The following is a 72,089-nucleotide window of genomic DNA, read 5'->3' as shown; positions in this document are numbered from 1 at the left end:
ATTATATATGTGTTAAATTCTCAAAACTAACAAGTTTGTTCATTTCCAGAATTCAAGCAGTTAGTTTCTCTAAAGAGTATACTGGCATATTATCATTATCACACGAGATCAAAAGGACGAATACCCGAAAGTATGTCTATCCCAGATGTTGACACAGGTATTGAGCTAGAGGAGATGGATGTCGGGAAAATGAAAGAAGAGATGTTTAAACTCAAACAGCAAATGGCTGAAATGTACCAGGCTTGGTCTACAGGGCAGTTACCCCTATCTTACCCAACTAACCCTGCTCCATCAATGACCCAAACTCAGGATAATATTACCACTGAATTATCCCCAAATTTCCCCATTTACCAACACTACCGAGGAACCACCTCTCAAACACCGCAGTCTCCACCTCCAAAACCAGTTTCATACTTTCCTCCACCTGTGACTCCTGTTTTCGTAGCACCTCCCCCGGCTACATTCCACAAATCTCCTAGTGAGCCTACATTCCAGGCCCAGGACAACCAATATTACCCCCCGGAGCCCACCCTCAAAGCCTCCGAAATCCATTCAACTGCTCCTCGTTTTGATATCCCAACCGAAATTGACAAGCCAGCCAAAAATGCTGAACAAGAAGAAATGTTCAGGAAGGTCAAAAGTCTAGAACAATCATTCCGAGACATGCAGGGATTAGGTGGGCAAGTCAGTGTAGCTTACAAGGATTTGTGCTTGTTCCCAAATGTACAATTACCAGTTGGTTTCAAGATGCCTAAATTTGACCTATACAATGGGCACGGCGACCCAGTAGCCCACTTAAGGGGTTTCTGTAGCAAGATGCGAGGAGCTGGGGGAAAGGATGAATTATTGATGGCTTACTTCAGTCAAAGTCTAAGCGGATCAGCTTTGGAGTGGTATACACGCCAGGACCATGGGAGATGGTACACCTGGGATGACCTGGCACAGGCATTCGCATACCATTTCCAATACAATCTGGAAATCATCCCAGATAGATTATCTTTGACAAAATTTGAGAAGAAACATAATGAAAGTTTCAGAGAGTATGGTTTTCGGTGGAGAGAACAGGCAGCAAGAGTGGATCCTCCTATGAAGGAGAGTGAAATGGTAGACTACTTCCTCCAAGCCTTGGAACCAACTTACTATGCCCATTTGGTTTCAGCGGTAGGGAAATCATTCAACGAGGTAGTGAAGATGGGAGGTATGGTGGAAGAAGGCCTCAAGACAAATAAAATTATGAGCTATTCAGCAATTAAGGCAGCTACTCAAGCTATTCAAGGCAGGGTAGGAGAAATCGGAAGAAAGAAGAGAGAGGAAGCAGCGGTAGTTGGTTCAGGAATTTGGTCGGGACCCAGAGGTTCACCGCCTTACTATAATCAACAACGACCTCGCCAATCAACTTACCACCACAATTCATCCCAATACTACTATCACCTTACAGAGCCCCATTCTTCCATTAACCAAGCCCAAACATATACTCAGCCTCCGGTTCGCTCGCAATGGCGCGCACCGGCTCCCCAGAACACACATACACCACTGCAAAACACCTATTCACCACCAAGAGCCTACAAGAACCCTCCAGGGGTAGGTTTCCGGGGAAATCAGGCTTTCAGAAATGAAAAAATACAAAGAACATTCACTGAGTTAGGGGAAACCTATACTGCCGTGTTCCACAAATTAAGGCAGTTAGGCTTGTTGAGTCCTGTTGAGCCCAGATTGCCAAATCCCTTTCCCAAAAATATGGACCACTCGGTAAGCTGTGAGTATTGTTCGGGGGCTCTCGGTCATGATACCGAGAAATGTTGGAAGTTGAAACATGCAGTACAAAATCTTATTGACACCAACAAGATTGAGGTTCAAACACCAGAGGCACCCAACATTAATCAGAACCCGTTGTCGGCACAACTTGAAACCCACATGATTGAGCTAATGCACGAAGGAGGGAAGCTAAAGAAACCCTCACAAACAGTGATGATGATCCGTGTCGGTTCAAAATAAATGTTAACCAGTGGGAAAACGGTGGTATAGTTGGAAAAGGTGGATAACAAGCCAGTTATGGTGTTGGGAAAAGGGTCCAATGAGGCAGATGTACAGTTTGTGGGGTTGAAAGCAAAAATCAACAATTGAATGGCTACTCCTCTTCCTATACGAAGGGAGTCTTGGTAGTGGGCTCTGATTTTCTTTTTTGTTGTCTGGATTATTCCAGGGTTGTAATCCAAATCTTTCTTGTGCTCGCCAAAGTGTGAAACCTTGCTATCCCGTATTTTAATAAAGTGAAAGTTTTTTTTTCCCTCATTCCTTATTTGTTTTAATTTTTCTTCTTATTTTTGTCTTCTGAACAGTTCTCTTTCTACTGATTCTAATGACATGGCATGCACGACGGATCTTCAACCTAGTCTAAAAAAAGAAATCAATCAATCTGATTTCGAACTTATAGTACAAGATTGTGATGATAAGTCGGAATACGATGAGGACTAAGCCTTCAGAAAAATTAACAGAGAGTTGAGCCAAGTTTAAAAAAAAAAAAAAGAGCCCAACTCAAATGACACGGAAGCCGTCAATCTAGGGGATGCGGATGACATCAGGGAAGCTAAGATAAGCATCCACATGGAACCAAACATCAAGGAAGAACTAATCAAAGCACTTACTGAATTCAAAACATTTTGCATGGTCATACGACGACATGCCGGGCTTAAGCACCAATCTAGTGGTTCAAAAATTGCCCACTGACCCAGCATTACCCCCCGTCCAGCAAAATTCAGGAAGATCAAAACCAACGTGAGTGGGAAGATTAAGGAAGAAGTGACCAAACAGCTGAATACTAAGGTTATTCGGGCCGCTCGATATCTTGATTGGTGGGCTAATGTGGTGCCAAAAAAAAAAAAAAAAACGGAAAATCCGAGGTATGTGTTGATCATCGCAATCTAAACAGAGCAAGCCCGATGCTTTATGATCCACAGATATCGAAGGGAAATGCGTCGACATGGCTATCAATTCTGACGCAGTTAAGAGATATTATGATTTCTGGTAATTGTAATTGTTGTTTGTTTGTACTTAGCATTTATCAGAGAATGAAATGACGGAGGCAATTCTTTCTTCTATCCAAACACTTTGACCTTTGCTTCCCCTTTTGAGCCTTATTTACTCTTTCATACCCCTCTTTTGGAATCTGTAATGAAAACGAAAAAAGTAATGATAATAAGAACAAAAGAAAAGTCAAGAAAAAAAAACAAAGGAATGGGAACTACGTTTGACCTGATTCCTCAAAGAAGGATACGTAGGTGCCTCACGGCTCGGTCATAGTGTAACATAGTGTGCATAAGGTAACATATTGTGACAAAATAAAAATCCCCAAGCAAGAAAAACTGGGGCAGAAGTTGGCGCTTGTAATTTTGGCAAGAAAGTTTGATTCCAAGAGTTGTACTATTTTACCCCTAAAAATTATTTTTGAACTTTTGATACCCCCTTCTCCTTTCAGCCATTCATAAAAATCCCTATTGATGTCCAAAAAAGACCTCCCGATCAGTATCTGAGAAGTGCTAAGTCAATGCAAATGGAAGTCGGGAATAACACTCTGATCCCCAGCAAAGAAGAAGATCATAAGCTGGAACTGAATTGATAGCCGAAAGAATCCCCAACAGAGAGAGTCATATCGGCAACACTCCAATTCCCAGCTGAAAAATAAAATAAAATGAGAGAGTCTTATCGGTGAAAACCTTCACAGGCACCATAAGGCGACAGGAGTTGAGAGAAATGAGAGAGTCTTATTAGTGAAAACCCCTCGAAGGGCACTATGAGGCGACAAAACAAGATTGGCGGGAAGGATCCGCAAAGAGTTGAGTGCCTGTTTATCCCCAGCAACATGAGGCCGTCTGGAAGGTTGATTGATACAAATAGACTGGGTTGATTAATCCGGAATGCGCGACATGATCGTTGGAATCGGTTATATCATTCAGATAAGTTCTTTTCTTTCCTTTTCCCTAGCATTTGTTCAGAAAGACTTCTTCTTTTTTCTATTTTTTGAAATCATCACTTTTTTATTTCTTGGTTTAAAAGACTTACCTTCCCAGCAGTTTGTTTTTGAAAAGGATTTTCAGAGCTTACTACCAGTTGCCAAAATGATGCAAAGCAAAATGCGAATAGGACACGCCAAATATAAGGCGATAAAGAGAAAAGAAGTTGGTCGCAAGACCAAATGATGAAAGGGACCTAGATCCCAATAGGACCAAATTTCCAGGGGAAGTTGGAGAAAAACAGGAAAACAACAGTTGAGAAAATTGTGGACCTAATTCCAAGAGGGCCCCCGACAGATCATCGAGATGTAGGAGCATCCCCAACAGATTTTCGACCAAGTTCCAAGAGGGTCGGACAACATAGAGTGGGGAAGGGAGAAAGGGAAAAAACCATCCCAGTAGGAGTATCATAACCAACCACCGGGTTTTTAAACTAACAAATTTTGTTTGGTTTGAAACAGGTAAATGGAATGGCAGTGAAGACCATAAGGGAAAATGCAAACTGGGGCAGAAAATTTTCTTTTCAGTTAGAAAATTTTCTGGAAATCAGGTACCCATTTGGGGAAGAATAAAGATAGCACCAATGAAGTGGTCTTTGAACCAGGGTTTCCCCCAACATAATAAGCTTCCAATGGAGGAAGTTGATCCCCAGCAGACAAAACAAAGAGATGACATTTGTGCTCAGAAAAGCAAAGAGCCATTATCCTCCCCAGCAGCTTCCAGAAGAATGAAGCATCAATTTGAAGGGATAAAATTCCCCAGCAGCGTTATCCTCAACAACGTTATCCCAAAAAGATAACACTTTTATCCCCAGCAGTGTTAAGAAAAAAAAAAGAAAAAAGAAAAAAAATTGAATTTAAAGGAAGGAAAGAAAGGAGACTCCCCCAGTGGTATTATCCCCAGCAATCAGGCATCCACCTGGAGAACAAGGATGAGTAGTTGAAGTATTAGTAATCAGGCATCCACCTGGAGAACAAGGAAGAGCAATGAAATATCAGAAATCAGGCGTCCACCTGGAGAACAAGGAAGAGCAATGAAAGAAACAACAATCAGGCATCCACCTGGAGAACAAGGATGAAGAAAAGAAATAGCAATCATCTGGAGAACAAGGATGAAGAACTGAATTAGCAGTCAGGCGTCCACGTGGAGAACAAGGAAGAACAGTTGAAATATCAGAAGTCAGGCGTCCACCTGGAGAACAAGGAAAAGCATCAAAACTGGGGCAGAAGATTTTCTGCCATGGTCGAAAATTTTCTCAGAAGAACAAGGAAATCAATTCAAGTTTTAAGAGATAGCAAGACAACAAGATTTGGAGAAAAACAGTCGGAGGTAAGACAATTCCAAGATGTTGAAAATGGGATCATCCGCCCTCGAATAGGATATTTGGGTTCATCCACCCTCGAATAGGATATTCTGGGTTCATCCGCCCTCGAATAGGATATTCTGGGTTCATCCGCCCTCGAATAGGATATTTTGGGTTCATCCGCCCTCGAATAGGATATATTGGGTTCATCCGCCCTCGAATAGGATATTTGGGTTCATCCGCCCTCGAATAGGATATTTTGGGTTCATCCGCCCTCGAATAGGATATTTGGGTTCATCCGCCCTCGAATAGGATATTTTGGGTTCATCCGCCCTCGAATAGGATATATGGGTTCATCCGCCCTCGAATAGGATATTTTGGGTTCATCCGCCCTCGAATAGGATATTTTGGGTTCATCCGCCCTCGAATAGGATATTTGGGTTCATCCGCCCTCGAATAGGATATTTGGGTTCATCCGCCCTCGAACAGGATATTTTGGGTTCATCCGCCCTCGAACAGGATATTTGGGTTCATCCGCCCTCGAATAGGATATTTGGGTTCATCCGCCCTCGAATAGGATATTTGGGTTCATCCGCCCTCGAACAGGATATTTTGGGTTCATCCGCCCTCGAATAGGATATTTGGGTTCATCCGCCCTCGAATAGGATATTTGGGTTCATCCGCCCTCGAATAGGATATTTGGGTTCATCCGCCCTCGAATAGGATATTTGGGTTCATCCGCCCTCGAATAGGATATTTTGGGTTCATCCGCCCTCGAATAGGATATTTCGGGTTCATCCGCCCTCGAATAGGATTTTATTTTTTAAAGTTGTTGAAATCAGGAGCCCCCCTGAAGAACAGAATGGCGATGTATTGGTTGAAGAGAGGAATGACATTCATTTTTAAAGTTGTTGTTGAAGTTGGGAGCCCGCCCATAGAACAGAGGCATACATTTCAGTCTTTAATTTTCAAGCATTGAACTTGGGAGCCCGCCCAGATAACAGAGACATACATTTCAAGTCTTTAATTTTCAAGTATTAAAATTGGGAGCCCGCCCAGATAACAGAGGCATACATTTCAAAATCAAGTCAGAGGACAATAAAACAGAGGGTTACAATAGGAATCCCCAGCAGGAAACAATAAAATTCCCCGGCACCGGGAAACAGAAGGTTGCAACAAGAGGTCACAGTACAAACTCAAGTACATGTGTCAAAAGAAGTAAAGCACCGAAAGAAATGCAAGCAGACAAGGAAGCAAGGCAACAAAAACAAATTGTACTCTAGCCTAGCTTCTTGTTTTTTTAAGCACGGTGTAACAAGGAGATCGGTAAGCAGTAGTAATAGCATGCAACAACAGTAACATTGCAGTCCAACGGTAGTCCCAGCTACCAAAATTTCTCGAACTACATTGACCTGATTCCTGTTTAGCCTAGGATATGTAGGAAACCTTTGAAGCAAAGGTTCGGTCAAATCTTTTTCAAAAAAATGCTTCAACGGAGTACTCGGATGGGCAAAAATCGCTCGCTTTATCTTTGCACGAAAACCCTTCGTGTCTCCGGGCAAAGAGGGGCAGCTGTAAGCACGTGATTTTTGCCCTATATGAGAATTACTCCCAAAAAATTCAAAAATAAAATGATTTTTCTTTGGTGTACAATTTTGTGATATTTTGAAGAATTATTTGTATTTGTCTGTGCGTGTTTATTCGCTAAATTAATAAAAAATACAAAAATATGTCGCATTTTGCATGTAGGATTTAATTCTACAATTGTTAGTAATTAAAATTGTTTTACAAAAATTAAAAATTACAAAAATAGGCATCGTTTGCATTTTTAGCATTTAATGTCCAAATATACAATTTTATGCTTAATTAATACTTAATTGTGCGTTAATTGTTATTGGGAGTTAATTTGCGCCTTTATAACTTAATTTAGTTCTTAATAATAGTTTAAGTATTTTTATAATTTAGTTTTAGAAAAATAAAAGAAGAAAAGAGAGCGAAAATATAAAGAAAGTCGGAATTGAGCCTCTTCTTCAATTTCAAGCTATAGGCCCAAAAAATGGCCCAATCTTCCCTACGACCCAGTCCATTTCGAACTGGGTCGACCCAGTCCATTAACCCAACACCCCTTCTTCATTTTTGTCCAACACAAAACAAAACCAAAAAAAAAAAAAAAAAAAGTGAATTATCACTATTAATAGTTTTATTTTTTGTTTTTTTTATATATATAAAAAAATCCGAAAATATTTTATTTTATTTATTATTTTTATTTTAAAAAATATATATATATAGTAATTTCGGAAATGATTTTAAAAAAATAAAAAAATAAAAAAATAAAAAAAAAAGTAAAAGAATGTAGAAAATTTAAAAAAAGTAAAAAATAAAAAAATAAAAAAAAAGTAAAAGAATGTAGAAATTTTTTTTTAAAAAAAAGTAAAAAGTTTTAAAAAATTTAAAAGTAAAAGAAGGTTGGAATTAAAAAATAAATATAAAGATATCTGAAAATTTAATAAATTTAAAGTAATTGAAAGTAGCATTTTTAAAAGAAAAAGAAAAGATAGTGGTTTATTTTTTAAAGAAAAGTTAAATAAAGTGAGATTCTCTTTTAAAAAAAATAAAAAGTGGGATTTTAAATAAGATAAAGTAATTAAAGTTGGAATTTTAAAAATAAAAGTAAATAAAGGTGGGATTTCTTTTTCTAAAAAAATAAAAGCAATTTGTAAGTGGGATTTCTTTTAATTAAAAAAATAATAAAATAATAAAAAACAAATCTGAAAATTTCGAAAATTTTGCTATAAATAGAAGAGAAAATTTAGGAAGAAGGGTGGGAAAAAAAGAGGAAAAACTAGATAGAGAGAAGAAAAAAAGAGGGGGCGGAGTGAGAAGTATACACCCGATATACATTCTGGATACACTGAATATACAGGGGCAGAATTCATTTTGGAGAGTTTTGAAGTTGAAAAAGAATAGTTACTGTTTCATTGCCTCGCTTAAGATCTGAAATAGTCAGAACCTTCCTGCCTTTTACTTCTTCTCTATACTTGGAGTCGTTTATAGTCTCCTGGGTTTTCTACTATTCCTACTATTACTGGTCTATTCCTGTGTTGCTGGACTGTCGTTGTTGTGCTACATTGTTACTACTGTTGCTGCTTCTCAGCTTCATCTTCTCTTGTTTTCCAATACCAGGTACACGAATGTAATACTAGTTATTGCAAGCTAAAAATATGGAAGCATGAATACATATGAAGAATCGAATTTTGAAGTTTTAATTTCGCTTTTTCTCTGTTCCTTTTATTGATTGTATTTAGGCTATTTTATGTATTATTGAATAATAATTGGAATAAGAGAAAATAACATAAGTTAGTCTTTAATGAATCGGCTTGGCAAAACGGGTTAATTCACTAGCTATGAAGGTTCTAAGATTATCAACAATAGGTTAATTGTGAACAAGTACTTAAATTTAGCTAAGGCATGAATTTGAACTAAATTTCGTGAATTAGGTATTAAGGCTTGATTTGAGTTCAAACAAAATTAGAAGAACGTTTAAGTCTAATAAACTTTCTATTAAGCTTTAGTATTATGGTTAAATCCAGTTTCAAATGGTTGTGAATAATTAATTTCAGTAGTTTTTTTTATATATATAACAATGCGAGCTTCAATCTAACTATATTTGATTCTTTTGAATATTAGTTGTCAAATTTTTATTTTATTTATAATTTCGAATTTTTTTAGTAAAATTCTTGTTCATCAATATTTGTATTAATATAGCAATTAGTATGCCATGCTTTCTTAAATAAAAAAAAGCTCGTAATTAATTAGGATTTTCTTTATTTATTTTAGAGACTAATTTTAATAGAAAAGATGTAGTCGCTTTAGGATTTGTCCATTTAAAATAAATGAGATGAGCCTCGCCTAGTAAAATATATAGATTGCGGGGCCCTCACAAATGTATGTGTTAATTACTTAGAACTCGGGATCGGCCGCTTAGCGAACTTCACGGCCTTTTCTCAAAATAACCCTGCGCTAGTCGCTTTAGGCGCGTATTTAATAATGTTATCTCCTTAAACTCGGGTGCACATTTATGTGACCCAAATCCAAATCTCAACGAAATCGAAATGTGTCTCTAATCACGGGTACATTGATTGTGACATGGTCTGAGATGTATTTCCATGACATTGCAAATTCTTTTTAATAATGAATGAGACGAGCCTCGACAAACAAAAAATGCACAAGCTGCGGGGCCCTCTAAATGTATATATTAAAATACTTAGAATTCGAGGACAGGCCGTTTAGCGAATTTTACGGCCTTCCCCAAAATAACAAGACGCTAGTTGCTTTAGGCGTGCCTTTAATAATTTATTTTCCTTAACTCGGGTGCACATTTATGTGACCCAAATCCAAATCTCAACCGAGTCGAGATATGCCAAACAACTACGGGTGCATTGATGTAACGTGGTTCGAGATATGTTTCCACGACGTTGCAATTCTCGTAAAATAATAACAATAAGTAAGAAAGCGGTAAAAAGATAAAATTTTGCATATAAGTTCATATTTGTATAAAATCAGATAATCAAGCCGAATATAACTGTTGAGCGACCGTGCTAGAACCGCGGAACTCGGGAATGCCTAACACCTTCTCCCGGGTTAACAGAATTCCTTATCCGGATTTCTGGTGCGCAGACTGTAATATGGAGTCATTCTTTTCCTCGATTCGGGATTAAAATTGGTGACTTGGGACACCCTAAATCTCCCAAGTGGCGACTCTGAAATAAATAAACGAATCCCGTTTCGATTGTCCTTTAATTGGAAAAAACTCCCTTGTACCCTCGCGGGTATGTAAAAAGGAGGTGTGACAAGAGTATCTTTCAGTTGTCGAAAGGTTATTTTCGTAAAAGAATGGACAAGTTTGTAAAGCGTCATAAAATAATCCTCCTCGGCCTCAAAATTCATGTGAGAGTTGGAAAGGGCCACGTTTGCAAAAACAACCATTTGGTTAAAATTAGCAAATGGAAGAAGGAAGTTGGCCATTTGTTTTTGAAGTTTGTAAACCTTTTGATTAAAATAGGCGGGTTGTTTGATTTTCAAGTTTGTAGGTCATCTTTAAACCTTTGAAACCCAGTTTGTTTTAATATGAAATGTGAAAAGAAAAAATGTTCATTATTGTTTATCTTTATTGGTCCGAACTACGCAAGGTCTGATTCATGCGGGGTCATGATACGTAGGAAATCTCCATAAGATTCGACCGCCAGTAATAAAGAAAAAGAAAATACAAAATAGGATAAATACAGGGGTTCCCAAAGTACTTCAAAGGGGCAAATAAGTAAGCCGGGGTGACGCATGTTGTTTGAAGCAAAGCATGTTAGAAACGGTTAACTGCCTAGGGGCATTGCATCCTCAATGTGTTGTTATCAAATCTGTTACACTCTAAACGCTAACAAGTTTGTTGTTTCCCGAATCTCAAACAGTTAGTTGTTAAAGAATTCTGGCAACACACCCTTACCAAACTAGATCCAAAGGACCGATAACAACAAGCATGACTACTTCAGAGAATAGTACCGAGGAAGAAAGGCCGATGAGCCAGTTGTTAAAGGAAGCGATGGGAAAGATAAAAAGGATGGGACTAGATATGAATGCAATGCAGCTAGCTCTAGACAAAGCACAAAAGAGCCCTGAGCCATTGGGGCACATGCCGGAATACCCTCACTCTGGCCCTTCAACAAGCCTCCCAAATCCCCGTTACCATCAAGAAAGAAGCCCTCATGATTCCCAGGCTCCACCACCCCATCAACCTCTCCCCACACCCGATATTCCCACTTTTGTGGGACCCACATCAGCCCCCTTGCATAGAACGACCAGTCAGCCATTGTTTCAGGCTCACGATACGCAATACTATCCCCCTGAGCCTGCATTCCATGCCCCCGAACCACATGCTTACAATCCACACTTGGAGGTACCGGCAGAGATCGAAAAACCGGTTAAAGCCCCTGAACAGGATGAGGTGTTGAGAAAGTTCAAAAGCCTGGAGCAGTCCTTCAGGAGCCTGCACGGTTTGGGCAACCAGGTCAGCGTGGCCTATAAGGATCTATGCCCTTTCCCGGACGTCCAACTCCCGGCCGGGTTCAAGATGCCTAAATTTGATTTATATGAAGGGCACGGTGATCCCATGGTGCATTTGCGGGGATTCTGTAGCAAAATGAGAGGGGCAGGTGGCAAAGATGAGCTGCTGATAGCTTATTTCGGCCAAAGTCTGAGTGGATCGGCACTAGAATGGTATACCAGGCAGGATTCCAGCAGATGGTATACTTGGGATGATCTGGCGCAGGCTTTCGCAGGTCATTTTCAATACAATCTCGAGATAGTCCCTGACCGTCTCACATTGCTGAGGACTGGAAAGAAGCCTGGGGAAAGTTTTCGTGAGTTTGGGTTCCGCTGGAGAGAGCAAGCGGCCAGAGTTGATCCTCCCATGAAAGAGGGAGAAATGGTGGACTACTTCTTGCAAACACTTGATCCAACTTACTTTGGTCACTTGGTGACAACGGTTGGGAAATCCTTCAATGAAGTGGTAAAGATAGGGGTCATGATAGAGGAGGGCCTAAGGTCTAACAAGATCCTAAATTACTCAGCGCTCAAGGCAACGACCCAGGCTATTCAGAGCGGCACGGGAGGTGCGCGCGAGGTCGCATCAGTCGAAGCAGGTACTAGGTCCAAATTCAGAGGTCCTTCCTCTCACTACCAGCCCAAACCCAGTCATCCAAATTATCCACGCACTCCATACAACCTTCCACAACCCTACTACCCACCATCAGAGCCACTCTTTTCAGCCTATCATGCCCAAGCCTGCCCCCGAGCTCCATATAATCCGCCTCAATATTATCCTCCAAACAAGGTCCGGTCGCAGGGTCAACCATCAGGTCACCCCGGCTGGCGAGAGCCAGCACCACGTAATGCATTCTTGCCTTCACATCGTTTCCAAGCACCCAACGACCCTAGAAAACAGGGGCATGGGGGAAAACAAAGGCAAGGAAACAATTTCACGCCAATTGGGGAGTCCTACGCAAGTTTGTTTGAAAAGCTAAAGCTTTCAGGACTGATTGAGCCGCTCCTTGGCTATACTCCAGATCCATATGCAAAAGGGTTCAATCCTGCTGTACGATGCATGTACCACTCTAATGTCCAAGGACATAGCATTGAAGATTGTCGTTCTTTGAAAAAGGAAATCGAAAGAATGATTCAGGAAGGGGCAATTGTGATCGACGACAGTGACAGGGAGCAGGCGAATCATCTTGAGAACTTGTTGATTGATGTTGATAATACTAAAGTTGGGGATGGTCTTGGCAATGTTGATATAGAGCTCAATGGCTAAAATGTCATGCTTTGCAGTTGGAAGATACTCCATTTTGGGTCAGCCGGAGATGCCGTGCTTGGATAGTTGGAAAGACACTCCATTTTGGGTCAACCGGAGAGGATCTTTAATGGTCTATTTTGTTGTCATTTCCGTTGTTCGGATTATTAGGATTGTAATTCGGATTTGTTTTGTGTCAATGACTTTCCGCTTATCTTTCCGTTTTGTCATAGCGGTTTGATTAAGTTTTGTCTAAGTTGTCTAGGATTTTATTCCGTTTTGTTTTGTTTTTAAAACCATTTGTTCAGTCCAATGCAAAAAAATTCAGTCTTTGATTATTCCCAGTCATCTTTCTGTTTAGTCATTATGTCATTTTTATTCAGCACCGATTCTAGTGACACGACATGCGCACACAGTTTGGGCCTAGTCTTTAAAGTCAATCATAAAACCCCAGAAAGGCGATCAAACCATTTAAAGAAAATAAGGACGGTTTGAGATTATTTGGAGCCCGAGTCATGTGGAACTGGGGCAAGTTAAACACAAAGAAAACCGTTAAAGAAAGATTCGCCTAAATTGGCATGAGGGTCGTTCATAATAATGAGGATGAGAGTGTCGCCCAACGGTGTTTTAGAAGTGACAAGTGAACAAACAGATGTTGAATATAATTGTCAAGTCCGGCACCATCGGAAGAGACTATAAATCTATTGTTTAATTGTGTTGTTTGCGCTTGGCATGTTTTGAAGACCGGAATGACGAAGGCATTTTGTTCTGCTACCCAAACACTTTATCCTTCGTTACCCCTTTTGAGCCTTATTTATTTTCTTTCATACCCCTCGTTCGGAGTTAGTAGAAACGAATAAAATACGCAAGCATGGCGGGTAAGAGAAAAGAAAGAAAAGAAAACAACAAAATAGGAAAAGAAGAATGAAAGAAAAAGAGAAAAAAAAACGACAAAAGAAAATGAGAAAAGAAAAAGAGAAAAGAAAAATGATAACAAAAAGCAAAAAAGGGAAAGTCAAATGAAAAAGAGGAATTGGGAACTACGTTTGACCTGATTCCTCAAAGAGAATACGTAGGCGCTTCACGGCTCGGTCATAGTTTTGAAAAATGAAAAAAAAATCAATTAAAATATCCCCAAGCAAGAAACTGGGGCAAAAGTTACGTTTGTTGTAAATAAATCTAATTCCGAAGGTTGTAATTAATAACCCAAAAATTAATGCATTTTTGAGCCTTTAATACCCTTTCTTTCTAGCCCTATCCAAAACCCACGTTACGGTCCAAAGAAAGACCTTCTGATCAGTTTTCAAAAAATGCCAAGTCAGACAAATGAAGAGTCTTACCGGCGAACATAACATTCTGTTCCACAGCAGAAAGGACTCTAATCTCCAGCGGAAAGAGTCATACCGGCGACGCTCCAAATCCCCAGCTGGGAAGTGATACAAATGAGAGAGTCTTATCGGTGAAAACCTTCACAGGCACCATAAGGCGATGAAAGCTGAGAGAAGAACCAAAAATGAGAGAGACTTGCTAGTGAAAACCCTTCGGGCACTGCAAGTCGAATAAGATTAAGAATCAGATGGGGAATCACCAATTGAGGATCTCGAAAGATGATTGACGGTAAAGGATAGGCCCCATATGCATGTCATGGCCATTAGAGTCGGTATCTGCATTTGATAGGGTTTTATTTATAGTTTCTTTTGTAAGAGAGTCATCGTTTTCCTTTGTTTTTTTATTCTGTTCCCTGTTATCTTTTTCCTTTCATAGAAAATCCCCAATAGAGTCTGTCTGGTCAGAACAAGTATGGAATGACTTCAAATATGCCATCAGCTTTTCAAGATGAGATCTGACTAGTACATCCAAATGGTATAGTCAGCAAGGAACAAGCGTGAGGCCAGTGTCAATAAAGATATCCCCAACAAAAGGGAATTGACAAAAGGATTGACGAGCGTCAAGAGGGATATCCTTGCCAAAACCAAGGTTATAAACCTCAAAGACAAGGCCCGTGAACAAAGCAAGGAGAACAGTGAGCATGATTTGGCGAAATCCATACTAGACTAAAAGGTCGGGGAAATGCCAGTTTCCAAGCTATGCCACAAAAGAAGAGGGATATCCCCAGCTGGAAGGGATTATCCCCAGCACATAATATCATCCCCAACAAGTTGTGGAACACAGAGCAAGGAGGGAGAAAGGGAAAACCATCCCAGCAGGAGTATCACAACCAACCACCATGTTTTAAACTAACAATTTTGTTTGATTTGAAACAGGTAAGGGAAATGGCATTGAGGCAGAAACGCATGCCGCAAGAGATATTATCAAACTGGGGCAGAAAATTTTCCTTCCATTTAGAAAATTTTCTGGAAGTCAGGTACCCCCAGCTGATAACATTTTACCTCCCAACAGGTAAGTAAATCAAGGGAGGTAGTCTTTGAAGGAAGAAGCTATGCAAAAACAAAACAAAAAAGGGAATTAAAAAAAAGAGGAATAAAAAAAAAGAATAATAATAAAAAAAATTTGGGGAAGGTAGAAAAGGAAAATTCATCCCAATCCCCAGCAAGTATTCGAGGTAAGACATTTTCAAGTCTTAAAGATAGTTTGGGTTCATCCGCCCTCAAATAGGATATGTTGGGTTCATCCGCCCTCAAATAGGATATGTTGGGTTCATCCGCCCTCAAATAGGATCTGTCGGGTTCATCCGCCCTCAAATAGGATATGTCGGGTTCATCCGCCCTCAAATAGGATCTGTCGGGTTCATCCGCCCTCAAATAGGATCTGTCGGGTTCATCCGCCCTCAAATAGGATATGTTGGGTTCATCCGCCCTCAAATAGGATATGTTGGGTTCATCCGCCCTCAAATAGGATATGTTGGGTTCATCCGCCCTCAAATAGGATATGTTGGTTTCAGTCTTTTTATTTCAAGTTTTGAAGACAGGCGCCCACCTGAATAACGAGAGGAATACATTTTGTCTTTTCATTTCTGTTCTAGGTCACCCACCAGTATAATGCGGGAATACATTTTTGTCTTTTCATTTATGTTCTAGGTCACCCACCAGTATAATGCGGGAATACATTTTTGTCTTTTCATTTCTGTTCTAGGTCACCCACCAGTATAATGCGGGAATACATTTCTGTCTTTTCATTTCTGTTCTAGGTCACCCACCAGTATAATGCGGGCATATCATTTTTCATATCTTTACAACCAGGCGCCCACCTGAATAACGAGAGGAATACATTTCAGTACTTGCATTTCATGTAACCAGGCGCCCACCTGTATAACGAGAGGAATACTTTCAGTCTTTAAGTTTCTTACCAGGCGCCCACCTGAATAACGAGAGGAATGCTTTTATGTTTTAGTTCGACCAGGCGCCCACCTGTATAATGAGAGGAATACATTCAGTCTTTACTTTCAAGTTGAAGTTGGGAGCCCGCCCAGATAACAGAGGCATACATCCAGTCTTTTTATTTTAAGTGTTGAAGTTGGGAGCCCGCCCAGATAACAGAGGCATAAATTTAGTCTTTACTTTTCAATGTTGAAGTTGGGAGCCCGCCCAGATAACAGAGGCATAAATTCAGTCTTTACTTTTCAAGTGTTGAAATTGGGAGCCCGCCCAGATAACAGAGGCATACATTCCACGTCTTTACCCATAGGAGATGCATTTCCTCCTAAGTTAAGTTCAGTTTCACCAGTAGGAGACGCACTTCCTAAGCAAGTTTCACCAGTAGGAGACGCACTTCCTAAGCAAGTTTTATCAGTAGGAGACGCACTTCCTAAGATAAGTTTCACCAGTAGGAGACGCACTTCCTAAGCAAGTTTTATCAGTAGGAGACGCACTTCCTAAGTTCAGTTTCACCAATAGGAGACGCACTTCCTAAGCAAGTTTTACCAGTAGGAGACGCACTTCCTAAGCAAGTTTTACCAGTAGGAGACGCACTTCCTAAGCAAGTTTTACCATAGGAGACGCACTTCCTAAGAATAGGTTCACCAATAGGAGACGCACTTCCTAAGTTAAGTTTTACCAATAGGAGACGCACTTCCTAGATCCATTGTACCAATAGGAGACGCACTTCCTAAGAATAGTTTCACCATAGGAGACGCACTTCCTAAAAGTTCAGTTTCACCATAGGAGACGCACTTCCTAAGCAAGTTTTACCATAGGAGACGCACTTCCTAAGTTCAGTTTCACCAATAGGAGACGCACTTCCTAAAAATATTTCACCAGTAGGAGACGCACTTCCTAAGCAAGTTTCACCAGTAGGAGACGCACTTCCTAAGCAAGTTTCACCAGTAGGAGACGCACTTCCTAAGTTCAGTTTCACCAATAGGAGACGCACTTCCTAAAAATATTTCACCAGTAGGAGACGCACTTCCTAAAAATATTTCACCAGTAGGAGACGCACTTCCTAAAGAAAGTTTCACCAATAGGAGACGCACTTCCTAAGCAAGTTTCATCAATAGGAGACGCACTTCCTAAGTCAGTTTCACCATAGGAGACGCACTTCCTATAAGTTCAGTTTCACCAATAGGAGACGCACTTCCTAAAAATATTTCACCAGTAGGAGACGCACTTCCTAAAGCAAGTTTCACCAATAGGAGACGCACTTCCTAAGCAAGTTTCATCAATAGGAGACGCACTTCCTAAGTCAGTTTCACCATAGGAGACGCACTTCCTAAAAGTTCAGTTTCACCATAGGAGACGCACTTCCTAAGTTCATTTCACCCATAGGAGATGCACTTCCTAAGTTTAGTTCTACCAATAGGAAACGCACTTCCTAAGTTCAGTTTTACCATTAGGAGACGCACTTCCTAAGAATAGGTTCACCAATAGGAGACGCACTTCCTAAGTCCATTGTACCAATAGGAGACGCACTTCCTAACCTAAGTTTCACAAGTAGGAGACGCACTTCCTAAAAAGTTTCACCAGTAGGAGACGCACTTCCTAAGTCAGTTTCACCATAGGAGACGCACTTCCTAAAGTTCAGTTTCACCATAGGAGACGCACTTCCTAAGTTCAGCTTTACCATTAGGAGACACACTTCCTAAGAACAAGTTTTACCAGTAGGAGACTCACTTCCTAAGAATAGTTTCACCCAGTAGGAGACGCACTTCCTAAGAACAGTTTTCCCCAATAGGAGACGCACTTCCTAAGTTTATTTCACCAACAGGAGACGCACTTCCTAAGTTCAGTTCTACCAAGAGGAGACGCACTTCCTAAGTTTAATTTCATGCACAGGAAACGCACTTCCTGAATTAAGTTTTCATTATTAGGAGACACACTTCCTAGTCTGGTTCACTCAGGTTATACTTTTGCTTTAGGGGACGCACTCCCGAGTTTGGCTTTTTAGATTATATTTTATTTAAGGAGACGCACTTCCGGAATTGAGATTTCACCCCTAGGAGATGCACTTCCTAGTTTGATTCATTTTAAGTTCGACCATAGGAGACACAATTCCTAGTCCAATTCTTTTGAAGTTTACCCGTAGGAGACGCACTTCCTAATCGAGATTTTATTCATAGGAGACGCACTTCCTAGTTCTAGTCACTGAAGTTTTCACCCTTAGGAGACGCACTTCCTAGTTTAGCTCATTCCGATTCAACCATAGAAGACACACTTTCTAGTTTGAGTCATTGAGGTTTTTATTTTAGCAGACACATTTGCTAGCAAGAGTTTTGGTTTTACTCATAGGAGATGCACATCCTAGCCTAGTCTTTAGTTTACTCTCATCATTGCATCAGTAGTGTAAGTGAGTTACGATTTTGCTAACGACTCACAAATCTTCCCAGTACAAACTGGGTTAGGAAATTTTGTTTGTTTTGTTTGTTTTGATTGTCAGGGACCCGCCTGTAGAACGGAGGTTGTTGCGTGTCAAAGATAGAAGAAGTCAGGAGTCCGCTTGTAGAACGGAGAAATATTTTTCAAAATCAAGCAGTGACCCACTGGAAAGCAGAAGGATTACAACAGAAATCCCCAGCATTCAATCCAAGTTAGAAGCTCGCCTCAAGAACGCGAATCAATAGTCTGGGATGATCAACAGAAGCTGGTCACAAAAAACAAAAAAACAAGAAGAAAAAAAAAACAAATTACGGAAGTGGAGAACAAATGTGGTATGCTCAAGAACTAGCACCTACAACTAGCAAGTATCAAGGTTCAGATCCAAAGTCTGTATGAAGCACCATTCAAGACTCAAGACCAAGTTTCAGAAGACTTAAGAGATAGGAATCCTTGTAACTAGTAGCTGATAGGCTTAGTTAGTCTTGTTCAGTTTTCATTTTTGTTGTAATGACAGGACCGCGGACCGGAACCTCAACGGAACGGAACCTCGATCGGCTCTTCACCTCGGTACACTCTACCATCTCTCTCATTCCCGAACTACACGTGACCTGATTCCTGTATAACCAAGGATATGTAGGCAGCTCAGATACCAGGGCTCGGTCACATTCCCTTCCTTTCCTTAAGTGTAGTCCGTCCAAGTAATGGTCGGGTCAAAAACACGGCTAGTCGTTCTTTGTCGGAAAACTCTTCGTGTTTCCAGTCAAAGAGGGGCAGCTGTAAGCACGTGATTTTTGACCCTCCCCGAGGATTTTCACATTTTTAGCGTGAATATGTGAAATTGGGTCCAATATAGTCATTTTAACTATTTTCACTTTATTTCGGCGCAAAAAGAAAATTTCAAAAAAATATATATATAAATTTTAGTTTATGTATCTCTCAAAAACTTGAAAAATACAAAAATTGTACTTTATTTTGGTACTTTATATAAATTCGAAAATTACAAAAATATATAGTTCTATTAATGTTTGTAGTCATTATAATTTTGGAAAATACAAAAAATATTACTTCATATTTTTGTCTTTATTAAAGAACGAAAATTACAAAAAAATAGTTCTATTAAGGCTCTATAGTCATTTTTAACTTTGAAAAATACAAAAATATTACCTCATATGTTATCCTAATATTTAAAAACGAAAATTACAAAAAATAGTTTTATTAATATTTTGTAGCTATTTTAAACCTTGAAAAATATTTAAAAAGATATAGTTTTGTTTAAATACTAGTCTTGTTTTTGGTAGTTATTTTGCTTACATAGGACTAGTTAAGCAACGTGTTCCTATTTCTCGGGTCCGGGCAAAAGAATAATATTCGGGTTTAAACTACCCGGTTTTAGGTCTAATTTTCGGACCTAGCCCATAATAAACCGTGTCCAGGACACATGGGGAACCCCACCACGCGTGGGGGACATATGCCTCGAACCCCACCATGCGTGGGGCTCATTTTCATGGGCATTGCATTACAAAAACACGGACAGAAAGCCAAGGACTTGGAGGATTTTTGGATTTGGAAAAAGGACTACTGTTCCTCTTTCTTCTTCAAAGAAGAAAGTAAGAAACCCTACGAAAACCAGTGAAACCATCCAGCTCCCCTCCCCTCGTCACCACTGTTCGCCACCTTCTTCCTCATCGTTACGACCACCAGTCCAAAACCAACAACCCGTCAGCCACCTTCCTCGTCGGAACTCCATCGTCGACCACGTCCAAACACCCAGCAAAACCCAGCAGCCATCGTCGACCACTATACACGACGACCTCCGTCGTTACTGTCCCCAACCCACTGTCCAAGCGCCAAACCCTCCTCCTCTCACCTTCACCATCATCGCAACCCAACTCCCTCCAGCTCCATCCTGTCCGACACCACCAAAACGACCAACGAACCAGTCGAAAACCCTACTCCAAACACCAACACCAAACAGGCCCGTCACCGTCCCCTCGACCTTGCTGTCGCCACCAGCTTCGTCGCACCCCCCGACCAGCAAAACCACCAGAACCAGTCCGCCATTTTCAGTCCAACGTCGTCAACCTCCAAGCAGTCGTAGCTGCGTTTCCGAGCAACGGTGGGTTGCTTCGATCCTGCTTGGCCGAGTTTTCCGTTTTCCGTTGAGGTCGTCTTTGGTTCGTCGAGGTCCAGTACGTCGAGGTTGTTGTCCGAGGTTTCGTCGCGGGTCCAACGCATCGGACGATAATATCAAGTAGGTCATCTCTGTCCATGTCCTTCATATTTGTTGTTTAGTAACATGAACATGTGTTCGTTGAGATACAATCCTAGTTCATGCGAATAGTATGCAAATGAGCGAGACATATTCACATGATGTTTGTAAGTTGCTATTCCTTGTTAATTAACTCCGTATGATATTGAAATTTGTTCGGGAATGTATTTCTTTTGTTCCGTCATGTTAAGTAGTTATTCGGCATTTTGTTTCTTCACGCTCAGATTGTTGTTATCTCAATGTTTGTCTTAATAGTTGTTTGAACATGTAGTAGCAATGTTAAAATCATAGTAGTAATTTAATCCCGCGGAAAAATACTCGTTTCATCAAATAAGTTTAATCTACGATCCATGACCTCGCGAAATAGCAAAGAAATGTAGCCATTTTAGCCTTGTTTTTTTTAAAAAAAAAATAATATAAAAAATATATATAAAAATAAATAATAAATAATAATAAATAAACAAATAAAAAAGAGACGAGCTTCGCTAAATAAAAATGTACAAATTGCGGAGCCCTCGCAAAATATATGTATTAAATACTTAGATTCCGGGACGGGCCGTTTAGTAAATTTCACGGCCCTACCCCAAAATAATAATGCGCTAGTTGCTTTAGGCGCGCCTTTAATAATGTTATCTCCCTAAACTCGGGTGCACATTTATGTGACCCAAATCCAAATCTCAACGGAGTCGAAATATGTCTCTAGTCACGGGCGCATTGATTGTGGCGTGGCCCGAGATGCATTTCCATGACGTTGTAAATTGCTTTTAATAATAAATGAGACGAGCCTCGACAAACAAAAATGTAGAAGCTGCGGGGCCCTCTAAATGCATATATATTAAAAATACTTAGAATTCGGGACATGCCGTTTAGCAAATTTTACGGCCTTCCCCAAAACAACCATACGTTAGTTGCTTTAGGCGCGTCTTAAATAATCTATTTTTCTTAATTCGGGTGCACATTTATGTGACCCAAATCCAAATCTCAACCGAGTCGAGATATATCAATAACCACGGGTGCATTGATGTAACGTGGTTCGAGATATGTTTTCACGACGTTGCAAGTCCTATAAAAATAACAGTGAATGATAAAAGCGGTTAAAAGATAAAATTGGCACATAAGTTCATACTTGTATAAAATCAGATAATCAAGCCGAATATAACAATTGAGCGACCGTGCTAGAACCACGGAACTCGGGAATGCCTAACACCTTCTCCCGGGTTAACAGAATTCCTTATCCGGATTTCTGGTACGCAGACCATAATATAGAGTCATTCTTTTCCTCGATTCGGGATTAAAATTGGTGACTTGGGACACCCTAAAATCCCAAGTGGCGACTCTGAAATAAATAAACAAATCCCGTTTCGATTGTCCTTTAATTGGAAAAAACTCCCCTGCGCCCCCGGCGCGGAAAAAGGAGGTGTGACAGGCGTATCCAAGTTGGGTTCACGTGAAACCATACTCCTTTCCTTAAACCATATATAACAATGTTATATTTCTTCAAACTTACTTAAATATATCCACAAAGTTATAATAAAATAGACTTCCTACATATTGATATCAAAGCTTCTACGATCTTGGGAGAGAATTAAATAGCTTTTGTTGCCGGAGGGTGGCGCTAGCTAAAGTGTGCCACTCGTCTGGCCAAAAATATGATAGCAAAATCATAGATAGTTGTCAACAAAATTAGATTATTTGATAAAAAGTTTCAAGATAGATTCAAGAAAAAAATAAGTTTAGAGATGTGCAAACAAATATGGCACCAGAGGAAGAAACTCTTCTCTAAAAGTTAGAGAGAATTTTTAAAAAGTTAGAAGTTGATTACGTGCTTCAACAAAATTGAGTGTTTGTGACAAAATGCATCAACTGGTGTTGAAGGCAGGTGCTTCAACAAAACTGGATGTTGATGACAAAGTGCATCAACGGTTGGTGACAAAGTGCATCAATGTGAGTTGGTTATAGGTGCTTCAACAAAATTGGGTGTTGGTGACAAAGCGCATCAACGAGAGTTGGAGACAGGTGCTTCAACAAAATTGGGTGTTGGTGAGAAAGTGCATCTACTGGAGTTGAAGAGAGGTGCTTTAACAAAATTGGGTGTTGGTGACAAAGTACATCAACGGGAGTTGAAGACAGGTGCTTCAACAAAATTGGTTGTTGGTGACAAAGTGCATCAACGGGAGTGTTGGAGACATGTGATTCAACAAAAGTCAAAGTTGGAGAGAAGTGTTCTAATGCACGAGAAAAACAATGGATGTTGAAGAGACGTGCCTCAACAATTGAAGATTGGAGAGAAGTGCTCAAAGACAAGAGAAAACATATGCAACTTTGAATTACGGGAGAACGTTGGAAAACTAATTCAAAGTTGTAGTAGGAAACCTTAATTGTTTAGGATTTGGTTTATTTAATTCATGTTTCAATAGGATTTGTAGTCAGAATTAATATAAGAATAAACTTTCCTATTTCTAATTAAAATATGTTTCGTACTATTATAAATAGAGGTAGTACTAGCTTATTTTAATGTGTGGAGATTTATGGAGGAAACAAAGAATTGTAGAGAGTTTTCAGAGAGTTATAATAATCTTTTCCTTCAATATATGTACGTGAACCCATGATCAAAGACTATTATGGTACAATTATTATGGGTGTACCTCTATGTGGTGGGTGGGTGTGAAAATTACTAAAATTTCAAAAAAAAATAATATAATTTTGAACCTATAATTTTAAAAGTGTAGTGGGTCATGGTAAGAGACTATAGTTAAACCAGTCAAATATAAATTCTAAATCCACCTCTTTATCATAGTACACTCATCCTCTTGAAATTCTAAATCCGCCTCTGATTATGAGTACTCGTACTTTAGCACTAATATTTTTTGTCAATCTTCATTCTTAAGCATCAAGTTACACAATGGTGTTTTTTATTCATCTTTATATATTTAATTAGTTTACTCTAAATGGCATTTTGAGTTATTTTTATATATTTGAGTTTGTTTTCAATGTACTAAATAGAAAAATATATATATTAGGAATGCAATGCACCAAATCTTCACCAAAGGTTTCTTTCTTTTACTAATAATATGGTATTGCTATCGGCTAAGGAAATTGAAGAGAATCTCGTACCATACTCATGTCTGGTAGGTGGTGGACCTCATTCCTTTGCCTTCCCCTTCCCCTACTTCAATAAATGTCTTTGTCTAAAGATTAATCGTAAAAACAACCTCTTAGCAAAAATATATAATAATATTACATCGATATAATAATATTGCATCAATAATATCTGAAGAAAAAAAAGGGTATGTAAGCAATTAGTAGTAAGAAGATTATTCGCTTTTATCCATTAGTGTTAAGCAACATCAGACAAAAGTGAATACTATTTTAATATGATGAACATTAAAACCCCTTTGGGCCAAAACCAGAATGATTATTAATTTAAATAACACCTCTTATGATTAAAGTGGCAGCGATTAGGATACCAAATAGTTGGATACAAGCATTATTAGGGGCATTTGTATCTATATCCGCTTTTTGTGTCACATTTTAACTTGTGTCCGCTTTGCAAAAAAAAATTGCAAGCGTACCCGCTTTTTCGCATAACTTCAGCATACGGGGCTGAAGTAGCAAAGACAATCACGCAAAACTTCAGTATTCTAGTAGCGGGGCCTGAAGTTCAGCTCTAGAGCTGAAGTTTTTGTTTTGTAACTGTCGAACTTCAGCTCTAGAACTGAAGTTTTTGTTTGTAACTGGCGAACTTCAACTCTAGAGCTGAAATTTTTGTTTGTAAGCTTCAGCTCTAGAGCTGAAGTTTTTGTTTTGTAACTGTCAAACTTGTTTGTAACTGGCTTTTTGTTTGTAAGCTTCAGCTCTAGAGCTGAAGTTTTTGTTTTGTAATTGTCGAACTTCAGCTCTAGAGCTGAAGTTTTTGTTTGTAACTGGCGAACTTCAGCTTTAGAGCTAAAGTTTTTGTTTGTAACTGGCTTTTTGTTTGTAAGCTTCAGCTCTAGAGCTGAAGTTTTTGTTTTGTAGCTGTCGAACTTCAGCTCTAGAGCTGAAGTTTTTGTTTGTACTAATATTTTACTTGGCTAATAATGCAGACAAAACGTCCTAGACACCATCATTTGCTATTACAAGTATTCTTCCAGCTGATGATAACTGTTTGAACAAAAAAAATATTAAAAGAAAGCTTGTGTAGCATTAAAACATTAAAAGATTCAGACACATTTAGAGGCTTTCGTTCAAAGAAAAGAATTTCTTCACAATATTAGGAGATTTCAGAGGCTCTGGGAAGCAAGAAAGTGAATTGTTTCAATTAAAATAACTTTATGTTTACAAATATTACCTAAAATTATACTTTGATTCAGCAATCATGTACTATATGAACAATTCCAGCTCCCTCTTCTCTCACTATGAGTAATTGAAAATGGAAAGTATGACTAGACTATCATAATTTGCTATAACTTTTTCAATACAGAGGTTCAAAAAGATATTAGGTCATTCTGGGACGCTTTGTAATAGCAAACAGTTAAATTTTTTTGCATTATTAGGCCAGTTGAAAGAATATTAATTGAGACAAAACGAAGAAGAAATAATCTGCACCAACAGCAGCAGAAGAAAGAAGAAGAAAGCGAAGGAGGAGAAAAGGGGCTGAATTTATTTAAAAGTGAGTACAAATTAAAAGTTTTTAAAAAAATAGGTATAGGTTAAATGGGAGCGACCAAATAGGACGCCCCATGCAATTTTTACACATTATTAGATGTGGGATAAATTTATCCTTAAATTAAGTTTCATTGTCGGAAGTGAATTTAGTTTTCGATCAAACCTTGGATTATACGCTTGCTTATCAAGATTTTTCTTACATCTTTTTGGTTAAAAAAGAAATTAAACTTCACCTTGAAGGCAATGGTCCGACAAAGGTTTGTGGTTGATGTAATTTTTGTTGTACGATTTGCACCATTTTGTTCTCTCCACTTTTTTTATTTTAATTTTTGGTTGTATAATCCTCTAATTATGGACTTTGAGCTCATCTCTACCTACTGCTTAATAATTTGGCGGTGTGTCCCCACATAAAAATCTTGTTGATGTGCTCTCAGAATAATGTGTGGCTATTTTTTATTTATGTTTTGTTTAACGCATTTGTTGTCTGAATTGAACTCAATGGCCGTCGGTGATCCACGCCTAATCCTTTACTAACATTTGGAATTAGATTATATATAAGGACAATATAAAGGATTATATATAATACGTTAATTATCATTTCTAATATATGTTACGGATTACTTACCATAGAAATTTATTTGTAATTTCTATAATTATCTTATTACTTATAACGTGAGAGTTGAAGGCTGTAATGGGTGTGATGTTTACACTTAGCGCAGATCTCATAAGTTATTTGATTTAACCAAAAGTCCTTTGAATAATCAAATAGTCAATACGGTCACAATTCAAATTGAAATAATGTTATAGTAATGATGAGTAATCTCTTGGTCACAACTGTTCAATTATGTCTTCCGTACTTTCTTAATTATTAACGAGTATATAAAATAAAATAAATAATGAAAAACATTTACATTGACCACGCTAAAGTGAGAGTTCTAGGATATCTAATTACACAATAGATGACATTATTAACACTTATTCTGGATTTGATGAGTTATAATATACATATAATTTATGTATTTGTTGCGGCCAAACGCGCACACAAATATATGCGGTCGTCAAGTAATAAAGTGATAAGATAGAGTGTCGAACCCACGAGGACTTGTGATTAACTATTAACTAAATTAGACTATCCTAATTATCTAAACAAGAATTAAACCTATAAGTATATGATTCTAATCTAATTAAAAGAAGAAGAAAAAACAAATAATGAATTCTAAACAAAAGAAGAGCATATTTTATGTTATCAATGTGATGAACGATCTAGGGTTATAGGCTATCTAACAATCCTATTGTATTCTTCGATTGAATTGACTAACTAATTCATCTAGCTTGGTTGACAGAGTTAATATTGTTCGTAAGAATCTGTTGAGTTCTTATTCGCTTATTCAAGCTAACCTAACGCCTATATGTCTATGGAATTAGAACTAGCAAGAACGCATTTATAATTCCTGTACATCAATCAAGCAAGGCAATTAGGTATATGTCTATCCTAATCACGAATCCATTCCCCGATGGCCAGGTTCAAGAACTTGCTTTACTCAATCCTATGTGCAATCTAGAATTCCCACTTTCGAGTTCAATTCTAGATTCGTAGATAGTATTCAATTGGTGATCAAAAAATCAAATAATTAAGCGCAAGATTGAATAAATAAACTAATACAACAAATTAAGAAATCAAAATCAATATCTCAATAACAATAGTCATGAAAGAACCACAACCCTAGAACATGAAGTTTAGCTCCACATAGACATTGTAGCCAAACAACAAATCATACAAAGAAACATAAAAATTACTAAGTTTGATGGAAGGAAAGATGAAACTCGGCCTTCACGGCGGCTCTGTTCTCTCCCTTTGTCAAATCCCCTTCAAAAAGTGTGTTCATGACCTAAAAGAAGTGTTTTTGGCTTATATATTGCGTAAAGAAGTCGTGGGCCAAAGTTTTCCTTTTCCTCTTCCGAATCAGCTTCAGGAATTGATGCTAGCTTGAACATTCTCAGCATCGGATGCTGGGGTGGATGTTTTGCATCCACCCTCTGTTCCCTCAACCTTGTTGTGCCTGGGTGCGGATGCTAAGGTGGATGCCTTCTCCCAACTTCAGTGCTAAGGGTGAACCAACTAGCCTTCTTTCCATGGTTGAATGCGACGCATCCACCCTCTTCTCCTCTAGTTGGAAAATCTTTTCTTCATATTTTTGCACTTCAAATATTAGTCTTAAAACTAATAATTAACACATGTCGGGTAATTTTATAGCACCAAAAAGCGGTTAAAATATGGGTGAAGTAACATTAAAATATATAAAAATATGCCCAACATCAGTATTATATATGTATGGTCAATATATAATTTATTTATATAATTAGAAAAAGTTAAAAAAATAAATATAGTCGGCTATTTGTGTAAATATCCCATTAATGCATGTTACTTCTCTTGTCATTTGATGACCTATAAATTAAAAGATCGATTTATGCAAGTAACTGTAAATTGACGAGTTAAATAAATTCTTTCAGGTACGGCAAACCAGTTAAAATTAAATGACAAGTTGTTGACGGCATAAATTGAAATGTGTTGACTTTTCTCCTTTCTATCGTTTAACTAGGTGATGGTAGGCCCGTGGCTAGCACGGGCCCAATCTCGAAACTGAGTATATTTTATACGTTTCTCTATAAAAAAACGTTCTACTTTTTACGTGATTGATTTGTGATATTCCTAGATTAGTTTCTTGGGTCTTTGAGAATATACTCACTTCCAGATCTTATTTAGGTAAAATAGATCTACTTTAGTTATAAGTTTTATAGGTAAAGAAGTGCATGTTGACTATTTGTGCTTGAGCAAAGGCATAATATTTATCTTTCAGTCATGCGAAGAGAAAATATTTGAGATTGTGAGATAAAGACCTATGCATGAGATTTTGTATGTGGTTATATTGGTATGCCATATAATTATTTTGATTAGTGATTGGCATGGCTAAAGTTTGAAATCTTCTTTATTGTTCTACATTTCCACTTTCCCAGCGCCTAGTTTGCTTTTGTAAAATGCCGCATGCTTATTTGTGTGATGTTATGTATGATTTCTTGTAATTAAGTCAGGTGTAAAATTGTGCTTCCCTTTTTAATCATGTCTTTCTGATTCAGTTCCATACAAATTGCAATTTTGAGCTCAGATAATTTTTCTTTATGTGAAAACTTAATTTTATGATTCTGGACCTCACCTTATTAGACACTATTAAATACTAATTGTTATTGGTGAAACTTTTTGGTAAGACACTAAGAGTTGTATTTCATTTTCAAATTTGGGATATATCGACGTCTTGACCTTTTAACTTTGTGAAAGCCACAATACTGCTGCTTCCTCCTATAACACAATCATTTGTTGAACTATTCTTCATTATTATATTGGTTTGTGTTCATTTTCCCCCCATGTATTTCAATGTATTTCTTTTTTGTTTTAAATGAAATATTATAAGAACAAAGTGAAAAGTTTGGGTTAAAGAAATATAAAGATATATTTGATCAAAACCTTATTTTAGTTGAAAATACTCTATTAAACAATGCCTTGCATGATTATTTAATTAAATGTGGCATGTGCAAGAACAATAGAAGATATTGCAAGGACCAAAAGGTTTCCACGGATTAATGATTCAGTGGAATATCTACAACAAATTTTTTCACATATTAATCTCACTGGAATGTGTTAGAAAATAATAATCAAAATTGGCTTTGAGGCGTGAAAATCGACTGTCCTTAAAGAGTTATCGCATGTATACTAATTTAGGGAAAATACAAAACGATTCTCCTCAGGATACAACAAAGTCTGCAATAACACTTGTGATTTTCTATTTTCACTTCGTTGGAATTCTTGTGTATTTATAGGCAACCATCAGACCCTTTCAGAAAAGATGTCTTGTTTCACAAACAGACACGACTATTTATTCGAATTTTGAATTTAAAATTCAAATAAATTTGATTTTTCTGTTAAAAATAATTAACTCTAGGATCTCGTGCCTGTTGAGTCAATCTCGTGCCTGTTGAGACAATCTCGTGCCTGTCGAGTCAGTCTCGTGCCTGTTGAGACAATCTCGTGCCTGTTGAGTCAATTAGAAAATTGATCAGTTCCGAGGCTAACAGGCACGGTACGAGTAAGGTCGGTCTCGAAGGTGTTTCACATAACAGGCACAGAACTTCTTTCTTCCGATGTGGGAAGAATCCCACTTTCAACTTGCCAATAACAAACTATCTTACAATCCCCCACTAGTTTGTTATTTCGCTTCATAACACTTGTGAATAATTGAAAGTATATTTTACAGATTTGAACTTTCCTTTAGTGTAAGTATATTAAAGTTTTGACGAAGTTAATGGTATCTTAAGATTTGAACCACAACTCCTTGTTGTATTGGGAAAAAACTGAGTTTATATTAAAGATGATGTGGCATGACACGTGGTTTAGTTAAATGGTCAAAGCGCAACAATTGACTAAGAGGCACGGATGGAGACAGTCACGGGAAGAAGAATTTAAATAGGCATGAGACGACGTATAGATACGAGTCTCGTACCAATTTAAATTATTTACAGCCAACGGATTAGAAGGCATTAAAGACAAGGATTTGATGACAGAAAGGAGTCCAAATTCATTATTAAATACTTGATACGTTAAAAAATTGGTATTTAATAGGAATGATTGTATAACGGCTTATTTAATGTCATTTATTACTCATGATTATATCATTAAAGCTGAGGCTTCATTCCTTTACCTAGAATTATCTATAAAAGGAAGAAGTATCATCATTTGTAAGGACACAGAATACTATTGAGAATTCATTGAAATACATAACTATTTGCTGTTTTACCATCATTCTCAAAAGTATTTTATTTTGTCTCTTGATTATCAGTAACCCGAATTTCTTTTAAATTTTGACCAAAGAACTCAGATTTTTTGTTAAACAAATTGGTTCCGTTACCGGAAATCTAATAATCTTTCCTTTTAAGCTATATCTTATCTATTGTCGTCACCATGTCAAACAACAACGCCGACAACAATAGTAATAACACATTGGGAAACCATGAGAATCAAATACATCAAAATCAAGATGACGTGGTTCCCTCTCCTCTAAATTCACCACGTCAATCTCGTGAAGGCACTCCTGTTACTGAATCCCGTGCTGATCAACAAGAGCAATCTGAACATTTTGAAGGAGTTACAACTGAAGCTTTACAAAAGCTAATTGATGCACAGGTCGGCAAAGCTCTTCAGGCACTTGTTAGTCGATTGCCTGCTGCGCCACCCACACCAACTCCTAATAATAATACATTGGAGAATCCCCGTTCTGGTCTTGATAATTCTGGAAACGGAGCAACCCCCAGTGAACCACAGGAAGGGGGACCAGGTAATTTAAATAATTCATATTTGCAAAATTTAGTACTAACCTTGCAGAAACAGCTTAAGGAACAAAATGAGCGTATTGAACAAATCCCTGGAGTTCCGCCTGTAATAAAAGGAGTAGACATGGACAAATACTCACAACAACCATGGAAGCCTAGTGCTGCTCCCCTTCCAATTCCGAAAAAGTTCAAAATGCCTGACATCCCGAAATATAATGGTACTACAGACCCACGTGACCACGTGACTACATTTACAACAGGCGTAAAAGGCAACGACTTGACAAACAAGAAATTGAATCAGTATTGGTCAATAAATTTGGAGAAACACTCACCAATGGTGCATTAACCTGGTATTCTCTTTTATCTGAAAATTCTATTAATTCTTTTGCTGAGCTTGCAGATTCTTTTATTAAAGCACATTCGGGAGCACAAAAGGTTGAGAAAAGAATGGAAGATATTTTCAAAATCAAACAAGGGGATTCGGAGCTGCTTAGAAACTTTGTTGATAGATTCCAGCGTGAAAGAATGACTCTACCTCGTGTGCCTGACAATTGGGCTGCTATAGCCTTTGCAAGTAATTTAAATGACAAAAGTTCTGAAGCCACGAGACGACTCAAAGAAAGCCTTCGAGAATTTCCTGCAACCACATGGAATGATATTTACAACAGGTATAGCACGAAGCTGCGAATTGAAGAAGATAATGTACCTAAGCTTCATCATGAAGAAAGGGGCGGTACCCGAAGGTCAGAAACCGAAAAAAGATCAGGTAAAAACAGGTACGATCCATATATGGGACCTGCAGGAAAAGACCCACGGTCGAAACAAGATAGCCAGCAATATGATCAAAAATCGAGGAACCGGGATTCTGGCTTTTCTTCAAAGTTCAAGAATGATCGGAACAGACAAGAATCACAAGATGATGACAGGAGTTTAAAGGCACGATTCGGCGGATATAATTTTAATGTCTCTACCTCCGAGCTCGTAGCTGTTTTAAGAAGCATGGGATATAAGGTACGGTGGCCAAAAGAGATGCGGTCAAATCCAAGTAGACGCAATCCGGATCATTGGTGCGAATTTCACAACGATCACGGGCACAAAACTTCAGAATGTAGATTTCTGCAGAGTGAATTGGATCATTTATTGAAGCAAGGGTACCTCACTGAGTTATTTAGTGAGAAAGGAAAACAAGCTTATATGAAAAACAGGCAAGAGCCACCACAACCTCCTTCACCCAAGAGGACAGTGAATGTCATAAGCGGGGGAGAAGATATTCACGGTATAACCTACACAGCCTCCAACAAGGTTTCTAAGGTAACAATTACACATGGGAAACGGGTGCGGCAGGTCCTTGAAAATGAAAGTATTTCGTTCGATGACGCAGATACCGAAGGAGTGACAACTCCACAAATGACGCACTGGTAATATCTTTACTTGTACATGATACTAATGTAAAACGAGTTTTGATTGATCCAGGGAGTTCTGTAAATATTATATTACTAAGGGTACTACGGGAAATGCAAGCTGAAGACAAAATGATACCCAAGGCGCACACCTTGTCAGGCTTCGACAATTCAAGTGTAGTAACAAAAGGTGAGGTATTTCTAACAACTTTTGCTATGGGTGTTGTGAAGGAAACTAAATTTCAGGTAGTTGATATGGAAATGACCTACAATATGATCATGGGGAGACCATGGATACACGATATGGATGTTGTCCCATCAACTCTACATCAGGTTATTAAATTCCCATCACCATAGGGAATTTGCCAAATTCGTGGGGATCAGCAGATGGCTAGAAGTGTTAACGCTATAACAAGTACGAGCACCGCAAATAAAGAAAAATAGCAATTACAGGAAACAGTTGAAGGTAAAAAAGATCAAACTTCAACTGAACAAGAAAAGACGGATTTGGACTCAAGGCCTGACACAATTCAAGAACCTGAAGAAAATGAAAGCATCAAAACGACAATTGAAGAGCTTGAGGCAGTGATGTTATTTGATCAATGGCCTGAACGGAAGGTTTATGTCGGGGCCAATTTAAGCATGAACATGCGAGGTATGATAATCAAATTTTTGAAAGCTAACTTAGATTGCTTTGCTTGGTCACACGCTGATATGACTGGGATACCACCGAATGTGATGACTCACAAACTCAATGAGGACCCTTCTTTCACACCAATAAAGCAAAAGAAACGAAAGCAAGGTGCTTTCAAGAACCAGGTGATTCAGGATGAAGTCCAAAAATTATTAAAAATCGGATCGATCCGTGAGATAAAGTATCCTACTTGGTTATCTAACACGGTGGTCGTACCCAAGAAAAATGGTATGTGGCGTGTTTGTGTGGATTATACCGATTTAAATAAAGCCTATCCAAAAGATTCCTTTCCCTTACCGCATATAGACTAACTAATTGATGCAACCGCAGGTCATGAACTTTTAAGTTTTTTAGATGCATACTTGGGGTATAATCAAATTAAAATGAATCCTGGTGATGAAGAAAAAACTTCTTTCATCACAGACAGGGGGACTTACTATTATAAAGTAATGCCCTTTGGTCTCAAAAATGCTGGGGCAACCTATCAAAGGTTGGTCACCAAAATGTTCCAAGAACATTTAGGGAAAACAATGGAGGTATATATAGACGACATGCTCGTCAAAACCCAGCAATCTCATGATCATATTTCTCATATATCTGTTACTTTTGAAATTTTGCGAAAATTTAATATGAAACTCAACCCAGAAAAATGTGCATTTGGAGTTGCATCAGGTAAGTTTTTGGGTTTTCTTATTTCTAATCGTGGTATTGAAGTGAATCCTTCTCAGATCAAAGCAATAGAAGAAATCCCTGATATCCTCACTAATAAAAAAGAAGTACAAAGATTAACGGGAAGAATTGCAGCTTTGGGGAGATTTATTTCCAAATCCTCAGAAAGGTGTTTTAAGTTTTTCTCTGCACTTAAAAAGCAAGATCATTTTGAATGGAATGAAGATTGTCAACAAGCCCTTAGAAGTTTGAAAACTTATTTGTCAAAACCATCGTTGTTGGTAAAACCAAAGGTGGGGGAAAAACTTCTCATTTATTTGGTCGTATCTGAAGTCGCAGTGAGTGTTGTTTTAGTCCGCGAGGACCAAGGTAAACAATATCCTATTTATTATGTAAGTAAGTCCTTATTGGAAGCTGAGACACGATATCCACAGTTAGAAAAATTAGCATTAGCTTTGATCATGGCATCTAGAAAATTAAGACATTATTTTCAATGTCATCCCATTAATGTAGTTACTGCTTTTCCGCTTCGAAATATTTTGCATAAACACGAACTTTCAGGAAGATTAGCAAAATGGGATATAGAACTAAGTGAATATGAAGTTGTTTATCAACCCAGAACTGCTATAAAGTCTCAAGTACTAGCTTATTTCGTGGCTGATTTTAGCCAGGGGATGCATTTAGAAGCAGAAAAAGAATTACTAGTTTTTAATGGTGCGAACCCGGGGACTTGGGTTTTATTCACTGACGATTCATCTAATGTAAAAGGGGCAGGCCTAGGAATAGTCCTCGTACCACCTGCGGGTGAGACCATTAGACAGGCTATAAAATGTCATTCTATAACTAACAATGAAGCAGAGTATGAGGCTATAATTGCAGGTTTAGAATTGGCACGAGAACTCGGCATAACACAGATTATAATCAAGAGTGATTCTTAACTCGTGGTTAATCAAATGCTGGGGACTTATACAGCCAGAGAGTCACGAATGCAAGAATACCTCGCAAAGGTACGGGAGTTAATAAAGCAATTCCAAACTTGGAAAGTAGTGCAAATCCCAAGAGATGAGAATGTAGAGGCAGATGCTTTAGCAAATCTCGCATCCGCAGCAGACGTGGAAAAGAATGCAAATGCTTCAGTCATACATCTATTTCATTCCGTTCTTGAATCTGATAAAAACGAGGTAAATTTTAATCATCTAACATGGGATTGGAGAAACGAAATTGTTGCCTTTTTACAGCACGGTACCGTGCCTAATGACAAAGGAAAGGCTCACGCGCTTCGCAAAAAGCTGCACGATATTGTTTATATCAAGGAAATCTTTATCGAAAGATGTTCGGTGGACCACTAGCAAGGTGTCTCGGACCCTCTCAAACAGAATATGTCATGAGAGAAGTACACGAAGGACATTGTGGGAATCACGCAGGAGGACGGTCACTGGTAAGAACATTAATTCGCACAGGATATTATTGGCCTAAGATGGAAGAAGAGGCAACCAGTTTCGTGTCCAAATGTGATAAATGTCAAAGGTACGACAATAATATGCACAGACCAGCTGAGTTACTACATCCTGTTATAGCCCCATGGCCCTTTATGAAATGGGGAATGGATATCGTAGGTCCACTTCCACAAGCAAAAGGTCAGGTGAAATTTCTACTTGTACTTACAGATTATTTCACTAAATGGGTAGAAGCAGGGGCATTTAAACAGGTACGAGAGAAAGAAGTTAAAGACTTCATATGGCGTAATATAATATGCCGCTTTGGAGCACCAAAGGAGATCGTGTGTGACAATGGACCACAATTCATTGGAGCTCAAATCACAGAATTTCTTCATAGTTGGCAGATCAAAAGAATAACGTCTATGCCATATCATCCAGTAGGGAATGGACAAGCAGAATCTACTAACAAAGTCATTATCAATAACTTGAAGAAGAGGTTACAGGATTCAAAAGGTAATTGGCCTGAGGTGTTACCTGGAGTATTATGGGCTTATCGTACAACGACCAAAACAGACACTGGAGAAACACCATTTTCAATGGTTTATGGTGCGGAAGCCTTAATTCCAGTTGAAATAGGTGAGCCAAGCACACGATACGATCAGGCAACGGAGGAATCTAATAATGAAGAGATGCGGGTTAACCTAGATTTACTTGAAGGGAGAAGAGAAGCTGCATTGATAAGGATGGCAGCACAAAAGCAAGTAATAGAACGATATTACAATAGGAAAGCACGCCTTAGATTTTTCAAAATTGGGGACTTCGTGCTTAAAAAGGTGTTCCAATCTACAAAGGCTGCTAACTCAGGAAAGCTAAGTCCAACATGGGAAGGACCGTACAAAGTCCGTGGCATTGCGGGAAAAGGAGCATACCAGTTGGAGACAATGGATGGTAAAGTTTTACCCTCACATTGGAATGCCGTCCACTTAAAAAGATATTACTTTTGAGAAAGAACCTACGGTCAGGTATCACCATGTTAAAATCTCTCTATTGGATTATTAATATTTTACTAACGATTTTAGATGCTAGGCAAAATACCTTAACTCGTGCCAAATGATGAGTCACAACCTGCAAGGAAAAATGGAGTATTCTTAAATTCCTAGCCCAGGGTTACAATTAATCTGATGGAAATATACACGAGTTAGGCAGTCTTCATCTATAATCGCACCTTCGGGTCCCGTATATCTTTCTGTTTCAGGAAAAAGGGCCAAAGTAAAAGAAATAAACAAGTGCTCGAGGCTTCATACTTCACCGCTCAAACACTTGGGGGACTACAATACTGTATATAGATACGTGTAGAAATGCAGATACGCAGATACGAATATCGAACAATAGAGTCAAGTGTTGAGAAAAAATTACGAAGTCTTCAGTATTCATGAGAACAACAGAGTCATCTCTCAAACTCATAAACAAAGTCACCTCTCAAACCCTTCTTAATATGTAAAGATAGGGTCATGACTATGTACTGAAACAGGTTAAAAAAACTAAGTACAAACTTAGTCAACAAAGCATTTGTTTTTTACAAATGCCCCATTATGATAACTGGGGACTTCATCAAAAGATTCTTTACAGCAATTTCATTTTTAGCTAGTCACTAAAGGGTTTGGAGCATCAGACGTTTTACCCTCGAGAGCAAGAATTGTAACTCCAATTACTGCAGTAGTCACTTCTTCATTTAAAAGTTCTTCCATTCCAGGAACTTCAAGTACAGGAGAAGGAGTATCAGTAGATTGTTGACTTTTCTCGATGGTATCTACGACTTTGGCCAGTTCAGACTGCAAGTCAAAACCTTCTTGAGCAGCTTCCGTCAAAGCATCACGGTGAGATTTCAGGAAAGCCCAACTCACCTCTATGTTGAAGTTCTCCTCCAGAAGTCCATATTCCTTTTCCCACATAGCAAGATCGTTTTTTAAGATTTGATGCTCAGTTAAATGGGAATCAAGGGAAGCTTCAAGAGAGGCATGAGAACTCTTCAAGGAATGAATCTCGTCAGAGGAGGTCTGTAAGTCAGCCTGAGCTTGAGTCAAGTTTTGCACTAACTCTCCTGCATACTCTTCCTTCTTAGCCAAAAGTGCCTTAAGCTCCCTAATTTCTTCACTAGCCTTGGATAATTGTTCTGATAAAGAGCATTCCAAAAGCTCTTTGTCTCTTTTAAATTAGCTTGAAGAAGCCTTGGCAGTTGCCAATTCAGAAGTCAAACTACGGTTTTGCTGCTCCAGGAGGTTTTTATTTTCTTGCAACTCCTCTATGGTCCCTTGAGCATTCTCAAACTGTTCCTTCCAATTGGTTGCTTCAAGTTGGGCTCCCCTGGCTATTTCTTCGGTCTCGTGGACAGTTTTTTCAGACTCACGAGCTTTTCTTTCCAGAAGGGAAATTCTTCCCATTAATTTCGTACCAATAAGGTTACCCTACAGAGACAACTCATAGAAATGAGGGATTGAAGATAATTAAAAAAAACTTGTTGGTAAGAAGAAAAAATACCTTCAAAGTAGAATTAACTATGTCATTCATCAGAGTTAAGCAGCTATGGCTCTCCATCTTCTTCTTCTCGATATCTCCAATTAGGGGCTCGAGCCAAACATCGGCTCTACCAGTCTTCCTCAAGAGGCTATGATTGGCAGGAACTTCCAGAGTAACACTTCTCATAGTCATACTTCCACTGCTAGAACCCGTCTCTGTACGATGAATAGAGGGAAGAGGAGCAACGGAAGGAATGGAAGGAGAAAATGTAGAAACAGGAATGGAAGGAGAAGATGTAGGAACCAACGCAGGAGCGGAAGCAGGTGCAGTAGAAACTGCCAAGGGAACGGACATAGGAGCGGTAGAAACTGGCAAAAGAACGGAAGTCGTCAAAACTGGTAAAGAAATACTTACGGTTGGCAGAGGAATGGAGGAAATAGGAACAAATGAGGAAAGAGGAGCTTCATCAAAAACAGGGCCGAGCTCGCCACTCCCGAAACCACTGTCAAAAAGATGCTGAATTGACTCATTATTATCTCTTGGTTCGGTGTCCTCGTCAGAATGAATCAAAACAGGCTCGGTGGTGGAGGTTCGAGCAGGAGTGTTTTCAATTTCATCATCAATGATTATTCGTCTCCTGACCCTTAGCCTGGTAATTAGGGAGGTATCCTCCTCTTCTTCTTCAGAACTTTCCTTTATAGCTTTCCTTTTTGGCATCAAGGCTCGAGCCTTATCCAAATCAAGAGCAGCATTCGCAGACATGCGAATGGCCATAGCTACTTCAGCCGTCATTCCTCTAATGCCAAATCCTGATTAAAGGATGGATATACATGATCAAAGTTGAGGAAAAAATGCTTAACATGTAAAAAAACATATAAAAAGGGGGATACCATGTGTTTTGACCTTCCAACCATGTAAGGATGAAATTGATTTCCAAGTTCTTTGCTCCCTAGAAGCAATCTTCAAAAGTGAGTCTACCCAACCACGAAAGTTGGGAATAGGTTCCACATCTCCCATGGTTGCTACAAAAAACCAAGAAGAGACGAGGTTAAAAACAAAATTTCTTTTGAAATTCTCAAAAGTAGGTACGGTAAATAAAAGGAAACCTACGTTCAAAATTCCACTTCTCAGGGAAGGGAATATTTGTTTCGCCAATCAAGTCCACCATACGAACAGCAACGTAACGGATATACCATCCACGATCTTTGTCATCTTCAGGATTTACCAAAACTTTTTGCTCCTTGCAGTTAAGGTAAAAACCCCATGGCGTATTAAGTTAAGATGGTACAGATGAATGAGGTGAGAAAAGGTGAAATTGACATTGGCTTTGGAGGATAAATATCTCAAACAAGCCACTGTTCTCCACACTAGTGGACCGATTTGGGCCAAACAAATTGTAAAGAAATGACAAAATCAAGAATAACTGGGTCAATCGGAGGATTAAAACCTAAAGTGAAAGGGTAAGTATAAACAGAAGAATACCCACTTCTAAAGGAGGAAATTCTTTGATTTGGGGAAGGAATTGACATTCGGAGACTATCCTTCCAGTTACAATCTTTTCTTATGGTGGGGATTGTAAGCTCGGTTACTATTGTAGGGTAAGTATCGGCTTTTTCTAAATTTGTAATTTGTTTTTGAAGAGACGTTTTGTCACTTTCAAAAGACAAATCGCTGGGAACTATCTCATCAACTGAGGGTTCTTGAGAAGAATCAAGAATTTCTCTACTTTTAGAAGAGGGGGCCTTTGGGATAGAACTCCTTGAAGAAGAACCAGAGGAGCCGCCTCGAGTAGATTCTAACTCTGTTCGAAGCCTACCTCCTCCGCCCTTCTGTGTCTAACAGGGGCGTTGGGGAATTGGTCTAGAATTGGAACTTTTTTACGGTTAGGGTTTGAAGAAGACATTGTTAGGAAGGATGAGTCGAAAGAGTAAAAATAAAGAAGAAAGTGTTTGCTGAAGATTTGTGAAGAAGACAAAGGAAGAAAAAGTTATGTATAAAATGGGAACCGTCAACCTTAGAAGTGTAATGATGGAAAACCTATAAAGGCAGCTATCACTTCGTGAATAGTGAGAATGAAGAAGTATCGAAAAAGGGTAGCAGAATCAATCACAAAATGACACATGGGCAGAACATTAAATGGAAAAGACTACTGAGGCGTCAATACTGTCATAAGCATTAATTGTGGCAAAAATTCCTTTTTCATGAAGATCCACTTCCCAATTATTTAATTGATAAATAAATGGAAAGTGGGGGGACTATCTGTATTGGGAAAAAACTGAGGTTATATTAAAGATGATGTGGCATGACACGTGGTTTAGTTAAATGGTCAAAGCGCAACAATTGACTAAGAGGCACGGATAGAGACAGCCACGGGAAGAAGAATTTAAATAGGCACGAGACGACGTATAGATACGAGTCTCGTACCAATTTAAATTATTTACAGCCAACGGATTAGAAGGCATTAAAGACAAGGATCTGATGACAGAAAGGAGTCCAAATTCATTATTAAATACTTGATACGTTAAAAAAAATGGTATTTAATAGGAATGATTGTATAACGGCTTATTTAATGTCATTTATTACTCATGATTATATCATTAAAGCTGAGGCTTCATTCCTTTACCTAGAATTATCTATAAAAGGAAGAAGTATCATCATTTGTAAGGACACGGAATACTATTGAGAATTCATTGAAATACACAACTATTTGTTGTTTTACCATCATTCTCAAAAGTATTTTATTTTGTCTCTTGATTATCAGTAACCCGAATTTCTTTTTAACTTTGACCAAAGAACTCAGATTTTTGGTTAAACACTTGTGCCAAAACCGAAAGTACCACACACACAGTGTTATCTAGTAGCTTAGAAAATCCAGTATTCGCTTTAGCACGTTTACGGCCATGTGCTCATCCTGAATTCATGAATATTTACAAGATCAACCCTTTAAATCTTGCTAGAAGCGACACCACTTCAATATTCATATAGGTGGAATTAGTTACTATGTCCCTGTTGCTCCAGACATTAATAATTCCATTAAGATTAATCAACCTCTTCATGTAACAGTATGCACTTTGGAGTTTGTCTTTATGCCCCTGTTATAACAAGCATTTAACAACTCCTTAACTCCTCATATAACAGTAAGTAGTACAATAGAATTAGGGCTCCTAAAGAGGAGATCAGTGCTTAAACAATACAAGTAACTTGTTATTACCCATTGAACTTATATTGTTAGAGTGTATACTAACTCAAAGTGGGGTTCCTATTTCTTGTATTTAATTTAAGGGTCTCAGCCCCATCCCTCCACAAGTTTGTTGTACTACATCTCTACCTAATGGCTTCGTAAGTGGATCAGCCAAATTCTTATTTGATTTCACATATATTATAGCTATAGCTCCATTTGTAATTAATTCTCTTATATAAGCATGTCTCAAGCTTATATGTCTCGATTTTCCATTATATATTTTATTGTGAGCAACACATATTGTAGTCTCACTATCACAGAATATGGAAATGGCTGGCATAAGTTGTGGCCACAACTTTATATCAAGTAACATATTCCTCAGCCATTTTGCTTCTTTTCCAGCAGCTGCTAATGCAATAAATTCAGATTCCATAGTAGAATGGGAAATACATGTTTGTTTCTTGGATGCCCAACTAATGGCTCCACCGCCTAGAGTAAATATCCATCCTGATGTGGATTTATTATCATTAACACTTGTAATCCAACTTGCATCAGAATATCCCTCTAATACATTAGGAAAACCATTATAGCAAATGCCTAAGTGCTTTGTATATTTTAAATATCCAAGTACTCTACTTATTGCTTTCCAATGATCATTACCTGGATTACTGGTAAACCTTGAAAGTTTACAAACAGCAAATGCAATGTCGGGTCTAGTGCAATGCATTGCATACATCATACTACCTATCACACTTGCATACTCCAACTGTGCTACTGCTCTTCCAGTAGTTGCAGTTAGCTTAACACTAGAATCATAAGGAGTATTATACCCCTTTATTCCTCAATGACTAAATTTAGTAAGGATTTTATCTATATAATGTACTTGTGACAAAATCACTTGCTTGTTATCTCTTTTGACCTTGATTCCCAAAATAGTATCAACTTCATTTAAATCCTTCATTTTAAAAACTAAGGTTAGATACTTCTTGGTCTCGGTAATTCCTTGTAGATTCGTACCAAAAATCAGCATGCCATCGACATATAAACAAATTATTACTCCATATTCTTTTGTAAATTTAGAGTAAATGCACTTGTCTGCATTATTATGTACGAATCCGGTTGATAGTATTACACTATCAAATCTTTCATGCCACTGTTTAGGCGTTTGTTTAAGACCATAAGGAGACTTTATCAATTTACAAACTTTCTTCTCGTTTCCTGGAAGAACAAAACCTTCAGGTTGTTGCATATATATTTCTTCACTAAGGTTCCCATTTAAAAAGGCTGTTTTAACATCCATTTGATGTACGTAAAGATCATAGATAGAGGCCAAGGATAAAAGGACTCTAATGGATGTTATTCTTGCAACAGGAGCATATGTATCAAAATAGTCTATGCCTTCCTTTTGAGTGAAACCTTTTGCAACTAATCTTGCTTTGAAGGTTTGGACAGAACCATCTGTATTGTACTTTCTCCTAAAGACCCACTTACAACCTATAGGTTTTGATCCAAGAGGAAGATCAACCAAAACCCAAGTGTTGTTGGATATAATTGAGTCCATTTCATCATTAATGGCCTCTTTCCAAAAGGCAGCGTCTCTAGAAGACATTGCTTCTTGAAACGTCTTTGGGTCTTCTTCAACATTTAATACAATAGGAATTTGATTACAAACGTTTGTCCTATCTCCTTCAACAAGAAATACTATAGATTGTGAAGAAATAAAATCAGAACCAAGATGTTTTTCTTTTCTTATTCTTTGGCTTTTCCTTAGTTCTATCTGCATATCATCACTTCTTTCCTTAGTTTTAATAATTTTAGAAAGCGACAATTTATTAGCATCGATACGTTTTCCATTTATTTCAGTCATTTCATCAACATTGTCATTTATAAATCTATTTTCAATAAATTCAACATGTATAGATTCTATAATGACATTAGATTCTAGATCTAGCAGTCTATAAGCTTTGGAGTGTTGTGCATATCCTACAAAAACACTTTTAATTCCTCTAGGACCCAATTTTGTTCTTTGATGGTCAGGTACTCTATAATAGGATATACACCCCCACACTTTAAAATAATTTAAATTTGGTTTTCTACCATTCCAAAGCTCATAAGGCGAAATATGCATACTCTTTGAAGGCACTCTATTTAAAATATAACATGCAGTTAGTAGTGCTTCACCCCATAAATTATGTGGCAAATGTGCATTAAGTAACATAGCATTAACCATATCCACCAAAGTTCTATTTTTTCTTTCTGCTAACCCATTTTGTTGAGGAGTATAAGGGGCACTCATTTGATGTATTAGGCCATGCTCTTCACAGAACTTATTAAATTCGTTAGGAAAATATTCTTCGCCTCTATCACTTCGAATAATTTTAATTTTCCTACTCCTTTGATTTTCCACAACAGACTTGTATTCTTTAAACTTTTGAAAAGCTTCGTCCTTAGTTCTAAGTAGGTAAACATATGTAAATCTAGAGAAGTCGTCTATAAAAGTAATAAAATATCTTTTGCCTCCTCTAGTTAATTCTCCATTTAATTCACACAAGTCTGAATATATTAAATCTAATAGTTCTGTGGATCTTTCAACTTTACGAAATGGTTTCTTTGTCATCTTTGCTTGTATGCAAATTTCACATTTTATATGTTGAGTTTTACATGAGATATAACCATTTTTGGACATATAATTCAAGGAGCCAAAATTTAAATGTCCTAGTCTAGCATGCCATAAACAAGAATCAGACTCAACGATGTAAGCAGAAACATAATTTATTTCATTAATACTCAATTTGAACATGCCGTTACAGTTATAGCCTTTTCCAACAAAAACACCATTCTTAGACACTATTACATGATCAGACTCAATAACTATCTTGAAGCCTTTCTTTGACAGCAAAGCAGCGGACATTAAGTTTTTCTTCATATCAGGAACATGATACACATTCAGTAATGTCAACTTCTGGCCAGATGTGAAGTTAATCTCAATACTTCCTTTTCCAGCAACATCTGCCGCAACATGGTTTCCCATCAAGACTTGTTCAGAATCCTGCACTTCTGCATATGTCTTGAACATCTTCTTGTCATAACAGACATGAATAGTAGCACCCGAATCTAGCCACCAGTCTTGAGTATTTGTAGCAGCGGTAGCCACATTCAACTCTGTGACCATACCAATTTGCATTGCGGAAACCATGGCAACCAGTCCTTGGGCAGAATTTTCCACTACGTTTGCCTTTTCAGAATTTCCAGATTTTTTAATCTTTCTAGACTTTTCGGTTTTGCCTGCATTGAAATTTATTCCTGCCTTTCTATATCTGCAGTCCCGAATCATATGGCCTTTCTTTCCACAATGATGACAACTAAAGTTCTTTCTCTTTTTAAAAGAAGACTTTTTGGAAACTTTCAGATGTTTGTTTCCACTTCCTCAATCATTCTGACTGACAAAATTGACTGCGGAACTCGAAGGCTGACTAATAGCATCACGAGCACGAGTCTCACTTTCAATTTGAATGTGAGTACGAAATTGTTCCACAGTCATTTTATCCATAGAATGTAGGATTTTCTTTCTATAGTCATTCCAAGAGGAAGGCAATTTCGAAAGAATAGCACCTATTTGAAGTGCATCAGGAATTTTAACTTCAAGATCACTTAGTTTTGATACTAAGATTTGCAGTTCATGAATCTGATCCATTATAGGCCTAGTATCAAATATTTTAAATTCAGAGTACTGTAGAGCCAGGAATTTGTCAATACCTCGTTTTTCATTCTGGTATGCAGTTTGTAGAGCAGTCCAAATCTCTCTTGGCGACTTCAGATTGCAGTAAAGATCATAGATTCGATCTGTCAAAGTATTCAGAATATGGCCGCGACACAACAATTCATCATGTTCTCGTTTCTTCCTTTCTTCCTTGACTACGTCAGAATCTTCTGCTGTGGGCTCAGCCATCAGAGGCAAGGTAGAATCAAGAACATAGTAGATATTGAGAGCGGACAACAAGAATATCATCTTGTCTCTCCAACGGGTAAAGTTCGTTCCATCAAAGCGATCAAGTTTGATGAACTCCTTCGGATTCTCAACAACAGGCATCAATTTCTCCATAGCAGAATAACTCTTTAAGATTGTTAGAAAATAATAATCAAAATTGGCTTTGAGGCGTGAAAATCGACTGTCCTTAAAGAGTTATCGCCTGTATACTAATTTAGGGAAAATACAAAACGATTCTCTTCAGGATACAACAAAGCCTGCAATAACACTTGTGATTTTCTATTTTCACTTCGTTGGAATTCTTGTGTATTTATAGGCAACCATCAGACCCTTTCAGAAAAGATGTCTTGTTTCACAAACAGACACGACTATTTATTCGAATTTTGAATTTAAAATTCAAATAAATTTGATTTTTATGTTAAAAAATAATTAACTCTAGGATCTCGTGCCTGTTGAGTCAATCTCGTGCCTGTTGAGTCAGTCTCGTGCCTGTTGAGACAATCTCGTGCCTGTTGAGTCAGTCTCGTGCCTGTTGAGACAATCTCATGCCTGTTGAGTCAATTTCAAAATTGATCAGTTCCGAGGCTAACAGACACGGTACAAGTAAGGTCGGTCTCGAAGGTGTTTCACATAACAGACACGAAACTTCTTTCTTCCGATGTGGGAAAAATCCCACTTTCAACTTGCCAATAACAAACTATCTTACAGAATGCCTACAACATATTCTCCTAAGTATCAATAATTAACTTACATTCAATTGCATATAACTTATGCCATAAAATCTTCGTCTCAGTTGTTAGCGAATTTCCTAATCAAACAAGTTTGCGGCCGACATATATTTACATGACAGATAAATATTTTTTTCGGAGACGAAATTAAAAAGGTGGATGAGCATACTCCAACTTGGCTCCGATTTTAAAAGCTAAATAAATGTATGCATATATCTCTTTCTGTCAGTATTTTTATTTTCACTCTCGTAATTATGCCTTTACTAATAAATAATTTTAATTATTTCAAAAAAAATAGTTGTTATTTGTATTTTAATCCTTTTTCAAATTTTATAAAACAAAAATAATTCTTATTTGAGTTACGTAGAAATTGTCATACTAATAAAATCATTTTGACTTGTAAGTATAAGTTTAACCTACTTGTTAATTTTGACGATTAATGATAATTCAGACACAACGATTAGATCACAAATTTTTGTGTACCATTTTTTTTTTTTTTTGAAATAATTATACATAATTGTTGAGTTTTAAATTCAAGATTAAATTAAAAAAAAAAGGGGGTGTTGGACAAACATTGAAAAGCAATATGCCACTAATATGACATCATGTGCAGTAGGTGTACAATTTTAAACTCAGTGACTCCACATAATAAATGAACATGGGCCCTCAAAACAAAAAGTGGCGATTCCTTTTCGGCAGTTGATAAGGTCCAAATATTAAGGCAGTGAGAACAGCTCTCTTAAGCATGCTAAACCTATAAAATGTCAGAAGTACCCTTAGATGCCAAACAGATATATCGTCTAATTCCCTCTTATAAGATAGTAGAAATCTTTGTCGTAATAAAAATATCGTCCAAAGTAAAAAAAAAATCGGTCGGAAAAAGAGTCCTAAATTAAAAGGATACCGAACATAGAAGGAGAAACAAACAAAAAATCTCAAGTGTGGTTAGGCTATACCTATATTCTATGTGAAACGAATTACTATAGTTAACTCCTTTTTTCCAGCAAATAATAATAATAATAATAATAAAAAACTTTTTTTTATTAAATATACATGTAATAATAACAATAAAAGAATAGTTCTCCCTCCGATCCACTTTAATTGATTTTGTGGCTTTTTTTTGTGGTTCACAATATTTGATTTTTTTAGATATCAAGAAGAATTAACTCATTTTTTTCAAAGTTGCTCTTGGAGTAAAGAGTATATTCAATGAACAAATTAAGATTAATATACTCCCTCAGGTCCACAACAAGTGACCAATTTGCTTTTTTATTTTGGTCCAAAATAAGTGTCCATTTATATAGTCAAGAAAAAATTCAATTTGTTATTCCAAAATTACCCTTATGTACGTATCCCTAAAAAGTCATTACTCCTCACATTTGAGAATAGAAATAAGTGCTACTATAACTATCCTGCAACATTTAATAAAGGATAGTTTAGTCACACTAATTATTTTTGTCTAAAATTTAGTATTTTCTTAATGGATATGTCCAAAGCAAATTGATCACTTATTGTGGAGGAAATAGTTAATTTTATTGTTAATTAATATTAAAAGGTGAATTTTTTAATATGTGTGAAAACAATAAAATAATTAAATTGGACCGGAGGGAATAATATAGTAGTATTCCTATATATATATATATATATATATATATATATATATATATTTCAACCAAGAGTGAGACAAAATATTAATTAGCGTAACGTAAGAAAACCACATGTGGTATGCATGCAAAAATACAGATGACTCTAAGGCATGAGGAATTGAGCCATTGAGGTCGTCCCCTACCCATTCCTACCTGGTGTACTACTTTAATAATGGGTAAGTACAGTCGTTGAGAGCCTTATAATGCAAATTCCAGTGGGTGAATGAGATGAAAAATCTTGGCAGGCAGCCCTACCCCTGAATGTTTGGCTCGAATCCGGATATAATCTGACTCTAATGCGAGTATCGAATACCGGTGAGAAACAAAACAAAAAAAAAGAATGAGATGACATCGTTATTGGTAAGTAAAATGCATTGTTACTCTTACTATAGGCAGATCCAGAATTTAATTAAACGTTGTAAGTTCAACCTTTAATATTTTTCCTATTCAATCCATTATGTTTTAAAAGTGTTCATATCTATTATTTATTTCAATTTTAATGAATTATAATATATAAATTTATACTCCACTTCAAAAGTATTGGGTTCAGATAAACCCGACACTCAAACACTACCTCCGCCCTAGTTTGCTACTGCTACTGCAAGTGAGTTTATTATGGTAAGAGAGTAATGGATAATAACTGTTCAGTCCAGGGACATCAATGGACACTTGGTAAATATCTATATATGCTCTTCTAAATTTAAAGTTTTTTGGTGAGTATGCCAGCAACTCTTAACCATTTATGCTCAAACAGAGTTTCTGTAAAATCTACGTAATTAATTATATATAACGTATCAGAAATACTAATTTGACACTAGAAAAGAAGTTGACAATATTAAATTTTAATTAATTATTACGTATCATTTGCATTTACGTAATAGAATACTCCATAACAAAGGCATTTAATCCTTTTTGTACTTTTTGGAAGTATCAAGAAACCCAAACGATGTGACAAGGAGTGAAATCAAGAGAAATCTAACGGAACTACTATATATATATATATGTATGATAATAGGTGAATTGGACTATAATTAGGCCCTAAAGAACCACCTTCTTGTATAGTTTTTATGGTAAAAAACGATAACAAAATGCTATGATTAGTGTTTTTCATGCTTTGCACGCTATATACAATAAAAGCAGTCTATGAAGTACTTTTGGGATCAATTACGGAGAAAAAGAGGTCAATCTTACAATATCCGCTAAGTGCACCACGCGAAAGCAGCAAAACCAGAACTGAAGATGGACTGCCGCGGTCCCGGCGTAACCGCGGTCGGACCGCGGCAGAAGGCTATTGCGGATTCTGAGAGGCTAGTTGGACGCGGTCCTGGCGTAACCGCGGTAGGACCGCGATAGGAAGCGGAAAATTGAGGGACTGAAGTGCAAAACACGGAATTTTTAGCCCAAAACCCTATATTAAACAATAGAACTCGCCCAAGGGAGGCATGAAATGTTTTAGAGAGTACTTTGGCAAGAAAAACAAGTGTGAGAGATCACCCAAAATATCATATTTTCTTCTTGTCTTTATTTTTCTGGCAATTTTGATCATGAATATTTTCATAGTTTATTTACCCATTGTCATGAGTAGCTAAATCCTTTGTCTAGGGTTTTGATGGAACCTATTGAAGGATGAACTTCTTGATTATGTTAATATAGTTTGCCAGATTAATCTCTATTTGTTCAACTACGTGTTTGTTGCAGTTAATTGACAGGATCCTCAATTAGCTGTGCCTAATTAGTGTGCATAACTCGGGAGAGAGTGCATATTTAGGTGATTGTTGAACAACATCACTCCCAAAGTATAAGAGGGATCTATAACTGCGGGTTTAAAGGCGGGATTAGGGATAACGAAGTCTTGGGTGCAATCTAAAGTGAACTGTAATAAACAAAGCCAGCTAGCGTATCTCGGGAGAGTGCGTCTAGTAAATTATCGTGATTACTCGAGAGAGATTCATGGTAAAAAGAGTGTTCATGATTGATAGAGATGTGTTGGTAAATCTATATGAAACATAAACAGAAGGGATTCCATCAATAGGGGAAATCAATACCTTAGAACCTTCTCATTATTGTTCACAACTTAAGCATATTTAGTTTACAACTGTTTATTGACTTTCAATCTTAGTTATTAAATATACCATCAACTGTTATTCACAACGTTTGGGGAAGTTGATTCTAAAGAATTTAGTAAGTCCAACGAAAGTAATTGATAGGTTAATTCTCTGTGGATTCGACTCTAGGCATAAATACTCAGGTTATATTTGCAACGTCCGCATTGTCCTTTTATAAGACATAGTTGGGCGTGATCAAATTTTGGCGCCGTTGTCGGGGAATTAACGGTGTTATCAATTACAATTTAAAGAAGTGCATGCCTAGAAACTCATCGAGATCTGGTGAAGTATTTGAAGCATTATCAGACCTCGAGAAAGTTTTCAAGGCCTTGAATCGGGCTAATCGGAAAAACAAACAACAACCAACAACTGCACAATTCGAAACAGTCATGGGGGATCACGAGGAAAACCCAGCGGTACCAATAGTGCCAGAGGCTGCTCTCTATGACTGGGCACAACCCACAGCTGAAAATCTGTCCACAACCATTGTAGTTCCGCAGATACAGGCTGAGTCAATCCAAATTACGAATAACATGTTGCACTTGTTGCAGAACAAGAGACTATTTTCGGGGTCGCAAGTCGAAGATCCTCAGCAGCACTTGAAGAACTTCCTCTCTATCTGCAAAACCCAAAGGCAGCCCAACGTAACTCCTGAAGCAATCAAGTTGTTATTGTTTCCATTCTTAGTGACAGGAGCTGCCCAGACTTGGCTAAACTCACTTCCTATAAATTCTATAATAACTTGGGATGAGTTAGTCAGGCAATTCCATAACAAGTTCCACCCACCCAATAAGACTGCTCAACAAATTGATGAAATTTTGAGTTTTAAACAGAGACCAATGGAGACACTGCATGAAACATGGGAGCGCTTTAAAGGGATGCTGGTTATATGCCCGCACCATGGTATTCCAGATCTGATGTTGGGGCAGCGGTTTTACATGGGATTGTCAGATAGCGTGAAGAACATTGTTGATGCTTCAGCTGGTGGAGCATTTTTGAGCAAAACATGGAGAGAAAACCAGAGTCTGCTTGACAAGATGGCACAAAATTCGGGATGGACAACCAGGAATGCACCTATCACTCCAGTGGTTCACTCAGTGCCCTTAGATCCATCCAACTCTATGGCTGAAAATATGACCACCTTATTGACACAGATGAGTATACTCACCAAAAATGTGGAAGAGTCAGGGCAGAAGCAGCAGGTACACATCGTAGATACTACCAATGGGGGCTTGTGCGCATCTTGCATTAGTCAGCCAATCGGTAATCAATGGAATGCAGAACATGATCATCACCACTACCCTGAAGACATGAATTATGTGTCTAATTATGGAGGCCAGAGACAGGGTGGTCAGAATTGGGGCCAGCAAAATCAGCAATACAGGCCAGTCCATCCACAGTTCAACAATGGAAACATGGGAGGTATAAGACCCCCTAACAATATGGCACCTTACCCAAGGCCACAAGGATATAATAATCAGAATCAGCAACAAGGGTATCACCCTCCTCCTCAGCAGCATGGTGGAAGGTAGGAAGATGGGTTTGCTAGACTTGAGGCAATGATGCAGCAGGTTATTGGGCTAATGCAAAGATTAAATTTTAATTATTAAATTTTAATTAATTATTACGTATCATTTGCATTTACGTAATAGAATACTCCATAACAAAGGCATTTAATCCTTTTTTTACTTTTTGGAAGTATCAAGAAACCCAAACGAAACTAGCGAAGAAAAGCTGCAATTTTGGCATTCAACCGATGATGCATATTTTTTAGGGCAGCCCAGATTTTGTATGTGCAGTTTTTGAGCAAGAGAAGAGTGCAGTGCAGGAAATTGTTTTGAATGACAATAGGCCTCACTCTGATAATTATGATATTGTACATACGTATGGTAATAGTGACAATCATAAGTGTGGTAGTAATATAGTTAGGTATAATACTTTAGCACCCACTGCTGGTGCATCGGTATGTATGAGGATGCACTACGGGCATCCAGTGTCTGTACGCAATCTTTAATCTAATCTATGTTTATCTTTTAAACCAAAAAGAAAAACCAAACGATGTGACAAGGATGAAATCAAGAGAAATCTAACGGAACTACTATATATATATATATGTACATATTATATAGATGACAAAACAAGTTATAAATATTTGTGGCTCACAAATCTTAGTCATGATTCATGCATTAGTTGATTTTCATGAAGAGGACATATGATAAACCTACTTATTTTACAGTACATAAAGTTGTTTGGCAAACTGCTGGTAAGTGTATTCTTAGCTTTGACTTGTGGAGGACCCCTACACGTATATATAGCCTATCTACAAAAAGAAATATCATATACTTTTGTGTGAAAATGCAATAAACGGGGCTGTGGAATATCTTTACCAATGATCATTTATTGCTGGGATTTGGGGCGGCAATTTGAGCCCAAACTCATCTAACCCGCCCAATTAATTCAGAGATTAATGGGTTGGGCTACAAATATTTTAGCTCATGGGTTAATTTAAGTTGAGCCTAAGTTAACCCATTATTTTTTATAGCTCATTCTGACCCATTTAACAGCTCAAATACAACCCATGAAACTCACCCAAAACAAAGGATCTCAACCCAACTTATCTAGAAATTTACTTAGTTGCCCCAATTTTATTTTATTTTTTGTGTTTTTAATTTTCTGTTCTTTTGTTTTTCTACACCACCCACCCTACCCCTACCCCCCAAAACCCCCCAAAAAAATTTTACTTTTTTTTTTTTATTTTTTGTTTTTCTGCGCCACCCACCCTTACCCTACCCCCCCTCCCCCCCCGCAAAACCCCTAAAAAAATTCACTTTTTTAAATTTTTAATTTTTTGTTTTATTTTTTATTTTTCTACACCACCCACCCACCCTACCCCCTACTCCCCCCCCTCCCGCGCGCAAACCTCCTCAAACAAAAACCTCTTTGTATTTTCAATTTTTTATTTTTCTGCACCACCCACCCCACCCCCCGCCGCACGCAAAAACCCTCAATTTTTTTTTTGTACTTTCTGTTTTATATTTTTTCGTTTTTCTACACCATCCACCCACCCCAACCCAACTCCCCCCCCCTCTCCCACCCATAAAATATTTGTCAGCTCACATATTTTAAGGTAAAAGATTTTTTTTTATTCAAGATGAGCATGGTTCTAAAACATGAGTCAAGTTGGGCGGGTTGGATTATGACCCATTGTTTAGCCCATCTTAACCCAAATACACTTTGGGCTAGATTGGGCAATAACTCATTTATTGACCTAACCCATCTTGACCCGTTCAATTTCAGCCCAACCCGCCCATTTGCCACTCCTACTAGGGTCTTATATATATCTGTGTAGGTGAGAAAAGATCCATGCATCTATGAGCTCATACTTCTGCCCTTTGACCTTCATTTAGTTTAGAGTAGATTTAATTTATATTCACTAACAGTAATTTATATTCACTAACAGTAACAGTGAAGTAAAATGTACTTACATAGTACTATCAATGCAATTTACTCGCGCGATCGTAAATATTACTGTATGTCTTATTTTTTAGATCACCAATTCTACTTATTATGGATTATTTATGTATGTAAATATGCTAGTAGTAGATTCTTTACTTAGCTAACTGGTGCAACTGCAGAAGTAATTGCAGAAAAAAAAAAAGACAACAAAAAAGGAAAACGAGCTCATAGGCATACTAAATGGAGAACATGATGGGTGATAAAGTTGTAATTACTCCTTCATTGTTAGTTAGAGCTTTTGAGTTTGAGTCTTAATCCCGGATATAAAATTGTTTTTGTTAGAGAACATTTTACCCTTATTTTCTAGCGCGAATCCAAATTTATTTAGGCCCAAATACAGAGGCGGAGCTCGCATATTAGGTGCGGATTCGGCCGAACACAATTACTTTTGCTTAAACACTATATTTGTATTAAGAAATTTATTAAATATGTAAAAATATTTAATTGTTAACCCAATAACTAAGACGAACTATGGGTTCCAAAACAAATTCAAAAATCATACACTTTAAATCCTAGCTCCGCTTCTACTCGAATGCGAATATCGATTACGAAATGAAAAACAAAGAAAATGAGAACACGAAGTGGTAGTAAACTATTAGTAGTAAATAGGAGTAACAGATTCAGATGTCGGTACATGAACCGTACAACTAGGAACAAGGCAACTGTTCTTTCTTCTTTTAAAAATATTTTTCCGTTATAAAATAAAGTTCTAACTATAGAGATCGGGCCAGCTTATCCATGACTAGGAGTGTCAAACGGGCGAGTCGGATCGGATATGGTTTGGGTCGAAAACGGATAATGAAAAAACGGATCAATTATCCGATCCGACCCATATTTAATACGGATAAAAAACAGGTTAATCGGCGGATAATATAGGTAACCATATTATCCATGAATTCTTGCATATGATCACTTTTGGGAGAATTCTTAGTCCCCCTAACTTGAGAACCCCAATTTGAGGCTTTACAAATGTAAAAGTTAGACCCATTGGTTATCCATTGGTTACTCATTGGTTATCCATTTTCTGAATGAACAATATGATTCTTTTCATATTTGACCCATTTTTAAAAAGTTCATTATCCAACCCATTTTTTAGTGGATAATATGAGTAGTTAACTGTTTTCTTTTAACCATTTTACCACCCTTACCCGTGACTAATTTTTTTTGGTACCTATTATCTTTTATCAGCATAGATATTGAATAACTTGTTCATAAAAACTTAGGAAAAAATTATCTAACATTTTTCCCTTTGCTGAATTTTAAATATGAGATTGTATAATTTTTAACCCTCGTTATTAGATAGTCACTAATCCACTTGGGTGCATAAAAGAGAGTAAAATATTGACAAGAAGAAGAAAGATGAACGAAGTTAAGGGGTACTGGCCACGACACATGATATCTTTACAAGTCCCTACCTCCAGATTTTTCATTGATAACTACGTTTTTCACCCAAAATTTTGTTACCAAAACAATGTCGTCATTTCATTTCTATAGTAGGAAATTTTAATAACAACATACAATCCTCCCTTCCCGCTTAAACCTTCTTTTTTTTTTCTTCGGTGTTCAGTATCCATATTGAAGCCCGATTAAGTTCGAATTCGCACCAGAAAGCTCCACATTAGGGTGAAATGCTTTCTAACAAAGACAACTTTATACTCAGGAACTCAAATCCGAGACCTCTGGTTAAGGATGAAGAAGTACTTAACACTTCACCACAACCCTTGTTGGTACGTAGACTTAGACCTTACGCCAGAGAAAAACTGAAGCTTACATTTAAACAAGTGTATCTCTTCTCTTTACAAAATCTAATACACAAGTTGAAGTAATCCGAATTAATTAAAGATCTTGAAAAAACTATTAGCGTAAACCCATAAATTAAAGGGTGCATACTGTCCCCACCTGAACTCTAAAACCTTAGACTACAGGCATAATAGAGTGACACAATCTTAATAATTTGGGAATCTAAAGCCTTTATTTTTTAATCAATTAATTTAAGTAAAAAACTTTGTCCTGGTTCAGACGTTGAGATTGAAAAGGTTGTTGGTAAAAAATACTTTTTCTTTTAACGAATTCTACGCAATGTGAATCTGGATTAACCGTGATGGGTTGATTTCGAACACCAAATAATTACAATTTTTATACACTGACAATCTAAATAATTTTACACTATCAAATCATCTTACATAAAACAGTTTATAACAAGGTATGCTACTGTAAAAGTTAATAATCTAACAGTTAAGATATATAAATTCTTACAACAATTTAAAATACTCTGTAAAAAAGGAACGATATTGTATACTCTCTGTTTCAATTTAGAGGACACACTTTTTTTATTAGCCTATTTTAAAAGAATGACATATTTCTACAATTGGAAATAATGCAATTTTAAACTATTTATTTTATTCATTTTACCCTTAATGAAAAACTTTTATAATCACACAAAAGTCATGTTCCTATAAAGCTTTTACCCCTTAAACTTTTAAAATTACAAATTTCAAAAAATAATTCTTAAATTTCATACTAAATTAAATTACTTTATCTAAATTGAAACGGATGGAGTAATAAGTTGTAAAAGACTATAATGTGTGTCTCTTTCAAGTCAATAACCTCACGCTTGCGTTCCAACTACCCCCAACCCCAACCCCTCCCCCTACCCCCATCCCACACAAAAAAATCCTGCGGTTTCATTCCTCTATTTAAGTGTAATTATCTTTGCATGTATATATATATATATACTTGTCTACCTGTTCTTTTCATCTTCATTCTTCTCTTTTCACTTTCTAAAACCATTGATTCTCATTTGTCTTCCCAAAGAAGAAGAAACAACACATAAAACACAAAAGATGGCAGCAGCTACAATTTCTACCATCTCAATGATCGACTCCAACAAAATGGAAGTTGACAAACTCACGTACGAAATATTTTCCATTCTTGAAAACAAATTCCTCTTTGGTTACAATGACCCAACACTTTCTCCTACATGCAAACAAAACTGTACTAATACGTTAACACCCTTTGCCGGAACAAAAACTGTCGCCGCCGGAAAAATCAGAATTCTCTCAATTGACGGCGGTGGCTCCACTAATGGCATTCTAGCAGCAAAATCTTTAGCCCATTTGGAAGCAACCCTTCGTTGTAAAACCGGAAATAAAAACACCCACATTGCCGATTTCTTCGATGTTGTCGCCGGCTCCGGCGCCGGTGGTGTCCTCGCCGGTCTTCTTTTCACGCGTGGGAAAGATGGGATTCCGATGTTTACTGCTGAGGAAGCTCTTAAATTCCTTCTTGAGAGTGATAGGAAAATTTCACGGTGTTCTAACCGTGGATTTTTCCGGCGTGTTTTCCGGCCGGCGAAGGTGTTTGATAAATTATTCAGCGGTTTAACTTTAAAAGATACGGTTAAGTCGGTTTTAATCCCCTGCTACGATCTAACTACGAGATCACCGTTTGTATTTTCGCGGGCTGATGCGTTGGAGATGGACGGTTGTGATTTTAAGTTGGCGGACGTTTGTGAGGCCACAGTGGCTGATCTTTCGGTGGAAGTGAAGTCAATTGATGGAAGAAGGAAGATCACAGCCGTTGGTGGTGGGGTTACGATGAATAATCCAACGGCTGCAGCTATCACTCATGTACTTAACAATAAACAAGAGTTTCCCTTTGCTAATGGAGTTGAAGATTTGTTAGTGGTTTCTTTGGGTAATGGAGAATCAGATTCCGGTACCGGAAATGTGATGTTATCCCCGGCGGCATTTGTTAAGATTGCCGGAGATGGAGCTGCCGATATGGTAAGCTTATCTTTTTTATTTATGCAAAATATGTTAAATATTTTTAAACAAAGAAAAAAAGTTGAATAATTTATAATATTTAAAATTGCTTTCGTTAGAATAGTTCGTAAGTATGAAAGTTGGTACTTTGGATTTAATGAGTTTTATTTCTAAGAATTCTTCCTTTTTTGGGCATGGGACCTCGTATGTATTACTCAGAGGCAACAAAACGAAAAGTTGTACATATTAAATAGTCCACAAGTTAATTTTGATTAAATAGTGCACCTAACGATATAGTAGTATATTAAGAACTTTAATTTGGAATCTTAACTAAATAATCGAACAATAAATTTTCCATCTTTATTAACTGATAGAAAAAGTAAAATATATTTACTTTATCTACACAAATTATTGGACTAAGACTAATGTTGTAACCCTATAAAAAATGCAGGTAGATCAAGCTGTATCAATGGCATTTGGACAATTTAGAAACAGTAACTATGTTAGAGTACAGGGAAATGGAATTGTTGGGAAAAAACACGAATCGACGAGCAAGACAGTAGCCATATCTGAAGAAATGCTAAAGCAGAAGAATGTGGAATCTGTGTTATTTCAAGGGAAGAAATTGGTGGAATACACAAATTTGGATAAGTTGGAAATATTTGCTGGTGAATTAATCAAAGAGCAAAAAAGTAGGAAAACTACAATATTACCCCCAGTCATGTTGAAACAGGCATCACCATCTCCTAGAACTTCATCTGCAACAACTTCATCCACCATTTCCTCATGTTAATAATCTAGCTCAAGATTTTAAAAAATAAGGGGAGAAAATTAATTAACGTAAAGTAAAGAAGACCTATGTATCATGATCATATATTAGACCTATGTTCCATTATTATTAATTAGGTTAGAATATTATAGCGAGGTAATTAAGGTAGGGTGGGTTAAGTTGAATTAATGTTGAAGTATGGGTTTGAAGCCACTCGTGAATATTTCAGACATCCGAGTTTGAGCTGAGCTGCCTGCTAAAATAGCCTGAGAATTTTTTTTCTAGTTTTTTTTTTTATCTTGAGGTTGATTTGTAGTGAAATGTATGTAGGGTTGAATCTTGATGAATGTGTGTATGTATGTGATGTTAATATTATAAATGTATTGCTTGTTAGAGCAATGAGAAGCACTTGGTAATTTGTAAATGTTATGTTACCAACACTAGCTAGTTGCTTTTAATGATCATTTATCCCGATTGTTTTGTGTGTTAACTTGCTAACTTTAACTCCCTTCGCTCGAATCAAACATACAACAATAACTACGTCTCAATGATGAGAATTAGTTCAGTTCAGATAGGAAGGAGTAACATCTTTTCCATATAAAAAGATTTACAAATTTTACAGTAAAAGGTTTGAAGGAAGCATTGACTAGGTTACATCTTATTTATTGATCTAATTATGTTAGTATTCTATATTTACTGTCCCCACTGCAATTTAATATGCTAATGACTTTAATAATTGTTGTGTTTATGACGCTTTGAACTAATAATGCAGCTACTCCAGGATTCATGCATGGCTATCATTCACCGAAAATTCTTAAAGAAATATATCGTAGAGTCGGATTATAATTTTTTTGAGACTGAAATATCAAAGGGCAGCACCATCATCACTACAGCAAGAGGAGAGGAAATAGTACATTAGTCAAGACGGTAAGGGTGGCAAGTGGGCGGCCCGGGCCCGCGGATTAAGTGGGCCGGGACCGGTAGGACCGCTAGAGATGAGCTTGGGCCGATTTTTGTCAGGGAACCATTTGGCCCGCCAAGGGACCGGGCCGGTCCCTGGCAGGCCAAGCGGGCCCGATGGTAAATTTTTTAATAAAAAAATCTAGTTGTTTGGCTATTTAAAAATAGACAATGAATTAATGAATTCTCTCTATTCTAATAATTATAATACTATTGATGAAAATGATGATGAGGAAATTGATTTTGATTAAACTCAACCGGATGATGATACACCCACTAGATCTGCTTCTAATGTTAATCCAACTAGTGATAACGTTGCTAATCCAAATGATGATCCATCTGATACTCCTGATACTGCCCCTGCTTTTTCTAGACGACCTACCAAACGGCTAGAAATATCTCATGTTTGACCATTTTTTACTCAACTAGTTCAACAAAATAAGGCTAAGTGTAAAACTTGTGGTATGGAGTTAGCTTTTAATGGTTTAGCGCTTGAAGATGATGAATTTCCTAAACTTCCGGAAGCAATAGCATCAATTAGAATAAATGCTCAAACTATTTATAATTCGTATAGAGTTGCATAAATCATGCTAGACCAAATGTTCCAACTCCATCTTCTTCTGATTCTCAAACTTCTAAAACAACTGCAGGAGTAAAAGGACTTAGTGCTTGGGCTGGGTTTAGGGATTCTTTTGGTTCTAGTATAATAATTTTTCACAACTAAATAAGCTTGAAGTTTATTTGTCGCAGCAACTTGAGGAAGTGAATCCCGACGACTCCTTTAATATTTTGCAATGGTGGAAGGACAAAGAAAAACACTTTCCGGTTCTTTCAAGGATGGCCTGAGACATTTTACATACTCAAGCTTCAACAGTGGCATCGGAGTGCGCTTTCAGTCAAGCAAGACTTCAAATAGGTAATTATAGAGCATCTATGAGGGAGAGCTTGAAAAAATCAATACTTTTCAGAGATTGGATCCGTTCGGAAAGAAGAAATTTTGGACTTGCTGAATCACACCAGAGGAAGACGAAGCTTACAAAAATCCTAGTTGAACTTGCTGAGGATGTTGCTTCGCCCGACAAAGCGATGACCGAGCTACTTTTCCACCACCACCAACAGAAATTCCTCCGAACCTTGAAGGATTTATGAAGTTTGTAAAAGATACCATGTAACTTGTATGAACAAAAATTAGTATTTATTATGTAATTTGTATTTTGGCACATCTTGATTAGTTTCTTTTTCTTCTCAATAGTGGTATTAGCACCTTGTTGTGCTCATTCCATTGGGGGGAGAAAGACAAAGAAAGATATTGCCATATTTTTTTAATGCTATAATAAAAGTACAAGGCATTGTTTTGAATATCTTTTTACAATATTTTTGTCTTTAAATTTGAATTAAAAAATTAGGTCACAATTCTATAATAAATTTACAAGGCATTGCCTTAGATATTTTTTTTTAACATCTTTTTGACTCTAATTTCTATTTAATTTTTTAAAAAATCACTATTTAGTCGTTGAGCACACTCAGCCCACTTAGCTCGCGGGCCCGGTCCGTTTAGCTCAGGACCATGAGTTTGTGGGTCCGGTCCCGGACCAGTTCCTACAAAAAGACCATTTAGCCTGGGATCGCTAAGCCCTTTTATTTAAGGATCGGGACCGCGGCCCATAAGACCAGCCCACTTGGCCTAATTAGGGCTCGGATCGGCCCACTTGCCACCCCTAGTCAAGAGTCATCATACTTCTGTATAACATAAATATACAGAGAGATTTAAAATATATACACACGGGTAGTGGTGAAGATTTTCTAGACTGACTCCGTAGATTTAACCTATTGTTCCAAATTAGTTAACATGTTTATTAGATTACTACTACTTAATGTTTAACATAGAGATTTATCCGTTTTAATTACTAATAGTATAAATTATTTTTTACAACATCAAATACATTGCCTTTTCTAAACTAGGACTTACCTTGTTTAGGTATTCATTGGTAAGTGCATGCATTAACATAAATGGCGGCAATACAAAAGTGTCTAAACTATAACAACTGAGTCAAAATAGATTATCCAAATTACAGGAATAGCAGGACACTTGTTACCATCCCAAGGTAAGGAATAACCAGTTATGTCAAAATGCCGAGGCATTTGCATCTATACCCATTTTTTTTGTCACGTTTTAACTTGTACCCGCTTTGCAAAAAAATATCAAGCGTACCCATTTTTTCGCGTAACTTCAACATACAGACCTAAAGTAGCAAAGGTAATCACGCAAACTTCAGCATTCTAGTAGACGGGCCTGAAGTGTGCTGAATTTTTTGTTTGTAATTGTTGAAGATGCTGTAGTTATTTAGTTCATTTGTAAAAACTTCAGCACTAAATAAGCTGAAGTTTTTTTGTCTTGGACTCATTAGTTTTGTCATTAAGCTTTTTCAAAAACTTCAGCAGAAGAGCTGAAATTATTTAGTTCATTTGTAAAAACTACAGCACTAAATAAGCTGAAGTTTTTTTGTCATGGATTCACTAGCTTTTTCAAAAACTTCAGCAGAAATGCTGAAGTTATTTAGTTCATTTGTAAAAACTTCAGCACTATATAAGCTGAAGTTTTTGAAAAAGCTTTCTAACATACTAGATAAATAATCACCTTATTCTTTCATAGTGTATTATTACTATAAAATAATCAAATTGCCAACAATATCTAAATCGTCAATTTTGAAAACTATTAACGCGAACATAACAGAATTATCACGAAAAGAATCACTAAGTGTGACCTTAAACTTCACGTACGTGAAAATATTTACAAATTATTGTCTACTAACTTATGTAATTATTCATAATTTATTTTTAAATAATCTGATAAACATACTTATGGCAATCATCCCATGAACTGAAGTTTCATAGCAGCACCAACAGCACAAAAGAAAGAAGAAGAAGAAAATGAAGGAGGAAGAGAAAGGGGACTGAAGTAGTTTAAAAAGTGGGTACAAGTTCAAACTTTTTTAAAAAATGGATATAAATGGTCGCCCCGTGCAATTATTACTTTTTTGGCTCACTGGGAATAATGAAATTGGCTACCTTATTGCAGGGGACCAGCACTCAAAAGCTTAAAAAAGGTCGGGGTGCCCGGGGGGAGGAGCAAGGGCAGGACATCTCTTTTGATTTCTCCCATAGAAAAGCCTAACATGCAGCAAGAATGGATATATTATGGAATAAATACACCCTTCCAATTTTAAGGTACAAATATGTTAAGCAATCCACCATTTCTTAGCCTTAATTGCCAAAACTAAAATATTATGTCGTTGACGCAATTGGTGTTACTAGCCAAAGCTTGCAGGGCCCTAACTCATCCGTTTCTTTCGCATTACACAGTTGTACAACACAACACAATGATTTTTACATGAAGAAAAAATGAGGACTGACTTGACAAGGCAATCCCCAACAGGACCAGCTGAATTCATCCTCCATCTCTCATCAATTACAAGACACTACAATAATTGACAACTCGGCAGTCCATGTCAGCAGACAGTTCGACCATAGCAGATTGATGCAATGTAAAGATTTTTAGACCATTTTTCCTGCAAAATGAGAATTTGCAATGTTGAAACTACAAAGGGAAAAGATTTAAAAGAGTACATGCATAACTAATATGCAAATTGCATTCCGCCAACTCCTGTCAGTTGAAGCTTCATTATTACAAACATTTGTTTCATATAATTTTCACAGCGTTCAAGAATTCAAATTCATTTTTAAAAACTTTGATGTGATAATTTCTCTATCAAACTAGCTTTTTAACCATTACTTTGATATTTCTCCCACGACTAGTACAATAACCAAGCAACAAAAACAACTTAAATTCCATTTCCAGTCAAGGAAACATCATAGAAACTGGATCACAACGAGTAGTTTGTAAATTCCCATCACAACTTGAACCTGTCAGATTTAAGGAAAATGCAAGGCAAACAGGTAACATTCAGGATTAAGGAAAAGACTAGTTACCTTAACATGGGTACTTGGGAAGGCAGATGTCCGTAAAGTCTCTTGAGTCTCATCAATCATTTTACGTCTTGGTACGCTCAATATGAAGGCTGCTTGATCGGCAGTGGCAGCCATAGAAGTTATTCTATAACCACTTTCCCACCGTCGATGTATTCCTTCACTTGGGTAAAGGAAGTCAAGCTCAACAACCTACATGGTTATCTGCTTTAAGCCACTATTGTTGAGGAAAGTAAGAAATGGAAGTAACGACTGAGTAAAAACTAATCACCTGTTCTGAATATCCAGAATTTCGGGACATGACCACACCCCAGCGACTGCCAGCAGTGGTCATGGATGTGACATGGAAACCTTCTTTCCACTTTTTGTTTATCCATTTGAAAGGGAAAGATTCACTCACTTTGTAAGACTGTTGTGTATATGGAGTTCCTGACCATCAAACACCAAGAGAAATTAATAGATTGTTCATAGGACCATCAACAAATAAATCATAATCAAATTGATTCACAGCAAGTCCATTCCTGGTAAGCAATCTGCAGTGGATAGTCTTAGCAACAAAATGCAGCTCGCTAACCGCATATACATAAAGTTGGGTTACTCATAATAAAACAGAAATTAAACCATCTATATCTTATTTGCATGCCAAAGGTTGAAACATGCAAATAAAAAGCAGACTAAGTAAAAGACCATATCAAAGAACCAAAAGGTAGGAAATTTTTTCAAAAGAAGCAGCACACTAAGGCCAACAAAGAGAGAGTGTCAGCACACTAGGCAGGTGGTGAAAATAGGTAAATAATTCAGCTCCAGTTGCTTTGACAACACACCAAAAGGTTCTGGTGCAGCCACGACTAAAATACTTATGCAGGCCATTAGCCTGAGGTCTTAAACTTTTTTCCTTTTTTTTTATGACCAAGAAATCCCTATTAGTTAGGTGGTCCAACCCCAATTGTGTTCACAGGTTCAAAACTCGGAGGAGTATGCACCCACCTCTCTACCCTGCTCCCACATAAATACCAAGCTTCGTATCAGTGACAGGGTCTGAACTCATGACATGCACCAATCCATGCATCCTTGCCAAATTTGCCCTACTTTTGCAGCAGCTAACTAATGGAAAGTTTGGTACATTGCTACTTGGTATTTTAATTCTACCAACAGCAACTCACATTCGAAAACATTTCGTAGATGGCTGAAGTATGGAAAAGGTCTCAAAGACGTGGGCTAATCATCAAGCTCCAGGCTACCCTTATAAGGGGCATAATTCTACATTTGACAACGTTTTTGTTAAGATCCCTATTGTTCTTCAGTATTAGAACTGTATGAACATCCCACTTCACCTCCTGGTCACTCTTGTACCAGGAAACTTCACATGCTAAAGATATCTAGACTGAACCGCATGAACATCCCCATTGCTCATTGGTACCACAACACCCGTCCCCTTTCGACCTTTCTGTTTCTCGTATCTAAAGCTGCTTAAACCAACAAGCAGGAATAACCACACTCTTGAACAGCGAAAATCTATCCGGACCTCTTCCAAAACAGGTATTATTTTCTGTTCCATCCTTTTTTATTTGACTAAAGACCAGATTTGTGAAAGCTTAATGCAATAAAGTGAAGAAACATAGAAGTACAGGTTCCATGAATTTCAAATAAGTATCAGACTGAACTTAATCTGTTAAAATTAATACTACTTAGGATCACTGGTAATGAATACAAGATCCGTGTTTGTTCTATATGCACTTCAAGCTATATTCTTATAACTGCATAGTATGTCGCAAATCTAATTATTATATATGTGCTGGTTTTGTTTAAGCATAAACTCTTTCACTAAGAAAGAAAATTTCCCGCCAAAAATAGCAAGATGGAAACAATATCATTCACAAGGAGAAGTCCATCAGTTGATCCTTCAGTAAACACCTCAAATTGTGAATCAGTCAGATCAGTTTCCATTAATATCTAACCTTTTGACATAACGACCAAGGAACTTCCGTTAGCTGCACCAGCTATTGAGCTGATGTAGTAGTTCTTTTCCCACTGTTCCATTATCCAATCCTGAAAAGAATCACAATTATTTGAGCATATCCCACGAAAAGAAAGAGATAAAGATAATCACTGAATATGATAGAGATAAGGTGATTGAGATGATAACAACCTTATGGAGGAAGACAGCTGAAAGCTCATAAACCTGGGAAGAGAAACCGGTTCCTGCATCCATGATTAAGGCCCACAGATTGGCTGCTGAAGCCACACAGCTGATGTAAAGACCGTCCTCATTTCCTTTGTCTACATGCTGCCGGAGCCTAGAGTCCGCTACATTATAGTGGTACCTACAAGATCATCATTAATAATTTTATATCAGCAACTGGCATTAATATAGAAATCACATGCATTAAGAAGATAATTTAACATGAAAATCCATGCATTTAACACTCAATTTGTCAATAGTTTATGTAAGCAAAGAAAGTGAGATAACACTTGAAGTCCTCATGTAAACCTAACAAGTCAAACAGTTTATACAAGAATGTAGCCCGTCTTACCAGATTCTATAATATGATCCATTCAAAGATAGAAGGTAGATAAATAGGAGTCAAAGATTTTAAGAGGTGCGCCAAAAAGATTGCATGAAAATTGAAAGGGTATTCAGACATTAGATTTCCTTCTCTCCCCTTAAGGAATAAAACGGAGGTAAACATAATCAGGCGTGTACCTAAAATATCCATGCAAATATAACACAATTACATTTCCTACCAATTTTCGAAAGTTAATCCTATGCTTCGATTAACTTAGCCATATCATTTTTCCTGCTCAACCCCAGAAGTTTACTGCCCAAAAATAAGAATAATGAACTCACGAATTTTCTCACATGAGGCAAAAGGAAGTTCTAAACATTAAGTCATCAAGACTACATGAAATATGAACCGATCAACCAAAGCATAAGGCATGTATCCAAACAAAACAGAAAGGATACCTGTATTAAAGAGAAAATCAGTTTCACTTCAAACTAGAAGAAAAATAAAGTGACCACTAACAGAGATGCAGTGATTAATGCATGGAAATGATTCTCAAAGGTTCTCATAGGCCAGATTATCCGAAAACGGCCAACCCAAGAATCATAAAATCAAATACTCTCTTAAATGTTAAATCCTCAAACCTACTTGGATTCCTGCTTTATATACCGTATACGTGAATAGTAAATCCAATTTTCATTAGTAAAACTAGTCGTCCTCCTTAACAAAAAACCTAGTCCTGTCCTAAAAATAAGTAATCTCTCAAACCTATAGTATGTCCAATTGGGAAAGGACACAAGAACAGAAGACATGAAGCAACAAGCAAGTTCACTTGAACTTTTATACAAGCCAAATTTATGAAACACACCAAATACGAATGTCAGAGCGGCAATTTTATGGCATCTCAGATGCATAACTAATTAAAACATTAAAAAGGCTTTATTTGGATGTCTAGAGTTCGATGGATACTTTTGATAAGATCCAAGACCAAAAAAAAGTCAAGCACTTGCGGCACCTTTTTAAGGAATTACAATAATGGCCAGACACAACAAACCTCGTAATCACACTTTTATTAATAGCTGAACATGTCAAAACTCATAATCACACTTTTATTAATAGCAACGTACCTCTGCTTCATGGGACGTCGTGCATTATAAACAGAAATCCATTGTGTTGCAGGACTACCTAATCGTACTTTCTTCTTTGGTTGCTCATCTTCCTCCAAGTTTATTAGCAATCTTCCCCGCTTCTGCCCAACCTGATTAGACAAGAGGTGACAACTGAGTAGGGGAGCAATATTGCCATGCAAACACCACACATACATGCACGAATATGGATAGGAACCTTAAGAGCTCCATCAATTCTTATTGGTCGTAGTGACGTGACTGGCTCAATAAGACTCTCAAAGAAAGAGATAAGCTTGGCATAATTTGGTTCCTCATCAAATTTCATATTTGTCACTGCCTCAAGGAACTGCTTGAATGGGGCCGGACAAAAACAACACATCAACTCTGGAGAAGTGGCCATTTTTTTCTTGCACACAAGAAAACTCTTGTTGTCACCCTATCACAATTCAAAACAAATACAAGAGAATTATAAAATTTTGTAAGTCAAAATTAAGCCTCTACAAAAACTTACAGAAGCATATAACAACCAACCTGATATCCTTGCCACGGTAACCTTCCCTTTATCAGGAATATTAATGTGTATGCTAGTGACTCAAGGTCATCTCTTCTACTTCCCGTCCGACCCAAATGCGCATGCACACTTGCATATCTTATGGTTCCCCTGTCAAAGCAAACATATGAGCCCACATTCAAAAGGGTTGTTGAATTATATGCCCAAGATTATTTAAGTTACATTCCAAATGAACAAACCTGAATATATCTGGCCTCTGGTCATATTCAACATGCAGACCAGATGCTGCATCTTTCCATCTAGATGCTGCAGCAATGATCGATATCATCAAGACCAGTACTCGAGATTAACATCAAACGAAAAGAAATGGTATTCTTCAGGTGTAGTAGACCAACAAGCAGAACTGATCCGACAGAGGTATTTCTCAACGTGTGATAACAAATTGACAGGATTAATGATGCTTTACAATAAATTAGAAAGAAAACGAAATGGACACTCCAAGAAAAAGATAGGGCGATAAACAGAAAAGATCATAATATAATGCATCTTACCCAAACCGAGATCAATAAGATACAGCTTCTTCTCATCAGCACTTCCTGGCAGACCAAGTAAGAAATTTTCCGGCTTCACATCTCCATGCACGAACCTTAAAGTGAGAAAAAAGAATTAGATGTGGAAAAAAAATAGGTCACTGATACTACTTGACTTCTGAGTTTAGAGTGCTGAAAGTGAAATGAAAGTGAACAATCAAGCAAAGTGATATGCCAGAGGAAAATATCATGAATAAATGATGAAATAACATATGTATTGCTGGAGGGATAACAGTTACCCCTTAAGGTGCAGTTTTTCAAGAATCGATATTGCCTCCACCGCAATACAGGCTACCATATTCGGCGACATCCTGTTGCAAGGTTAATAATCATCAAACAGAGAGAAATACAGACTACAGCATATGCATGCCCACAAAAAAGTATACGTGGTACATTGTTTTGTCGGCATTCCTATGTATGTGCAGGAAAAATCAATGCAAATAGAAAAAGTTGGAAACTTACGACTGGCCTAAAGAATTCCAGACATCCCACAAGCTAGGTCCCAGCATGTCCATGACCTGAAAATATTTCCAGGAAATATCAGTAACACAAAAGTGATAGAACAAGAAATTCTTTTTACAAAAAGATGAAAACCAAAAGTTACCAAGATGTAAAAGTCTCCCTGACGACCCTTATAGTGAACCCATGGGATACCATAGCATCCATTCAGGGTGCTGTCAAGGCAAAAAAAAAAAGTTCACAATTGGATAATAAGTAAGACATCTGAAGACTGAAAAATACAAAGAAATAAGAGATTCTGAAATAAGGATTCATGCTTACTTGTACACCTGCCACTCATAAGGAGGGCCATAGTTGCAACCCTTACTATTTCGATGCTCAAATTTCAATGCAACCTAGTGAGAATCATTATCGCTGTATTATAATCCAAATAATGTCAGAAAGGCTTGTAAAAGATCCACTATGTCATAGGCAGTACCTCAACAGCATCTGGTCCTGTTCTCTCAGTTCCCCCACTTGTTCTTCGACCAACATATACTTGCCCAAATCCACCCTTACCTAACTTCCTTTCTGTTTTATATACAGGAGAATTACCCACTTGCACCTGCATCAAGATAGAAAGCATTCTTCTAAGAATTCTATTTACAATAAGAGTATATATACGATGTTGCAGAAATTTAGCCTACACGATGTCATTAATGATGTCAAGGTATTTCCTAGGCAGCTGGTGGAATTTTCAAGGCAAAAGTTAATAGAACACAAATGGAAAGAGACTTAAGAGCAAATAGGAAGATACCCTCTCAGGTACAGGAGTTGCGCTTGATTCTTCTTCGACTCCCATTACCTTGTCTGCACTTCCACCACCATCCATTGCAATATGTTTATCTGCAGCACCCTCAATTCTATTAAACGCTGGCTCGGCAACCCCAAGAGGAGCAGCTTGAGGAAGAACCTCACACGGCGTCTCTGGGTCCAAATCTATCAACCTAATCCCCCTACCCCTACCAGCACCACTTGGCCTTGCACGTGTCGTCCCTGAAGGCCCTTTTCCTACAGCCGTTGCAGCATTACCCCTTCCTCTTCCTCCACCACCACCTCTTCTTCTGCCTCTGTTCTGAGTAGGCGGCAAAACCAAGTTTTCCTCTTGGCCAACAGGTTGAGGGGCGGCAGGCTGGAGATCACCAAGCCGTTTTGATCTCCTTGCTCCACTACGCAACTCTGGCATCATCACCCATGCAAATCACACTCAACTCGGTTCACCCACCTTGCCTAGAAAATCTGGTGGTAAACACAACAATAACAATGAATGCAAGAATCCTGTATTAACAACAACGTGGACTTTAAATAGAAACCGATAAAAAAAAAAAAGGCGAGGCACTCAACACACCAGCATCTAAGAAAATCACAGTTTCCATGAATCAAACATGATATTTACATTAATTCCCAAAAGTTCTAAACTAAAGTTCTGAACTTTTTACCCATAAAAAATTAAGTTAACTAACATAAGAAGATTCATATTTCTTGCATACTAAAAATGGACCAGATTATGCAGATAAGGATATCTTTACGATTATAAGAGTGACATCTATATTTCTATAATTAGTTCGTTTCTCTTCTATTTTTCCCATCTATCTACTTCACTATTTATTACAAAGCTTCACGAACCTTCCCTTATTTCCAAACAAGAAGTGACACTGGAAGTATATATACATCAAAAAATTAATAACTTTAAACTTCAAGAGAAAACTAACATCCTAGAGGCTTGATTCCAACATAAATGAAAGCTTTAAACTGTATAATCAAGAAAATTATACAAAGGAAAACAGCATCATTGGAATAAATTTAAACAAAATCAAACCAATCAAACAAAAAGCTCCAATACAATGAAATTACAAAATATAAAAAATAATAATAATCTTTAGAAAACCCAAATGGATCACCTTCATCACATCACACGTAACTCAACCGATCATCAAACAAGCAACAAAAACTGAGCATTTTAGGCACATTTCCACAGAAACACAAGAACCCCACAAAGGGAAAAGCCAAGAAAATCATATAAAAACAGAAAAAATCAAATCTTTACCTCAGAAACAGCAAAAGCCAGAAAGGATCGGTGTGAAATAGAACAAAAATCAACAAATTTGAAGGAAGAAAAATGGGTTTTCAAATCGCCGATCAAAATCAGATCTTTAGATAAAATCAACAAGAAACCACATGGGATAGTTCAAAGAAAAAGAAAAGGAAAAATCTTATCTGTAAAAAGAAAAGGAGAAAAAAAGCTGGTTTGGTGTTTAGTGTATACGGGGATGATGATAAGGTGTGTTTAGCTTGAATGAAGGATGAAGTAACGTTACATTCGGTGAGCAAAATTTTGGATTTTGGGAAATTTGATTGAATGAAATGAAATACTAATAATGAGTGGGCGGAGGACTGTGTGTGTGTGTATTTGTGTGCGGTATGGAGCCCTGTATTACTACTTTGGTGCCTGTGCTGTATCTGATTACGTATTTACTGTAATCTAATGTACTCTTATCTAATTATCTATTTACTATATATCTAACCTATTTATCTTTTCCATCTAGCTATTCTAAACTCATTTGCCACCGGAAGGTCATAGGTTCGAGCCGTAAAAACAGCTTCTTGCAGAAATGCAGATAATTTTGTATACCCTTGTAGTTCGACCCTTTTTCGGACCCCGCGTATAGCAGGAACTTAGGGGTCATTTGATAGGGCGTATAAGAATAATGCTAAATAAGGTGTATTAGTAATGCAAGGGTTAGTAATGCAAGCATTAGTTATACAAAGATTATTTTTTATGCATTATTTGGTGTGGTGTATTAAAAATTAAAATGCATTGCATAATTTTTAAGAAATTTAATTGTTTACAAAACGCCCTCCATATTCTTTAACTTAAGGGACTTTAAGGATAATTTTGTCTTTAACCATGCTAATGCATGCATTAATAGCCTTTGTATAGCTAATGACATGGTTTTCTATGCATTAGCTATACATAGGATAATACCAAATAGAGTGTATAACTAATGCTTGTATTAGTTATACATAGGTTGAAAAAGTGTACCAAACAAAGCATTACTAATACACAAAGCTAATGCATGCATTATTTTCTCTAACACACTCTACCAAACGACATCTTAGTGCATCGGGCTGCCCTTTTATTCGAAACTCATTTGCCCTTTTTCAAAAATTATTAGTTTGATCGAAACTCACTATCCTAACTAATATGAATTTACTTCGAATAGATCTATTAAATTCACTAGCTTTAGTGTACATGCGTTGCACGTGTGTTTCGCGTCATTCAGTATAAAATATATAAAATAAATAAATAAATTATTGTATACATTGAAACAATATCTTCTTAACATACAAAGATGATGAATATAGTCGAATTAGTTATATAATATTTATAATTATAATATCTTGTGAAATAAGAAATAAATATGTCATGTTGTTGTATCTCGTCTAACATCTCTTTGGAATACAAGTAATACAAATTTCGACTATCAATTAGACCAATGATAGTATTATATTACGTCACAATTTGTCAAAATTGTTATTTCATCAAAATATTATAAACCTTAACTACTGAATATAAATATTTTACCTGATTGTTTATTCGGTAGATGCGTCACTACATTCCCAAATATATCTACTAAATAATGCAATTTTTCATAAAATTTCAGTCACATAATTAGGTCAGTCTTCGGGAAGTTGTTCTTTAAACAAATTTCCTTAGATCTTCATCCAATAATATTAATTAAATAGTTATTATTTTTCTTAAAAATATTAAAAGCTTGAAAAATTGAATAATAACTTAAATTTTTTAAAAGGAGATATAGTGAATTCCTAAAATCACCCTACAAGGAAATAATAACATTTTTTATTAATTATCAAATAATGAATACAAAAAATAATGAAGCTTTAAAATAAATGATAACTTTTTCACAATTAATTTATCTTCAAGATTCTAACACAAATATTTTATGTAGAAAATTGAAGGTAAGCTACTTTTTATAACAAAAAAATTACAAATTTAAAATACTTGCTAAATATAAAAAGTACGTGGTATATAGTAGAGAATTATATATTTAAAGATTGATTTTTCTAATGTAGAGGAAGGTTTAGTAAACAAAATTTATTACGACTATAGATTATAAGTAAGTATAATTAGTTTTCCATTTCCATGAAGAATAATAAATAAAACCTAATTTAATTTGTCAACATTCTAAAATAAATATTTTATGTAGAAAATAAATTATTTTTATATAACAAAGTGATTAAAAGATTTAAAATATGTTCTGATTTTTTTGTCGGGTTGAGTCTTGTCTTTTCCCCCCTTGAAATCTATATGTCTATTTCTTACATGGTGGTAATATTTGTTTTTTGTAATCAAGATACATAATATTCATTCATATCGACTCAAAATCTTTCTAACTTTGTATTAAAATTAAAAGACAACGAAAGTAATTATCTTGTCTTAAAAGATATGGCGTTGGTAAATAGAATATGGTTATATAGTTGATTTTAAATTCTTAAAAAATTTGGTTAATTTAAAGGTCCTAAATCTTAGGGAGATAATTAAATAACTTTTTTGTCTAGGGTAAACTCTAATTTTAAAAGGGTAAAAAAGACGAACACATTTCGCCAAGGGCCTTTGTGCTTTAAATATAGTATAAGTTTTTAAGTAAGATTTACATACAATAAACTCTTAATATTTTTAAAGGTTTTGGACTTTTTACATAATTTAAATAAGAAAAAAATTAATAAGTAAAATTTTAATTAATTTTAAACTCCTAAAC

The 72,089-nt window shown here is 37.0% G+C and overlaps 3 protein-coding genes and 1 non-coding gene across 5 annotated transcripts; 1 reads left to right on the top strand and 3 right to left on the bottom strand.

The window, feature by feature from the left end:
* Positions 1 to 44,042: 44,042 nt before the first annotated feature.
* On the bottom strand, positions 44,043 to 44,564 carry LOC142180881 (uncharacterized). Its single transcript, XM_075252983.1, has one exon. The coding sequence runs from the start codon at positions 44,562 to 44,564 to the stop codon at positions 44,043 to 44,045; it is 522 nt and encodes a 173-aa protein (XP_075109084.1).
* Positions 44,565 to 49,882: 5,318 nt separating this feature from the next.
* Positions 49,883 to 49,989, bottom strand: LOC142181342 (small nucleolar RNA R71). Its single transcript, XR_012710009.1, has one exon. It is a non-coding gene; the product is annotated as a small nucleolar RNA R71 (small nucleolar RNA).
* A 5,339-nt stretch (positions 49,990 to 55,328) lies between these two features.
* Positions 55,329 to 57,555, top strand: LOC107785521 (patatin-like protein 3). Its single transcript, XM_016606846.2, has 2 exons — positions 55,329 to 56,383; positions 56,814 to 57,555. The coding sequence occupies exons 1-2, from the start codon at positions 55,442 to 55,444 to the stop codon at positions 57,153 to 57,155; spliced, it is 1,284 nt and encodes a 427-aa protein (XP_016462332.1). The 5' UTR covers positions 55,329 to 55,441; the 3' UTR covers positions 57,156 to 57,555.
* A 3,713-nt stretch (positions 57,556 to 61,268) lies between these two features.
* LOC107785522 (casein kinase 1-like protein HD16) lies at positions 61,269 to 69,766 on the bottom strand. 2 transcript variants are annotated; one of them, XM_075253861.1, is made up of 17 exons: positions 69,356 to 69,766; positions 68,066 to 68,547; positions 67,748 to 67,873; positions 67,591 to 67,664; positions 67,415 to 67,484; positions 67,273 to 67,328; positions 67,050 to 67,121; positions 66,772 to 66,866; positions 66,460 to 66,526; positions 66,241 to 66,370; positions 65,927 to 66,145; positions 65,710 to 65,840; positions 64,228 to 64,402; positions 64,037 to 64,127; positions 62,350 to 62,507; positions 62,082 to 62,270; positions 61,269 to 61,660 (listed from the first exon to the last, which is right to left on the bottom strand). In XM_075253861.1, the coding sequence occupies exons 2-17, from the start codon at positions 68,495 to 68,497 to the stop codon at positions 61,601 to 61,603; spliced, it is 2,145 nt and encodes a 714-aa protein (XP_075109962.1). In that variant the 5' UTR covers positions 68,498 to 68,547; positions 69,356 to 69,766; the 3' UTR covers positions 61,269 to 61,600. The 2 variants fall into 2 exon arrangements, with proteins under 2 accessions (XP_075109962.1, XP_075109963.1); XM_075253862.1 differs by having other exon boundaries at positions 68,066 to 68,586; positions 69,356 to 69,714.
* Positions 69,767 to 72,089: the final 2,323 nt, after the last annotated feature.

This window comes from Nicotiana tabacum, chromosome 5 (genome assembly GCF_000715075.1).
Source record: "Nicotiana tabacum cultivar K326 chromosome 5, ASM71507v2, whole genome shotgun sequence".
NCBI lineage: Eukaryota > Viridiplantae > Streptophyta > Magnoliopsida > Solanales > Solanaceae > Nicotiana > Nicotiana tabacum.
Note: the sequence above shows the minus strand (reverse complement) of the source record. Positions and strands in the feature narration are given on the sequence as shown.

Bases quoted from the DNA above. Each gene is read 5' to 3' on its own strand.
- LOC142180881 (XM_075252983.1), bottom strand. From the start codon at position 44,564: ATGGCTGAGCCCACAGCAGAAGATTCTGACGTAGTCAAGGAAGAAAGG.
- LOC107785521 (XM_016606846.2), top strand. From the start codon at position 55,442: ATGGCAGCAGCTACAATTTCTACCATCTCAATGATCGACTCCAACAAA. The intron at 56,384-56,813 runs GTAAGCTTATCT...TAAAAAATGCAG, and splicing joins GAGATGGAGCTGCCGATATG to GTAGATCAAGCTGTATCAAT.
- LOC107785522 (XM_075253861.1), bottom strand. From the start codon at position 68,497: ATGATGCCAGAGTTGCGTAGTGGAGCAAGGAGATCAAAACGGCTTGGT. The intron at 66,371-66,459 runs GTTTGTTCATTT...TTGCTTTGACAG, and splicing joins CAGAGGCCAGATATATTCAG to GGGAACCATAAGATATGCAA. The intron at 61,661-62,081 runs GTAACTAGTCTT...CTCATTTTGCAG, and splicing joins TCCCAAGTACCCATGTTAAG to GAAAAATGGTCTAAAAATCT.